General features: G+C 38.1%; 3 protein-coding genes and 3 pseudogenes across 4 annotated transcripts; 1 reads left to right on the top strand and 5 right to left on the bottom strand.

Annotated features, from left to right (window-relative positions):
* Window positions 1-12600: 12600 nt before the first annotated feature.
* LOC143589273 (ferrochelatase-1, chloroplastic/mitochondrial-like) lies at window positions 12601-16823 on the top strand (the record flags this gene model as incomplete). Its single annotated transcript, XM_077070090.1, has 8 exons — window positions 12601-12882; window positions 12971-13114; window positions 13199-13300; window positions 14092-14195; window positions 14286-14412; window positions 14490-14642; window positions 15467-15567; window positions 16307-16823. Coding segments are annotated over 8 exons (1326 nt in total), but the record flags the coding sequence as incomplete, so codon positions are not given.
* Window positions 16824-20956: 4133 nt separating this feature from the next.
* On the bottom strand, window positions 20957-24216 carry LOC143589272 (uncharacterized). The gene is made up of 6 exons (XM_077070089.1): window positions 23885-24216; window positions 22669-22937; window positions 22483-22575; window positions 22315-22386; window positions 22103-22219; window positions 20957-22003 (listed from the first exon to the last, which is right to left on the bottom strand). The coding sequence occupies exons 1-6, from the start codon at window positions 24171-24173 to the stop codon at window positions 21125-21127; spliced, it is 1719 nt and encodes a 572-aa protein (XP_076926204.1). The 5' UTR covers window positions 24174-24216; the 3' UTR covers window positions 20957-21124.
* Window positions 24217-25293: 1077 nt separating this feature from the next.
* Window positions 25294-28063, bottom strand: LOC143589274 (NADH dehydrogenase [ubiquinone] iron-sulfur protein 7, mitochondrial-like; annotated as a pseudogene). Its single transcript, XR_013145241.1, has 2 exons — window positions 27754-28063; window positions 25294-25740 (listed from the first exon to the last, which is right to left on the bottom strand). The product of XR_013145241.1 is annotated as an NADH dehydrogenase [ubiquinone] iron-sulfur protein 7, mitochondrial-like (transcript).
* A 2007-nt stretch (window positions 28064-30070) lies between these two features.
* On the bottom strand, window positions 30071-30907 carry LOC143589276 (abscisic acid receptor PYL2 pseudogene; annotated as a pseudogene).
* Window positions 30908-32095: 1188 nt separating this feature from the next.
* LOC143589275 (calcineurin B-like protein 10) lies at window positions 32096-37470 on the bottom strand. Its single transcript, XM_077070092.1, has 8 exons — window positions 37292-37470; window positions 34587-34669; window positions 34393-34452; window positions 34202-34310; window positions 33254-33306; window positions 33010-33090; window positions 32802-32914; window positions 32096-32167 (listed from the first exon to the last, which is right to left on the bottom strand). The coding sequence occupies exons 1-8, from the start codon at window positions 37419-37421 to the stop codon at window positions 32107-32109; spliced, it is 690 nt and encodes a 229-aa protein (XP_076926207.1). The 5' UTR covers window positions 37422-37470; the 3' UTR covers window positions 32096-32106.
* Window positions 37471-63785: 26315 nt separating this feature from the next.
* LOC143589277 (UPF0481 protein At3g47200-like) lies at window positions 63786-65295 on the bottom strand (annotated as a pseudogene).
* Window positions 65296-65826: the final 531 nt, after the last annotated feature.

Here is a 65826-nt window from a genome sequence, read left to right as displayed (position 1 = left end):
AGTTCGCCTAGGCGAACTTGTCGACAACTTCGCTTGTTCAACAAGTTCGCCTAAGCGAACTTGTTGACAACTTCGCTTACATACATAAACATAAACTTAAACATAATTACATTACAGACTCGATTACAAACGCTAGACTATGAACTACTGACATTTATGTACCAACATCAGCCAACAACGAAAGTATACCGAGGAGCAATGGACAATCCTCAAATGTATTCGAGAGGAAGATGAATCTTTGCTAGACTTCATCACTCGCTTCAACTCAAAGAAGCTAAGTCTGGGTAATATCAGCGAAGATCTTGTTCGCGCTGCTTTCATCCAGGGCACGAACGACCCAGAGCCCATCCGCACCTTAACGGGTAAAGATGGCATGCCATCCACATGGGATGCCATCATGACAGCAGCAAAACGCTTTGCGGAAACGGAGAAGCAACTGGGTAGAGATCTCCCACAGAGCACAAACCTCTACACCCAGAAAACAAGAGAAGACAACGTCCTTACCGCCCGATTAAACAAAAAGCGGAAGCTAGGCATTTGGCAGTCAAGGGTAAACTTTGACACCTCATCCGGCTTGCAGCATCGGTTAGGCGGAAGGGATAACGTACAGTCAAACAAGAACTCCAGATGGACGCCGCTCACCAAAAGCGTCACCGAGATATTCGCCACTGAGGAGCTCCCATGGCCAAAGCCTCAAATAATCCGACATCGTCACAATGCTGATCGGAGCAAATACTGTGACTTTCACAGGACAAAAGGCCACAACACCGAAGAATGCATAGACGTAAAGGACATGGTCGAAGCATTTTTCAGAGATGGGACGCTCGCGCACCTCGTGGCGCAATGAACGCTGAGCAGGCTGATGCGTGTAGAACCCCAGCTGGGGAAAACACGAATAAAATTCCAGCTTCAATGTGGAGACTACATGCTGCGTAAAGAACGAGATCCCGAACCAGGTGCGTATCGGCTCGATGGCACTCCCATCCCAACAACATGGAAGGGAGCTCAATTACACAGTTTGCATGTAGATCAATTCCAAATTTGTAAAGAAAAGGCCAAGAGCCACTTCTAATGGAAATGATTCTCCTTAGAACATCGACGCTGATGATTTTACATTTATACTTTATGAACTATCAACACTGATGACGGTCTTCACCGCATACATAAGTGTGAAAGTCGTTGCATGGGGAAGGCGGCAAAACCCGCATAAACCCAAAAAACGACAAACCTTCACGCAGGTCAGTTAAAGGGTAAAGTTCAGTCATCCCACTAAATGAAAGTGCCGGTCTATCCGCATGAATCATGATAGAGGAAACTGAACACTAACCTATTAACAACCGCGCGTCGAACGGTTAATTTATTCAACACGGATATGCCGGTTTTCACCGCATAATTACGTGAAAAGTCGTTGCATGGGGAAGGCGGCAAAACCCGCATAAACCCAAAAAAAAAAACGGCAAACCTTCACGCAGGTCAGTTGAAGGGGAAAAGTTCAGTCATCCCATTAAATGAAAGTGCCGGTCTATCCGCATGAATCATGATAGAGGAAACTGAACACTAACCTATTGACAACCGCGCGTCGAACGGTTAACTTATTCAAGAAAATTTCTAACAAAAGGATGAGGAAAACCTACACGCAGGTCAGATATAGGTAAAGTTTAGCCATCCTACTAAGTGCAAGTGACGGTCCTACCCGCACAATCACGAAAGAGGAAGCAAAACTTCACACCTATTATTTACCACGTTCAAAGGTTAACTTATCCTAAAGACTTAGAAATTTCAAGAAAGATGAGGAAAACCTCCACGCAGGTCAGATGGTAAAGTTTAGCCATCCTACTAAGTGCAAGTGACGGTCCTACCCGCACAATCACGAAAGAGGAAGCAAAACTTCAACCTATTATCTACCACGTTCAAAGGTTAACTTATTCTAAACACTTGGAAAATTGCTAATTTAAACTAAAGTATGCAAGTCATATAACGTTTATAAAGCAAGGAATCCAGAGAAAATAGCGGTCTTACCCGCACAAAGATTTATATTTCACAATGATTCATTACAAGAATGGCCGGGTAACTACCCGCCTACAAGAAAATAAATCTATACAAGCTAAATCTATCCTAGCAGTGGGAAGGGATCTTCAGGATCAGGCTTCAGGGCCACTTCCACTTGGACCAGCACCATCAGTAGAGCGTGGCAGTTCAAGGAAAGCTTTAAGGATAGCTAGCCCATCATCAGCAGCAGCAACTTCGTTTACCTTCTCCACCGCCGGATGCGGGAAGGCGGCATACTGATTCACTGCTTGGTCGTATACAGCTTCAGTATCTACATCAAATAAAGGGAAGTTGGAAGGCGGGATGCCTTTTTCAACGAACCCTAGACCAAGCAGGAAACCGGCCTTTTCCCCATCCTCATGAGAAGCGTTGAGGGCTGCGCTCATAGCATCGTCATAAGACGTCTCAGTGAAGACTCGATGCACAACCTACAAAAGAAAATATACAAGTATCAGAACCTTTTCTATTTACAAAGAAAAGCGTAAAGACATGAAAAGCTTACCTGAGACAACGCTTCTCGAAGAAGCCATTCCTTGGCAACCAGAGCTTCTTGGAGGGCGGCTTGAGCTTGGGTACAGGCGCGTTCGGCTTCACTTTTATTAAGGTTGGCAAGCAACACTTCCTTTGCAGCAGCCTCTTCGACGCCCTTTAGCTTCCGCTCAGTGTGGTCAAGCACGCCCCTCTGGTCCAGGATTTCTTGGAGCTTCTTCGCGTCCTCCATCGCCAAGGCATCATGAGCCTGCTGGAGAGCCTCTAATTTGGCTTTAAGCTCTTCATTCTCCAGGCGTAGAGGCTAAGCAACAGCTTCAGCCTTGGTGGCCCTTTCAGTTGTATTCCTAGTAGTTTCCTTAGCCAGCCGAAGCTGTTCATTAACAGCTTGGGCAGCCTTGGAGCGAGCCTCGAGACGGGCCTGAACCTCAACTTCAAGGGCCTTGAACGCCTTCTCCTTCTCCGCCGCCGCGGCGGAGAGCCTCCTATTCTCCTCCCGGACAGCCCGCGCCTGAGCTACTTCCTGAAGGCGAGCTGCTTTTAACTTGTCGTTTTCACGACAAAGCAGCTCGACGCGCGGCTGCATTCGGGCCAGGAGAACCCGAAGCTCATTGCTTAGCCTACCCTCCTGGTAGCTAGCCATGGCTTCCCCCAACGCACCACTAGGAGCAGCGTGACGAGCCCACTCCACGCACTCCACAGGGGTGCGAAGGATTGTTCCTCGGCGAATGTTCCATCGTGGAACATACACTTCATTGGAATCCGACACTGCAAAAAACAAAGAGCAGTTAGGAAAAGATGATTGAAAAATATAAAATAGGCCAAAAGAACCCTACACACCTGTAGGGTCAATAACAGGCCGATAGCCGCCGAACCCATCACCTGAACCCAAGGGAAATACATCCAAGAGGTCAGGCAGATGGGAAGGTGGCAGAGGTTGGCGATACGCCCCATGCATACCTGAAGGATCGGCCGTCATTGCCGATGACGGAGGAGGCATGGTAAAGGCCGCCGCGGCCGCCACGGTCGCAGCCGCGGAATCCGCAGCAAAAGTAACCGCCGGCTCGGTGAAAGATGCGGTAAAAATGGCACTCACAGCCGGCGGTGACGTCATCACAGCTGGAACAGTCGGCTCAAAGGAGTGAGCAACTGAACCAGCGGAAGCAGGCGCAGGCGCAGCCGCCTGGGTCGTCGCCTCAGGTAGGCTGACCAAGCCTACCGTCATTGGCGGAGAGGTACTCCTCTGCGCTCCACCCTGGAATGCGTCAACATCCACGCCTGCGTAAAGAAGATAAGTATTAATGATGGAAAACTATGAAGTTAAAAGATAAAGGAAGTTTGTACTTACGGGTTTTCTTGAGCCTAAAGGTACGGAGAGGCGGGGACGAACCCGATGGAGCCGGCCTCTTTGCGCCGCTCACCGTCGTCTTCCTGGGCTCTCCGGAGGTGACAATCGTCACAGCCTCCGGAGCGGTGGTCTTATCACCACCGGGATTCCCCGCCACCTCTTCGCTCTCGGTCTCCGAATCAGACCGAGGCACCGGATCGGCAGTGGAGGCCACCTTCTCCTTCCCCTTCCGGCCGGCAGCCTTCTTCTTCCGCACCAACGGAGGACCATCTGCGGATTCCTCATCAGAACATACGATTAGAGGAATTCCAGCAGAGGTTTCAACATTGAGGGGTCGAGGGTTGAATAGCGCCTTACCTGGCCGCCTGGCGCTAAGGATCTCGTGGCCTAGCGGATAGACCTCCACGAACCGATCCGCCGTTTGTTCTAGGATGGGCAACTCGTTCTCGTCTAGAGCGCGAGTACCCATCCGAGCGGGACCATCAGCCTCCTGCGGGTACATGAGCGACTGCAAGTCGTTCCCCTCTGAAATAAACAGGAAAGAAGTTAGAAGAAATTCTAAATCAACAAAAAGAAACAGAGCATACCGTAAGGAACATAGTTCAAACCGTATTCGAGGACGATCGGGATCTTTCGCGCATCCGCATCCTTCCACACCCGGCTCATCCCGAGCATCACCATCCCGGACTCCGCAAACCGGTAAACCGGAGATTGGACTCGGGATATCTTCCAAAACCATTCCGCCTCCTCGTAGTTGGAGGCGTGAAGGCTGGGAAGTGCTTGCCCATTCTTGAACTTCATGGCAAGAGGGATGGCGCGAGCGGAGATGTAGAAGAACTCCCGCTTCCACGAGCGAAGACTGCGCTCGGTTGCGCAAATCTTCAAACCCTTAATCCGGGTTATCAACGTATACCACCCCTGGATGCACCTCCAAGTGTAAAAGGTCATCAGGCGGTCGACGAAGGGCTCAATGCCCAGAATCCGGCACACCCACTCGAAGTGGCGAATCTTGGCGATCGCCATCGGGTGCACCTCGGTCAAGTGAACACCGTGCCTCTCAAGGACACGGTAAACAAACTTTGTCAACGGGAACCTAAGATTCCCATAAACAAAGAATGCAGCATATACCCCGATCTTGCCTCTGGGGGCATCGTACACCGTCTGATGGGGTTCAGGAAACTCAGGCTCGAGAGACTCGAGCATGAACTTCCTGACGACGTACTGATACAGATCGACAGGCAGAGCACACTGGCACTCGCCAGCAGTACTCTTGTCATCAGCTGTAGATTCGAGATCACGAGACGACATCTTGCAAAAGAAAGAAGAAAACGATTTCAAGAGAATGCTCGACTGAAAGATGAGTATTCGCCGGAAATCGTTCTGAAGATGAAGAGAAGAGTGAAAGTGTGGATTACAAAGAACCCTCTCCCCCTTTATATACTAATCGCAATTAATGCGATGCATTTAATGCGGAAGAGAGAGAAATCGAAGGTGCAATGAAACTATGACACGTGGCAAAAAGCAAGCTGGCAACAGCTGTTGAAAGGACGCGTACTATTAATTTCGCGGCCACGCGCCCGAAAAATCGCGCCCACGCGCCTGAAAAAGCGTCTGGAATGACCATGTACTGTCACGTCACCATAACTTCCTGCACGTCCTGACACAGTCAGAAGAAACCGTCGCACGACGTTTCAGACGTTTGGACTGTTCTTATCCTTTCACCAACTCTTCGAATTTCAAAATTCAAAAAGATTCAAAAGTAAGCGGGAAAATACCCCTTACCTTGGCAACCAAGTAACTGTAAGACGGATGCGGGTACAGTGTTAAGGCAAAACCCTTCACATACCTAGCACCCGCAGGGAATTGAAGCCAAGAGTAACTTGGCAACCAAGTAACCGTAAGACGGATGCGGGTACAGTGTTAAGGCAAAACCCTTCACATACCTAGCACTCGCAGGGAATTGAAGCCAAGAATAACTTGGCAACCAAGTAACCGTAAGACGGATGCAGGTACAGTGTTAAGGCAAAACCCTTCACATACCTAGCACCCGCAGGGAATTGAAGCCAAGAATACCTCGGCAACCAAGTAACTATAAGACGGGTGCGGGTACAGTGTTAAGGCAAAACCCTTCACATACCTAGCACCCGCAGGGAATGGACGCCAGGAATACCTTGGAAGTAAAGTAACCGTAAGACGAGCGCAGGTACAGTGTTAAGGCAAAACCCTTCACATACCTAGCGCCCCGCAGGGAATTGAAACCAAGAAGGATCTTCTGGGCAATGCTTGCGGAAACGGAAATAACATTCCCGCATAGCGGGAACGTCGAGAACTACGTTGTTTGAAGCTCCAGGATGGAATTGGTGGTTTTAACATAATTGATCACTATGTTCAAAACTACCAAAACCTCATGGAGAATCCACACAAGTGGGACTCAACGCCCCTGACTTGCGAGGAGGTTACAGACCTACCCGCATCATACCCAAAGATCAAGCAGGAAAGTCGGGAATTTCTGCAAGTGACAAGGACTTCCGCGGGAAGAATCCCCATGGAAAACCTTAAAAAACCCTTTTCAAAACCCTTTGCTTAAGTCCAAAAGTTCACCTCACTTTATTAAACACTCATGAGAAGAACATTGGACTGGGGGGACTTGAAGAGGTAGGTCCCAGCAGAGCCCAGTTGGACCCGCAAGACTCACCTTGAAAAGGGACGTCTGCGCAGAAACCAACTGGATCCGCAGGACCAACCATGCTCAGAGACGTGACGTCCTTACGCGCAGTACGCAAGCTGTTCCCGCAGGAAATGCCTCCCAATGGTGAAGGACTCTGCCTGTTCCCGCAGCTGCGGATACAATCCATCAGGGAAGGCCACCCGCGCATCAAGGCTACACGCACAAGGCACTTAGCTCTCAATCACTCAGTGTCACCTGAAGGAATGAGCAAAGCCGGGAACAATCCCGCACAATGGCGGGAGGGGGAATACTCCCGCCCAAATAAGCCAGTCCGTACGATACGGGAAGATCTTCTGTACTGTACCTGACGAGGTATGGGCAAAAGATCTGACTAAAGATACGACAGCTTATTGACAACAGTATGGCGAGCAGCATGCTCTTGTACTGTATGTCACTATTAGCCGCTGCCTACTCACCAACTCCTGTCAAACCACGTGCATAGCCGGCAGTTGGTGGAAAAGGAATAGTATACAGCAGGCCTGGTCACTGTCAGCCGCTGCCTACCCACCAACTACCAGCAGGGCACGTGCGTAGGCCATAGTTGGTGGAACAGGAATACTATTCAGCAGGCCACACCTCCTTGGAAACCTACCTTCGGCTATAAATACCACAAATGGTATGATCATCTCATCTTATCATATCTTATCACATTATCATCATATTATACCTGATATCTGCTCTAGCAATCTCTTAATATACATTTATATAAAAAGAGCAATCTAGTCTAATTCTCACGCCGGAGGGTGGTCACAAGGAGGAACCCCCCCCCCTTCTCAGTGACAAGCTCACGGTGTCTGTTTTGCAGGTTATTAGAAGAACCATCTTTGCCGGGTCTAACCCCTCGTGGGAAACATCTATCTAACCCCCAGGTTACCCGTAATCTGCCCGGGGTCCGGTTAGTGTTTCTTCAATAACCTACGGTCATACATACAAAACACTGACATATTATTCACACATCACGAGTCATAAAATATTTTCGTCATATAATATATGCCAAATAATCAGATTTTTTTACCAAAATGGGGGAGTGGAGAAAAGTTTTACCAATATGGGTGATTTGAAAGCTATTTAACAAAATAGGTTTTCCTTTATAAATTTATCTTTTTTCACTTCCATTCTTATTGAATAATTAATTTCTATTAAAAATTTCTATATAAAAAACCATATATAAATGAGTTTGGAAAGTGTTATAAAACATGGGTTAAAATAAAATTAAACGTTTATTTTTTTGTTTTTCATTTCGATTAAGAAATATTCTTGTAAAATGTTTCATATATTCATATTTTATTTATTTATTTCTTATCAAATGAGTTTTTTTTTCATATTGTTGAAAAAATGTTCTTGTAAACTGTTTCTTATATTCATATATATATATATATATTTATTTATTATCAAATGAGTCTTAAAAAAATAAGTTTGGAGTTGTTTAATGGTCTAGACAGATGTTTCAATTTTTTATGTTTTACTTTTTGCTTTTGAAATTTCATTTTCATCTTTTTCTATAAATAACATACGTGAAAAATAACTTACATCTCCATTTAAATTTTGTTGAATGAAAAAATGTATTCAAACTAGAACATTTTTTGTATCATAAGCTACACGAGTGTCAGTAATCTATCTGTACGATGACAAATCGAACCAAACCGATTCCGAGTAAACATCATTACCAATATCGATATTATGTTCAAATTAGTTATTAAAGACTCCTATATAAAATAACTTAAAGAAAACCATAAAAATAACAATAATAAAGAAATTAAAAGCAAACAGAATAAAAAAATAGTTTTTCTTTTAAATCGATTAAATACAACAAAACGTAAATGTTGGAAAATTCCAGAAATATTTTTTTAATAGTTTAGTTTTAAACGAAATAGAAAAAAGATGTATTTTATTTAAATCATTTTTTTATCTATGATTTTTATATATAAGTTTTTAATAGAAATTAATTTATTTAATAAGAATGAGTGGAAGAAAAGATAAATTTATTAAGGAAAAACTTATTCAATCGGCCAGGTCGTTATTTGATTGGCCTATTGAAATTAGGGCTATTAAAGAGTGAATGACGACGAACACAAAGGCATAATTAGTTACCTATAAAGATGATTGGAAGAGGGTTAATTTGATCCCAGCAGTGGCAGCGGAAGGGGCTCAAGAACACGCATCAAAACATCAATGGTAATATAATTCATTATAGGGTAACTGTAGGCGATGTATGTGAGGTTCTTTCTGAAAGTTTAATTGAATTATTATGAACAATATAAAGTATATTGATTAACAGGTTACGTCGGTTCGTTCAAACGAGTAATACGAATCAATAATTGATCTCATTCCATGTTTATGGTGTCGGTGGGCTTGTTATGTATGCATAAGGATATACAAGATTCAATTTCTAAGTTTAGGACGAGAATTATAGTTCAAGCTAGTGATTTGGGTATCCGGGTTCGCTAATCGGGTCGCAGGTTTGGGTCAGATCCAAGTTAATAAATCTGGATAATAGGATTTAATATAATAAAATATAGTAATTGCATTTTAATCGAAAGGGAAAAGCTATGTAGGATTATGACACTGCCAACTCACCAGCCATATCAGCAAAAAAATTTAACCCCGTTAAGTTTTTTTAACGATGGTTTATAAAACAAAAAACATTGAAAATGTGAGACTGCCAGCGGGAAATACCAGAGATGGGATTATTATTGGCCAATCTATTAAAAATGAGATTATTTAAATCCAATTTTCCTTAAATAAATGCATTCACAATGTGAGTTTTACATGTCCATGATAGACACAAATCTAATATACAAAAGTCTGCTTTGAATTTATTTAGTGTAATGTAATGCATAATTTTATTTTATCAATTTTTATTTATACATGTAAGATTTATAAATTTTTATATTGTTTAACTTGTATGATAGACAGGTACCTAATCTAGTAATTTAATAAAACAAATGATAATAAGGCTTTTAGGCTGAGTTATTAAAAAACCTAGAATCATACGTATAACCCTAAATACTATTCACACATTACTGATAATTTATACGAGTTACATAATATTTTTGTCATATGAGATGATAAAGTTGGCGGTGTCAGCACTTAAATATCACAGGAGAAACGTCTCTAATTCCTTTAAGTGGAGTCGGTTGCATTTGGTTAAAAAAATTAACAAATTATTTATAAAAAAAAAAAAAAAAATGAAGCAACGAACATGGGTTGGACGCGTCTACCTGCCAACTTTGACATTGTAAAGTCAAATTGAAAACAAACCGATTAATCGAGCGATTAACTTTGAGCCACAAATCACCATTGATTTGATTCATTCTCTTTCTATTTAACAAACAACTACAACTACTACTATAATACTTTTCATTTCATGACTCTTTCTTCTTCTTCTTCTTCTTCTTCTTTCTATATTTAACCAACCACCCTCGCAAAAACCCTAATTGAAGGCTATTATTAACACGTTTAAAAATCCAATCTCAACGTTATGGAGGCGGCAATGAGCTCTCATGCTCTCACCGGTATCTCAAAACCCAAACACGATCTTTCTCTGTAAGCTTTCTCATTGATCGCAAATTTGTGTTTTGTTGAATAATATAATATAATCGTGTGAATTTATTGATGTTCCATGATCAATTCGATATGTGATGTGCTGTTACAGTTAAACGAATTGGTTGACTCTTGGATTTGGTTAGGGTTTCTTTTTTAACATTTTAGGGCACCTATGTATAAATTTAAACTGTAGGTGAGAATCGTTAAAAATTGCGAAAAGAATTTAAAAGACTTCTTTCTTTCTTTATTTATTTATTTTTATTATCTGCCTCATGATGGATCGCAAGCAAATTAATGCATCAGTGAACAAATTTTGCGCATTTTGTTTATGATCTCATTTGTTAGTGTTTTGAAGAGGTAGGTCCCAGCATGGCCCGGTTGGACCCGCAAGACTCATCTTGAAAAGGGACGTCTGCGCAAAGACCAACTGGTTCCGCAGGACCCACCATGCTCAGAGAGATGAAGACCTTACGCGCAGTACGCCAGCTGTTCCCGCAGGAAAAGCCTCCCAATGGTGAAGTACCCCGCCTGTTCCCGCAGCTGCGGATACAAGCCATCAGGGAAGGCTACCCGCACTAATAGCAAGGCTACACGCACAAGGCACTAACTCTCAATAATTCAGTAATGTCACCTGAAGAAGGAATGAGCAAGGCGGGAATACTCCCGCCCAAATGAGCCAGTCCGTACGCTTCTGGAGGATCTTTTGTACTATACCTGCCAAGGTATGGACAAAATAGACAAGATCTGACCAAAGCAGCCCATGAACCAATCACAGGGTGACAGCTCACTGACAACAGTACGACGAGGAGCACGCTCTAGTACAAAATGTCACTATCAGCCGTTGCCTACTCACCAACCCTTGTCGTGGCACGTACATAGCCTGCAGTTGGTGGAAAAGGAATAGTACCCAGCCGGCCATGTCACTATCAGCCGCTGCCTACCCACCAACCACCAGCATGGCACGTGCGTAGCCCACAGTTGGTAGAAAAGGAATATTATACAGCTGGCTGTACCTGCTTGGAAACCTACCTTCGGCTATAAATACTCCAACACCTTGGAACGGTATCATATACTATCTTATACCATCATATATCATCTGATATTATATAGCTATTTCTCTTAATATACACTTATATTCAGAGCAATCTAGTCTGATTCTCACGCCGGAGGGTGGTCACAAGGAGGTACCCCCCCTTCTCAGTGACGAGCTCACGGTGTCTGTTTTGCAGGTCATCAGAAGAATAACCATCTTTGCCGGACCTAACCCTCGTGGGAAACATCTACTTAACCCTAAGATTATCCGTAATCTGCCGGGGTCACTTAGTGTTTCTTCATGTTTGATGCTACAACACAAAACCGTTTAGTAATCTGACTAGCTTAGTTTCATACCTGTTCTATATGACTGACTGACTATATGCAGCTAGTTAGTTTGCTCAAAAACTCCATCTAAGAGAGGTTTTTATTTAATATTATTTGTTTTTGATGATTTTAAACCACTAGTTGTAATTCTATAGATATCTAAGTGTTTCCTTTCTTGTACCTGCTTCATATACTAAATAGTTCTTGCAAGTTGGGCTGAACAGCTGATGAAATATAGGTTCATACAGTTATGTGGATTCAAACCTGTATTACGTGTCAGCAGTTTTGATAACTTGTATGAGCCTTTTAGCATATGGAGCTGCATGAAGAAAGGAAACACATTGCTATATATACAGTTACAACTAATAGGTTCTACTCTTAAAACACAAATATTGCTAAAAAAAGCATCTCTTAGAGTGCGGAAACCGAAGAAACTATCTGGATATAGTTTGACTTGTTAGTTTGTAAACACTAAAGTATAATATATTCTCATCATCTCTGTTTCTGGACGGATTTGTTCAATCGATACTTGGTTTTAAAATGTGCGCATCACAATATCACATGATGCGGTGATGTATCGCATCGCTTCAGTGATGCACAGTTGATGTGTGCATCACGTTATGAGGTAGATGCGTGATGTCGTTTGATGCAGTGCCTAACGCAGTTAACTGGTAATCGAACAAGCTAGATCGCCGATTGCAATGTGTTTTGAGTTTTTCAAATCTGATTGAAACAAATTTGACTATCAATTGAGCAATGGGTTTTGAGCATTCGAACAAATTACACCATCAATTGAAAAAATCTGACCACAGATGATGAGAATATCTTACATTCTAGTGTTTACAGATTAAAAGTTAACAAGTTAAAGTATCATCTATAAATAACTTTTAGATATTTCAAACAACAAACCTTGCATACGCGATGTATACTTGACTTATTTGTGTTATGCTATTATTCCTATAGTTTTTCCAAATAAGCATCTTTAAGAAACCATAAAGCCTCTAGGGTTGCATTGTTGATAGGTTAAAAGTTCATACTTGAAATTTTTTATCATGGTTATTTTCTTACAATTAATCTTTAAGTTCCAACTTGCAGCCATACTGGTCAACTACCACATCAATCGTCTTTGACCTCTGGTACAACTGGAAGAACCTTCCAGAACTTGCAATTGGATACTGTTCAAAACAGAAGTCAAGCTGGAAAAACCTTATGCTCTGCAGAAGCGTGTATTCATCCTTTAACTGCTATTGAATCTCATTCACATGTTGATGAAGATAAAGTTGGAGTACTTCTTTTGAATCTTGGAGGCCCAGATACACTTAATGATGTTCAACCCTTTCTGTATAATTTATTTGCAGACCCTGTATGTTACTCAATCCCATTTCAATATCAGTTTTTATGCCAACTTAATTTCAATACTTCTGTTTCATTATTAATGTTTATTGATACAGGACATCATTCGTCTCCCAAGGTTGTTTAGGTTTCTACAACGACCCTTGGCGCGACTCATTTCTACACTTAGGGCACCCAAAAGTAAAGAAGGGTATGCTTCAATTGGAGGTGGTTCACCTCTGAGAAAGATAACAGATGAACAGGTAATACATGTTATAAATTTATCAGAAAATTTGTAATATGTTAATATTAATATTGATTACTTTTAACATTGTTGTTTGTTGCAGGCTGATGCTCTTAAATTGGCACTTGAAGCAAAGAAAGTGGCTGCTAATGTCTATGTGGCCATGCGTTACTGGCACCCGTTTACTGAGGAAGCTGTTCAGCAGGCAAGTATTAACTATTAAGTGTTAAACAAAGTAACAAACAACTTAATTCTCCCAAAATTTATAAGGCAGGCCCAATGGGGAGACTAAAGTCGTTCCTGCTTGAGTTTACATGATTAAAACTAGGTGTGTAAACGAACCGAATGAACACAAATGGGGGATGTCAGTGTCCATCCGACTCCGTTCATCTTCAACTGAGCAACGATTGAACATGAAAAATTCAACGAACATGGTTTTCTTGTTCATCTTTGTTCCTTAAGATAATGAGCATGTTCGTGTTCGTTTATGTCCGTCCGTTATTGGTATAGACGAACGGTTCATGAACGTAAATGGACATAAATGATCATAAACAAACGAACATAACGGTACATGGATGAACGGACATAAACTAACATACAAAATTTAGCGAATCCCAATTAAAAGTGCACGTGAACGTCTATCTGTTGGGCTTACAAGTTAATAAATTAAACCAAATTGTATTGAGTGATATATTATAATTGTTAAAGACTAGACTAAATTATAATGGTCTAAAAAATTTAAATGAATATAAACAAACCTACATGAACAAATCTTGAACAAACTTAAATGAACAAACATAAACGAACATCAATCAAAGTTCTTAAACATAAATGAAAGAACATGACATCTTTACGTTGTTCGTCTAACTAAATAAACAGCAAGTTCTGTTCATGCTCGTTGGTTTATTAAACAACCAAACTTCATGCCGAAGATATGATTTGTTTGCTGGCTTATTTAAAATACTAATAGTGATGCTTATTTCTTAATCATGACAGATTAAGCGGGACAATATCAAGAAGCTCGTTGTGCTTCCTCTTTATCCTCAGTATTCAATTTCTACAACTGGTTCAAGTGTCCGTGTTCTTCAAAACCTATTTAGGTAAAACAAAATCAGAATTTCATAATTTGGTGTTATTTAATTGTTTTATTCTTTCATTTAGCAAAAAGTAATCTGAGTTAACATCTTCAGAGATGATAATACTTTGTCAAAACTTCCTGTTGCTATTATTCAATCATGGTATCAACGTGGCGGTTATGTGAAATCAATGGCTAATTTAATTCAGAAAGAATTGCAAACTTTTGGTTCGCCTGAAGAGGTTAGTTCATTTTCTGTTTATTTGGAATTTGAAATCTGAATGTAGTTTTAAAATTGTTTTTTGGATTAAATTTGTAGGTGATGATATTCTTTAGCGCACATGGGGTTCCGGTTAGTTATGTTAGAGACGCTGGTGATCCATATAAGGATCAAATGGAAGACTGCATTTACTTAATCATGCAAGAACTTAAAGCTAGAGGAATTAACAATGACCACAAACTCGCTTATCAGGTTATCTATTTAACTTCTTATTTTTCTGTTAGTCGTTTATCTGTTTCTATGTTTATATCTTGCTCCGTAGTCAATAATTTACTAAACGGGAAGTGTAAAGATTTATATCAATGCGACACGTATATGATGGTTTGTTTATTATTATGGGGCAATTGCATGCATTCCCCTTTTAAACTTCATTAATTTACATATTTACCCAACCCAAAACCAAAATTGCATATATCCACTCCCTTAATGAAAAAAGTATCAAATTTACTCACTTTGAATTATTTTGTAGACAATACATTATAGGTTTATATCTTCAAAACCTATTAGTATAAAATTTCTTAAATCATATTTACTCATTTTAACTAATATTTTTTATACGGAATTTCTCAAATTTTTATATTTACCCCATTTTAACTATTGTTCTTTTTTTTTGGTTCCTTCTGAAATTTTCATATTTACCCACTTTTGTCTTTCTTTTGTCTATGTATATACTCTACTCTTCTTTATTACGAGAATTTGGAGTAACAGACTAACAGTCATAAAAAATACGTGTGACAATCATAAAAATGGAATCAGTTGGTTATTTTTTATAGGGGGTTTTAAGTGTTGAAAGGGTATTTTTCTCATTATGCGATATTTCAATATGGGATGGGATATATGCAATTTAGGTTTGGGTTGGGTAATTATGCGATTAGTGAAGTTTACAAGGGGGTGTACGCAATTGTAGTTCTGTGTTGAATAAATATGTAGTTAGTGAAGTTTACAATGGGATGTATGCAATGCTCTCATTATTTATGATGTCTCATTTTCGTCTTCTTTATTTCTTTTTATATCAGAGTCGAGTGGGGCCTGTTCAGTGGTTAAAACCTTACACAGATGAAGTACTTGTTGAGCTTGGCAAAAGTGGTGTTAAGAGTCTCCTTGCGGTTCCTGTTAGGTTATGTTTTAAACTTAAGCCTTTAATTTTTTATCATTTTATTTAAAGATATGTTGTTAGTGTTATTGTTGAAGTGACCAAAAATTTTGCTAGAAGTTAAAATTTTGGAATAAAAAGTGACTCGCCCAACCTGACCCAACCCTTACCGTAAATTTATCTAGGCCTGTAAACGAACCGAATGTTTAGTGAACCGTTCAGTGGGAGGTTTGTTTATGTTCGTTTCTTCAATAAACGAACACAAACAAAAATGTTTGTTCATTTAGTTAAACGAACCAACATGAAAACTTGTCTCGTTCGTTCATTTATGTTCATGAATGTTTGTTTACGTTTGTTCGTTTAAATGTGTTCATATTCGTTCGATTATGCTCGTTCGTTTACATTTGGTTAAGTTCGTTCGTTTACATTTGTTAATATATATTTTAGGCCCATTACAATTTAGTCTAAAAGTTTCAATAGCTATTCAGGCCCAACACATTGTTGTTCACATTTACTTTTAATCGGTTTTAGCTTAGTGATGTTTGTTCGTTTACGTTTCTGAACTCTTTGTTTATATTATTAACGAACAAACGTTTGTACGATTAACAAGAAAACTCTGTTCGATTAAGTGTTCATAGTAGATCCTTTGTACGATTAAAGTTACGAACGAACACAGAGCATGTTTACTGGTTAATTACCTTTTTGGCCCGTTGCATGTTACCAAACCCGCTCATTTTTGGTGTTTGGTTTTGTGAATGTGCAGTTTTGTGAGTGAGCATATAGAGACACTTGAAGAAATAGATATGGAATACAAAGAGCTGGCTCTTGAATCCGGGGTTGAAAATTGGGGGCGGGTCCCAGCTCTTGGTTGCACCTCTACGTTTATAACTGATTTAGCTGATGCGGTTATTGAAGCCTTGCCTTCTGCTGAAGCAATGACAACTTGTACAACCGTAAGTGGGTCCACTAGCGTCAACCAAAATACAGTTGGGTATGCTATCAAGATGATCTTAGGTTCTTTCTTAGCGTTTATAGTATTGCTAGTGTTCCCCGCGTTTAAGAGTCAAAACGTCTAAGAGAGTTCCACCGGGTAAAAAACTGACGTTGCTTTTGAAGATAAAGGGTCAAATAAAGAGATGGTTAGAATATACGATAACGGAAATTTTGTTACTTTTACAGATTGAATATGATCGTTTTGTTTTTCTTGTGAAAACTGAGACCCGGGATGGAGTTGTTTTATCACTTTGGATCGCTTGATACTAATGTGAAAAGTATAATCACAGATGATTTCTAAATTGTTATAGAAGTTTAATACTGGTTTTACCAATAACATGCTTGTTTACTACGAGTTATATCTTAGCCTTGGCTCGTTTAAACTCGGCTTCATTCGAGTTGATAAACGTTGATAATTTATATAAACACTTTGAGCTATGCTATATAGTAACATTATATTATATAAATTACTTTAACAATAAAAAATAAAAATAATAATCTAGATTCAATAACAAATATTCAGCTAGAATGATTGAATCCATGCAAACCTGGTGTTGATGGATTCTGTTCTGTCATAAAAGTCCGTTCGGTTTGGTTTTTCGAGTTTGAGTACATGCAAAACTGGTACATTATCGAGAAATCGGTTTTAATAAAACAACACAGAAGTACAGAACCAAATAGTCGTTACAAGAACTGTATTATGTATACATAACGTACACTAAGTACAGAATATCAGCGTGCATGATCCTTGGGTGATGATTTGTATGATTTACTCAAGTCTTCATACACTAATCTTTAATGTGGTCGGTGAACCAACATTTAAAAGATGCGATCAATGTGTATAAACAGTCTATACTAAGACAATGTGGTTTAACTAAAATTTAAAAAATACTTTTCAAATAATACTTTCTTTTTGGGTTTTTTAATTAATTTTTATATATAATACAAACCGAGCTACATCTGGATAATGAGTAAACGAGCAACAAGCTGTGCCACTATCCCCTTTTGAATCGCAAAACTCATTCTACTAAATATAAATCTTTGGTTCCTCGGGCTCTGTGAGTCACTGTGGACCACCTTCTGCACCCGCTTCAAGAAGCAAACCGCCTTGGGAGCTAGGGATCCAAAAGTGTCGAAGGCAAATGGAATGCACACGTGCTGATTCTCCAAACACGCTGTCTCATGCTTAGCAACCTTCCTAGATTCCGCTCTTAAAACCGTCTGTCCCGGTACGAAGCCACTGTCTCTCAACCCCACCAACAGGTACACCCCAGTGAGGTCAACACACGCATGCTTACCCCCTGCCCAGCCAAACACAAGAACATCGGCATGACGCAGGGTAGATCTTCCCTCTCGCGGATCAGTCAAAAAGTTAACAGGTGCCTTATTCTTGGCTGAGATCCCGGCACGTCTAAGCACATCCCATAAGACATCTCTAATCCAGTCATGACGATACTTGAATCCCGGCAATTCCTTACAGTGGAGGGCATGCTCACCAAATCTATCCAAACAAGCTTTTTTACAAATGGGACATGATTCATCTGAAGGGAAAAGAGGAATCATAAGCCGGTATTTAAGGATGGCTTTGTATTCAACTGCCGACATCCGTTGCCCAAGTCCTTCAATGGGCACAACAGTCAAAAAATCCTGGGCATGAGCTCCCTTGAGACGAGCTAAAACTGTATTTTGTCTCGGGGTCATATCGAATCGCTCCTCCAAATCATGTACGTGTTTACCATAAAGAGCACTCGCCAAGGTTTGCTGAGGTTTCTTGGGGGCGTCTCCTTATCAGTAAAACCACCTATATCAAGGTCCGGGAGAGTTGTTCCAATATTACCAAGTGCAAAAAAGTAGTCGGGATCTACCCCATAACACCAGCGTTTCGCAGGATGTGGTCCTACAATTTCCACGACTGAGACCTGGAAGCCACAAAGGCATATGCGGAGACATCCTCAGCCGAGAAAATTCCTAAGCCTCTGCAAATCATAGGGAAGGAAGCCAACCTCCACTGGAGGTCCCCAAAATGCGGTCCTCCACACACAACAATATCTTCAATTTCCCCCTGTAGGCCCGCATCAAAGATGGACACAGCCTCTTTGTCATGTTCAGGTTGATAGGTCCGGAGCCCAAGCACTAACTTAGCAACCCCCATGCACGAGCGCAACAAAAGGAGCTCACTTTGGGGGTCCCTCAGGTCCAGCAGACGTTTCATAAGTTCAACCGCCCTCAAAGCTATTTTAGTTGCCAAATACCGAATAAACCCTGCATCCTGACTAACCGCTCCCCCCAGGAGTTTAACTCCCGTCACAGGCCTGCTAATCTCTCCAGGGAATAAACCCGACACTTTCTTCGAATCATCACTTGACAGCCAAAAAATCTCCGTTTTTCGAATATTAAGCCTAAGCCCTAGAGACGCCCCCTCTAAGCGAATAATGCCCAACGCTCTAGCGACCTCCTCAGCCTTACCAATGATAGTATCATCCTCTAAATACCAAGCATGGAAGGGCAAGGAACAGGTCCCCTGCACCCTAGGGATGAGATGAGCGGATGAAGGACTAGCGCAAAAAGAAGAGGGCCAAGGGGGTCCCCTTGCTGCACCCCAGTAAAAGCCCCAATATAAGTATCCCCACATATAAACGGGTGGGGCGGGCATATAAAAACTAGACCTATGGGAAGATGGATGGACATATGCAGCTAACTTCCCTGAGAAGGGTCGTCCGATCCACCTCGTTGAAGACGTTAGAAAAATCAACAGTGAGCATAGCCAGGGACCCGTCAGAATGAAACGCACTCAAAAATCTGTTAGCACTATGCAATACCGCTTCTGCCCCATTAGGGATCCCAACCCCGAATTGGAAATCCCCTAGATAAGCGGCCACCTTTTTCCCTATTTTACGCATAGCGACTTTCGACACCAATCTTCTCCAAATGGCCCCAACTGTGATGGGTCTAATTCCATTGTCAGGCTTCAACAGGGGGTCAACGGTGCCTAAGCAATAAACTCCGCTAGAACTTTTGGACAAAGCCCCCCAAGCCACAAGTTGACAACATCAGTAATGGCCTTTAAGAGCCCGGAGGCGGTCGGGGACCCCTGGCCACAGAAAGCGTCTAAAATATGTTAGGCCCGCAAACCATCCCTCCCACAAGATGTACCTTTTGGGAAGGTTTTAATACATTCCAGCACACAATCACCGTCCACCTGCAAGGCTGGTTCCGATGGCACGACAGAGGGCATGGTCGGGGGGGTCCACCACAGGATGTTTATCTATAAATGCTCTCAATGTATCCCCCTAACAGGCGCGACCCCATATGAATACAGGACTTTGATCGCCGCATACTAAATGAACAAAGGACTTTGATCGTCACATAATACTTCACATATGCTAAATGGGAAAGTTGTAACCACATAAGCATAATAAAATGCGTACACAATTAAATTTTATCTATTCTTTTTAATAAAATTGTGAGTTGGTGAATTTGGTTGGTTGGAAAAAAAATTCCGGTAGGTGGAGGAAAAAGGCGGAGAACATTCTTTAATCAAAGGCGCCAATACCCATATCAGGATTAGACAGAAAGGGGGGGAGATTCCTGCTTGCCTACTTCGCGGATCGAAGGGAGAAGACCTATTTAATAAAAAAGTGCAAGCAAAAAGCATTCTATGAACGAATTCCTTCATAGCCTTCATAGATAGAGTAGAGAGAAAAGGGAGTAAGCCTTTGGTATTCTGTTCTTATTGCTTAGTTCCTGTCTATCTCTATCTATTAAAATAGACCCGGAAAAAGATCAGTCCATATAACTAGATTCGGAAAATTCACATACATGGAGGGGTGAGGCTTGAGTCTACTTTCTATTACAAAAGTAGAGAGTAGAAAGAAGACTCACTACTCAATTCGAAGGCGACACGCCTTGCTGCCTTTACGAGGATATTCGGTGTCAGTTGCCTCTTAGCTTTGTGGGTGATCGCTGGCCACAAACTTGCAAGAGTCAGCTATTTGTTCACATTCAAGCCTTCGTTCCCCACGTTCGAGCTAGTCGAATCAGTACTTATTGTTATACCGTTCGTGCTCCGTCCTCAATCTCCCGCACCCGTTTAGCAAATAACAAGGTAGCGCCTAACGAGCAACACGTAATGGTTTGACGGATGGTTTGACTGCCACCCACAACACCTAACCGTAAATGGTCAGCAAGCTGTGAACTGACACTTGAGCAAGTTGTGTTTAAAGTGCAAAACACTCGGACAAATGGTCTGCGTTGACTCGCTCTTCAGAAAGAAATTCATTTGCCTCGACATCATGACACTTAAGTGTCATTTTTCATACGCTGAATACCAAATAACCATGTAAAGAATCAAAGATGCATGCTACACTAACAAACATGTGACAATGATACCTTTTATAAAAAAAACTACAAGAATAATTAATAACAGAAAAATAGCAATTATAAAATTGTATGATTTGCATGTTCATAAGACTGTCTGAAACTGCGATCCATAAAATAACTAATCCACCAATTAACAAAATCATTAAGCAATCCAAAACATCCTCGGTATCAACTCCACTACAACCTACATTAAACCCATCACTTACTCTTAACTCTGCTGCGGTGAGCCTTTAGAACCAGGTGGAGCCGCCTGAGACGCTGCTGCATCAGAACCATAACCAGCAGTAGATTGATATCCACTGCCATATGCTGGCGGTTGCTGCGCCCCGTAGCTCGCCTGACCAGCAGGCGGTCCACCATATGGTGGTTGACCATACCCCGCACCAGCATAAGCAGGCGGTCCACCATATGATGGTTGACCATAGCCAGTTGCACTGGGCGACTGCCCGTTAGTAGGTTGACTTACAGGCGGCTTTTGTGTCGGAGGTGGTCCATAACTGCCATATCCAGGTTGACTTCCATACCCTTGTTGAGCAGAACCCTGAGACGGATAGCTCGGGTTTTGAACAGACTGTTGACCATAACCAGATTGAGCTGCGGAAGTTGGAGGAGCTTGACTAGAACCATCACCCTGCACACCATACCCTCCAGTTTGACCATCAGAAGCTTGACTTTGACCCGCAACATTATATCCAGCTGCAGGATTACCATAACCTTGTTGATAATATCCATCCTGACCATAACCTTGACCTTGTTGCCCATACCCATAACCTGATGCATCTGTAGATCCCGGTGCACCAGCACCAGGCGGTTGAGTCTGTTGATTTTGCTGCTGACTGTAATAATCATAACCACCACCCTGACCGGTCTGTTGACCTGTTGACTGGTCCCACCCAGTGGCATACCCACTGCCATATGGCATCTGGGGGTAACCACCTTGACCAGGGTACACACCAGGTTGACCATAGTAGCCATATCCACCCTGTTGCTGCATTTGTTGACCTGGTGGGGCCCAGCTTGTGGGGGGCTGGGCTTGATAACCACCTTGCTGAGAATATCCACCGCCCATTGAATTTCTTGGACGGTTCTACATAATAATTATAATTAATCAATTATCAACTTTAATAAACCAGATATATGTATATATGCATACATATACTGATATACAGACAGGCATAAAGCATACCTCGCTAATTACTTCATTAACCATTTGTTTCGCAGCCTCTATCTGCTCACTCGTTCCATCTATCTGCACTGTCCTCTCGGTTGATGTATCACCAGGTGGCAGGTGTAACGGTATCACCTGAGTTATAAATTAATAAACATCTTAATTACAAATAGTTCAAATTAAAAGTTGATTTTACACCATGTTAACAATAATAATGAATCTATATAAACCTGAATACGTGCTCCTGTAGTGGCTTGCATGCTTTTTATTGTCTCGCCACCTTTACCAATAACAAGACCAACCTGAAAGCATAGTGAAATCATGTCATGTAAAGAACTAAAAGACACTTGCAAAGAATATTTTCAAACAAACTGTTATTACTTTTGAACATATAATACCTTCTTGTTTGGAACTTTCATCACAAACTGTTCGCCTCCACCCGACTGACCACTCACCCTTCTAGAAACTGTGCCAGACCCCCCTGACTCAGCCTGGTTTACAGAACACATACGATTGATCATCAAAATGTTTGTATATTAGAAACAGGAGATACTGATATATATTGAAGTTGATTGAATAAATACCTCAGCAAGAACATCTTTGATCAACTGCTCAGCTTTTGCAATAGCGTCTGCAGAACCTGAAATGTCTACATCTCTAGTAAGTGAATGTGGGTCAGCATCCGTATCCCTGGTGATCTGAATCTTTGCTCCAGATTGCAGTTGAAGATACTTTATAGTTTCCCCAGCTTTGCCAATAATGACACCAACTTTGCCATTTGGAATTTCAATTTTCTTGCTAGAGTTTGTATAACTATAACTTGATGGTATTGAAGGTGCAGCATGTCCATAATCTGTAATGATTAAAAATTAGAAACATGAATTCATAAAACATAAACAATCAACACATTCAAACTGAAGAAAACACACACAAAACCGGTTAATTATATCAAAACTTCAAATGAACAGTTGCAATCAACATGATTGCTGTGTTACACTAATTTTCATTATAAATTAACCTAGAGAGATAATCTAATCAAAACAGTCTTTGAAGAACCGATGTAGCAGTTCTATAACTTATACTAAAAGACACATCAATGAAATGTTCTTATTTAGAGAACATACAAAAAGATTACTAAGCTCCCAAAATTGTAACTAAAATTGTAAAATCCTCAAAACTAAGCAACCAAAATTGTCTAAACAGGAAACCGATTGTAAACGAACACAAACAAGGGCATGTTCGTTTTCATTCATTTAACTTTAACCGAACACAAACACTTAAACAAACTAACTTTCTTCATGTTCGTTAGTTAAGAGCATGAACATGTTCATGACCGTTTATGTGTGTTCATTAACATTCAAAACGAAGTAAAGAACAGTTCAGAAACATAAAAAAAAGTCATAAAAGAGCACCTATTAAAGTCTTATACATGTTTAATTATTAATAAAAACTATAAAGTTTAATAGTCAAATGAACACAAATGTAAATGAATGAAGTAAACATGTGTTTATGTTCATCACTTATAAAATAAACCAACATAAAGACGGTTCACAAACAGTCGGTTCGTTCACAGCCCTATCCTATCCGTCACCTTAAATCCAAGCAAAAAAACTGTAGTAACGTTCACAAAGCCTAATTAACAAATAGCAAATTAAATGGAACAACAAACAAGTCGGCATCCTAAACTAAAAATCATAAAAAATAAAAAATATGACAGATTAGCAGCTACTGAACCGACGTGTCCGTAATCCGTACAAACACACTCACACTCATAAACCCTAACTTAATAAAAATCCGTACCAGTATAATCTCTGCTGCTGCTGCTGTCATTATTATTACTATCCCATCCGCTTCCTCCGTCATTATCGAACTTGGAGCGCTTGGATTCGGCGTTATAAAACAGCCGCGCAGCGATCTCCTGCGCCTTCTGTTTGACCAGCTGGATCCCGTCCATCGGCGGAGGCACGTTGTTGTACGCCGGAGCGGCGGAGTCGGAGAATCCGCTGACACGGCGGCCGGAGGCAGAAGAGTCTTCGTACTTGCGTTTGACGGAGTCGCCGGATTGGTGGTAGTGTGCGTCGTCAGCCATTTAATTGGGAGTAGAGTAAAGTAAAACCCTAGGCTAGGTCAGACTCAGATTAGACATATGTTTGTTTGTTTTGTTATACTGGATGGATATTTTGTTACCGGTTCATATATTTGGACCCCCGGAAGATAATATAATAATATCTGTTATATAATCCTACAGAAACAAAATAAAAAATGTATATATAAAGGTGATATAGATAAATATAAAGTTTTTAAATTATTATTGTGTAAATGTACAACAGATATATGTTGATTCTAAATGGTAAAAAAAAAAAAAAAAAAGTAAAAAACAAAAGAAAACAAATGTGTAGTATGCTTATAGGTAGCCCCGAGGCTAATTGTGTTGTTTGTTTTGGAAATCTTGAGTGTGGCTAGTAATCATTAGTTATTGGAGTGGTTTCACCTTGTGGAAATGAGGAAATCCTTATCTAAACCCTGGTTTAGATTGTGTTACTTTAAACGGATACAACGATTCGTTAGAATTTGTTATTCTTAGGTGGTGTTTGGGTGCGCTTCTAAAACTTGCTTATTTGCTATTTGTTTGTTGAAAAGCACAACGTGTTTGGTAAAGCAACTCCAAAAGCTTCAAAATGGAGCTTTTCAAAAAGCAAATAAGCAAAAAAACAAAATTATAAGCTCACCCAAACACCCCCTTAATACATATTATTCTTTCATTATATCATGTTAAATTAGATGTTACTCATTTTATACGTAAGGTATTCTCATTTGGTGAGCATTATTATGTGTGTTTGATTTAGATGTTTAACAATGAAAAATAAGTATCTTGTTTACCTTATTTGGAGGTTTAAGCCTAGTTAATGTGCATCATATGTGGGAGACAATGAATATATCCCATCTCAAAGGAATACGTTATAGGGTAGAGTTTAATAGGTATTTTAAAAGCGTTTAGTATAAAACTTGCATCTTCCAAAAGTTAGGTTTTCCAACAAGTATGTAACTTTAGCATATAATGATCTTTCAGGATAATTCTGACCGAATGACAAAATCATGAGAATTATATCTTAGAAACTTTTAAAATAATATACTTATCAAAACCTGATTCTAGATATCATATACTTCCCTAAAAACTTTCAAAAATATCATTCGTATCCAAACCAAAGTTACAATAATAATTCGTGCAAATTAAGCACCGGATAAACAAAGAATTTGTAAACATAACAAGCCATTTTACGTGTCTTATTTAATCTCCATCTTAACAAAAACAACAATCAGCCATAGAAAACAAACCACTTCGGGTGTCTAATAGTTGCATGATACATAGCAAACACACAACTTATTTGGTAAAAACAGAAAACACAGCGCAGCGAAAGCCTCACTTAGTCCACCAGTGAAGAAAGTCCTTGCGTCGGTTGATCTTTTTCTGCAACTGCAGAAGCCCGTATAAGAGAGCCTCGGCTGTGGGTGGGCACCCAGGGACATAAATGTCAACCGGGACGATCCTGTCACAACCCCTTACAACAGAGTATGAGTAGTGGTAGTATCCACCACCATTTGCACAGCTTCCCATGGAAATCACCCATCTTGGTTCGGGCATCTGGTCATACACCCTGCAAGTGACATGAGTTTACCATTTCAATCCAACATGTAATAATTTTAAACATATCACGAGAATTTGGTAGAATGAAATGTCATGAAAGGTTGGTCAAAGCAGAATCAACATAGGCAACTGAAATTCTTGTGAGATGTTGATCAATTTTTTGTTAATGATAGAAAGATGGCACTTTTAACGTGCTCACATACATGCATGTATACAAATGTTACGTACACAATATGTTGATCCTAACATCATTGACTTGACCATCAAAAGGGGTTCACCAAGGCTTCAACCTGAGGCCACCTTTTAACATGTTCACTTATAAGTTGTGTTAGTATTGTATATTCCACAAATAGAAAGTACTGATGAAGCAATCTAATCGGGACACAGTTAAGCAATCAATCTTTGTAAAAGCAAGTAACACATGACAAATTAGTCACAAAATTGCCCACCCCTATTTTGTTCAAGCTGGAAAGATAACTTTGAAGCCTTTTCAAGTTTCAAGCATATACAGCAAAATATAATGAGCCCAGACAAAAACCTTACAATTGATGTTCCACAGTGCACTTTTGTTTCAAGCATATGTAGCACTTCTGTTAAAAGGAAAGTAGCAAACTATAATCATGGCCACTAAATTCTTAAATCCACTGTTAATTATAGTAAAAAAAAACCCTAAAAAATTCTAATATAAAGGACTCAAGCAACACAAACAAAAATAAAATTCACTCAAACTAGCTAATAGTAGCCAGAAAACAACTTTCTTTATGTGAGTGCTTGTTTACTTGTAAGTGCCATCTTTCAAAACTACACAAGCATAAACAGTGCAGCAGTCCACACTCAACACTCAGGAAACACTAAAAATTCTAAACAAAAATAGAAATAATACAGAAGCTCAAACTTTTAGAACCTACTCATACATGTAATTACCAAACTACTGCATACAGTCCGTGTGGATTTGTTCATAGTTCAAAATATAAATATGTAAGAGGAAGGTTAAGACATTGTGAATGAATTTGAAGGCACCAGAAATTTACCTTTTCTCAATCATAAATTACTCATTAGTAAACGTTTAAAATTATATAAAAATTTCAATAATCACGCCAATAATCTTGTTTAAAAAGGTGTGCCTGATACAATCTGAAAAACGCCTCAAGGCCTTTTAGGCGACTCTTAATGCACATGTGAGTCAAAACTGCTCAAAATTAGGGTAAGAAGAAGACTGATATGTAAAAATAAGCCAAACTTATGCAAAAGAGAAGATGCGGCTTTTGGTTGTGCATAAAGCTTATTAAGTTGTACATAGGGCAACGCCTTGAGAACCCAAAGCCCTAGCCTCAAGCCTTTTAAACAAAAGCTAACTACATGAAATTGCACATCCCTTATTTAAGTTTTCTAAAAGTGAAACAATGCAGCATGCCTAATGCTCTGACTTCTATTTGAAAATAAAAATAACATAAATAAAATTACACACCCATATTTGACATTTTAACTAGTAAATCAAGAATTTCAATTGATCCTAAAAATAATAATTGAAGCAGCACAAACAAAACAACCCTAAAATTTATTCAAATTAGCTACCAGTGACCAAAAAACAAACTTTCTTTCAAACATACGCAAGCATAAACAGTAATTTAGGGGTGAACAATAACCGAACCGTTAACCAAACCAAACTGTAAATCGATGAAACCGAACCGAAATTAAGTGAAAAGCAGTTATCGTTTATTTATTGCAACCTTGGTTAACCAAACCAAACCATTCATATTTTCATATATTTCTAGCTTTTATACCTCTAACTTACGTATTTAATCTCCACTTCATGTGTTTATGCACTCATTTCACGTATTTATGCATCCATTTCATGTATTTGTAAATAAAAGTTTCAGCCCAAATTCAACTTTGGTTATTGATGGAACCAAACCAACAATCGAACCGAACTGAACTGAACGGTGCACACCCCTAAACAGTATAACAGTCAATACTCATGAAACCCTAACAAAAGCCAAAAGGTTAAACACAACTAACTTACTTTCTGAGAGCAGGAGCCATCTTATTGGTAAGAGTACCCGCAACAATCATACAATCGGACTGCCTAGGGCTGGGTCTGAATATGATCCCAAAGCGATCCAAGTCATACCTAGCAGCTCCGGTATGCATCATCTCCACCGCACAGCAGGCCAGCCCGAACGTCATGGGCCAGATGGATCCACGCCGGGCCCAGTTCATCAGATCGTCCACCTTCGATATCACGAACTCTGCCGTCTTTGACAGCCATTGGATGGAGTCAGGGTTTGTGTTGAGGTTGAAGGAGGAGAAATGGAGTTAAGTTGAGTCGGGTGGGTTGGAGTTAGGAATTTTATTTAATGTTAGGCCGGTACTATTAAGATGATTGATAATGGTGGTGTTTTCATGGATATCAACTTATGGTTAATGTTGTTGTTACAGGGTAAATAGACTATGATGGTTATCTACTCGGATCATGGGCGGATCCAGCATACAAATGGGTGGTTCCGCGGAACCACCCGAGTTTCGAAATTATAGTGTATTTATATATAGAAAATAATAAAGGAACCACCTTATAAATTATACAGGAACCATCTTAAAAACATATAAAGTGCATGCCCGGCTGGTAGTTTGTGGGTTTTGTAACCCGGAGGTCGCAAGTTCAATTCCCGTTTTTAACAGTTTTTTTTTTTTTTACCCTAAGTCCGATGTTAGCCTGTTAGGGTTTTTTATAAGTTATAACATAAGCAAAGCAGGCAAGCAGCTCACTCAGCAGCTGCAGCGCCTCTGTCCTCTGTCCACCACTCCACAGTCCACCCTCAGCTCAGCCACTCCAGTCTCCGGCACCGGCACACCGCCGTCCGCCTCCGCCTCTGATTGAATCAGTCACACGTAAACGGTAAACCGAACTGGTTTCAAACCCCTGAACCAATCCTTGCCCCCATAAAAATCAATTCCAACAAAAACCGATATTGACCAAACTAAACCCGGTTGTCCACACCGTCGTCCGTCGCTGCAGACTGGTGTCCTTTGCCTGCTCACTAGTCACTGCTCCTTGTAGGTATTTTTTTGCTTCTTGTATGATTCATTTTATTTAATTGATCCAACCCAGTCGGCCAGTCCTTCTTAATTCTTATGACGATTCCCGAATCCAGGGATGCCCTCCACCTGTTCGACGATTTGTCTGAGTGAAAATTTGTTTTGATATTTGTAATTGTAACTTTATTTTTTATTTATTTCACTAAATAAACTTATGTGAATACCTTTATTTTTTTTATTTATTTCAAATAAAGCCTTAATGATTATTGGTTTTAATTTGTTAGTTTGTTAGTTTTTGTTAGTTTCTTAGTTTTAAATTTGTTAGTTTGAAATTGTTGATTTGTAGGTATTTTGAATATGAAGAGGTATTTTCCCGAACCATCGAACCGACCCGAACCTCAAACCGACCCGAAATTTTATATACCCGACTCGGTGAAATTGAAACATATAAAAGTAGTGAACCACCCAAAAAAAATTCCTGGATCCGCCACTGACTCGGATGTTGCCCATGCTGCACGGCTTCCAGTAGGATGATTCGATAAAGGGTATCCTAACAATATCAAACTAATGGGAATTCTACTAAGTTTAATATGTTTATATTCTTTATCTAGTATACGCCTCTTTTTAATTTAAAACAATACGCGAATGTTGTCAAGGCATTTTTTATTATGTTACTTTATATTTCGCAAAACACGCTATACCTAATTTGGTCTGTAGAGCCCAAGAAAAACAGAACAATCACCACATAAACAGAATTATGTATTAAAAATGTCTAAATAATGAATTGTATCGTCTTCTTATCTTTTGCCTCATCTTGATTAGCCCCAAATTAAGCATTTGTCTCACCAAAGCCACATCTAAAGGTATATGGATATTTAGCCATAAACAAACTTGTCACTAAAATGACCTAAGTAGCCATACAAGAGATGAGCAAGTGGTCAATTGATTTCTGCGTATACCACAATTTATACATAAAGTATCTCCCAATAGTGTCAAATTTCTCCAATCTCAACTATTATGTGTTTATCCTGATTCTAAAGTAGACATTGTTACTCGATAGAAGAATCTTCAAACATCTGAAAATAAAAAAATTGTCACACTATTTGACTATTATTTTTCAACAAACTTAATCCACATTACATAGGCCACTCACCACACACTTAACATTGAATGCCCAAAACAAGAATATACAATTGTTTACCGTTACCACATTCATGACATTCACCCCATACAATGACTTATTAAAATTTACACTTGTTCAACAATGAAACAAAAAACCCTACCACTCAAAGATTCACCCATCAAAATCTTGATTTATTATAGTTGTATGCTTAATACTAATGTCACCACCGCCACCATAATCATTCATTTTCATGCATACAAGACAATGCAACAAGACTCAACTTTTGTAGATTCAACTTAACAACCGTATCCGTAAACATCTTCGTATCCTCCACCGTGTTCCCCGGAGGCACATCAACAACATACGACTCCAAAACAACCGTGTAAACCTTCCCATCCTTCTTAATCAACTCGTTAACCGAAGTAACAGACAGATAGTTACTCAACCTGTGTTCACCACCCACAACTCTAAAGCTCAATATATGCTTCTCATCATCGAGCATTTCAAGGCGCTCGGTGCTCGTGGAAGCTGGTAGACCCGACATGACAGTCACTTCACGTATGCTGCCAACACCACCATCACCCGACATGTTGCAACTCTTGACAAAATGCTTGTACCTTTGTGGGTTGTCGAACTGGCGAACCAACGGCCAGACTACGTGTGCTGGTGCGTCGATGTGTTGGGTATGATGGACGTGCATGTGTTGGGCGTTTGGTCGAAAATGTGGTGTTCGTTGATTATTAGTTGGAGCTCGGAGTATTCGTCTTCGGTGAGGCCTTCTGGGATTGGGTTTTGGTTCATTTTGAGACGGGTAATGAGGGATCAAAGGTTGGTTTGATGGTTGATATAAAGAGATGAAGAATCGAAGTTGGAAGAAGATCACGTGTGGGTGGGAAAACAAAAGTTAAGGTTGAAATGAAGTTCCTGTGACTAATGAAAATGATGTTTATTTCATGACACTAATATTACTAGTTAAGAGTTGATGAAATTGGTTCAAGTGTTCAACCATTAATATTATAACACGTCGGTTCTGGTTGGATTAGCTTGTTAAAATAACAGGTTAAATAGGTTCGTATGAAACCACATCCTGTCACCAGCTAGCTATATTTGTATTTTATGACGTCTAGTGGCGACAAACATGATAGGTGATGGTAAAACAAGTGTACATATTCGTTTGTATTTTAAATGCACTTTGTTTGATGTAATCAACTAGTGATACAAATGCATACAATCTAATCATCTAAAAGGTATATATTGGAAATGAAAACAAAGTGTACTTACAATGGGTTTAAAAACGTGACCGTGTAAAACCCAGTCCACCTTATTTAGACTTTGTCATTTTTAGAGCCCAAACTAGCTCTAAAAACATGCCATCTCTCTTTTGCTCCTTTCCTTTCCTCTCACATAACCCAGTTTTAGGCTTTTTTCCCCTTCATATTGCGCGGCATAGGCGATTAGGCGGCTCAATATATTAACTTTGTAGCATATTGCGAGGCATAAGCGACTAGGCGGTTCCATATATTAAATTTGTAGAAATAAAGTGAATTTGAAAGTTATGCTTGGGAGATATAATATTAGGAACAATAATGACTTTTTTGCTTTCTTTGATACAAAATTTTTATTCTTCATAAATAATTTTTCTTTTTATTCAGACATTAAATTTATAATTAGCTGTTAATAATTTATGTTTATAAACTTGTTTTTCTTGTTAACAACGTACAATAACGAGACTAGTACAAAAACATTATCATCAACCAGGTTCAACTTTGCCACCTCTTATGCAAAGATAATCATCAAAAACAGTTTGTAGCAACCACAATTACCTGGTAAAAAAGTAATCTGCCAAACTACTGAAGCTCAAACATGTACATAAAAATAATCTGCTATGCTATTCAAATTAGTTGTGTTATATACAACATCAGGCTACATTTGAAATAACGTCTTTATATGTACAACTTTTACATGTTAAAACTGAGAACAATACCTGTTAGTTTCTCAAGTTCTTCGGGTCTACGACTACTTGAACAAATCGCTCTTGAAATATACATCTGTCTTCCGCCCGTTAAATTTCCCATAATTACTAGTAGTAATTTGAAGCCATTTTGGGTATTCATATATACAATTTTTTTTTCAAAAGGTTTCAACTTGCCAGCTGAGTTTTTCATGGGGCAAAGGGCGCATCGGGTTATAGATTTCCATTATAATGAAAAAATAAATTTAATTTGCATCCTCGACCGATGTGTGGAAAACAAAACTTGGAAATGCTGTGGTGATGTCCCTGAATTATCATTGAAATTACACCGTATAAATCAGATGATGGTGAAACGCTTTCTGTGCATGCTTTGAATATTTATAAATAATTAAAATCTCAATCATGATTTCAAAAACAATGTTATTGCGATCTAAATCTCTGAAAGAAAAATAAAAAATAAGTTGTATGCATTAACAATAATAATTTGAAACCTCCTCCACCCATTTACCCGCCAGTCTCATTCGTATCTTAGCAAAACTTTCATGTTTTGCTTAAAAACGAGGTAATTTCGTATATACCCTTGAAAACTTGCATAATATCATATTTACTAGACTAAAAAAGTTAATATCAAATATAACCATTTAAAATATTTCAAATTTCATGCCTACCAATTTCGTTAAATATAATTTATAATATGACCATTATACCCTTTTCTTTCTCCTTGTACTCCAAACTGTCATATTCTAACACATGTTTTTAGAAAGGGCATACATGTCATGCATTTGAAAATTGGTATATATTATATTATGACTTTTTGTGCAGTAAATATGATACTATACTTTCCTTGATAGACATAAGAAAAATCGACTCATTCATAAGTAAATGAGTATTAACATTGGAAATTTTTTTTATTACTTTTGGAACAAGAATAGTGACATACACAAGGTAAGGAAGAGTCATGTTCTTCAAAAGCCCGGGGTACCGAAGCACAAACTCTTTCCATTCCTCTTTGCATATTTTACCATCTCCATCTGCATCCGCATCAGCAAATGTCTGCAACAACAATCATAATAATAATAATAATAATTATACATCTTTTATTGGTTAGTAAAATAAAATATAAAGAATTATAACAAATTTGATCTTACTTTGTCAATAATAGCCTCAAGAAGATCATCTGATAAATTCATCTCAGATTCTATTAATATAGCTATCAGCATTTGCTTCACCTATTCACATTAATATGCAAACTTTTATGCCCATTTTACATAATAATAAGAATTATATTATTGCAATAATCATATAAAACTTTTGTGCCCATTGGTAATTTCTTTATCAATTTCATTTATTACTAACATTACATTTACAACATACTTAGTACAGAGTACTTACTTCCTCTCTCTCAATATACCCCGTCTGTCTCAGATCATAGAGCCTAAAAGCAACTGCAGAAATAAAATCAAACTTTAAATATATAATTTATGATAGATACAATTTAGTAGAAAATCACAAACGTAGCCATTTTTCTGTGTATGTCATACTTCCATGACCATTTGAGAATAGTTTCATGCATACAGTAAGGAGATGCGTGAATCTTTGGTCATGTATCTGCTTTTACTTGCCTAAAGCCTAAATATATCATTCTCTTCTTAGATAATAATGCACACGCGAATAACAATACATGCACAAATTTGTAAATGATACGGTTTCATGTAGTGGTGGTGTGCATGGATTTGGGCTCAAATTGTACCAAAAATCGATTTTTGAGTTTTTGAAAACCGTTATGGTTTTTTTTTCAGTCTTATCATTTGGGCTTGCAATTTTCAAAGAAAAGTGATGAATAACTAAAATGGTCAAAAGTAATGAACTTGCACCAAAATCTTTTTGTTGATTCGTGATTTTTTGATTATTATACATATGGGACTAAAATGGTTAGGCAACTAGGTTACACTATTTATTTAAATCTTATAAATTACTTAACATTCAATTTAAATATATGAAAATCCATAAAAAAGTCTTTCGGTTTGGTCTTATCAGTTATATTACATGCAAAACTGAAACCAAACCAAAGATTCAGTTTCTGTGAAAACATAAAACCAAACTGTCGGGTTTGTTTGGGTTCAGTTATTTCGCTTCTTTCATGTAGCACATTATTCAAGTCATTATTGACAGGAAAAAAGTCTAAGTCTGATAAACGAGTAAAAGTAGACATTGCCAAATGACTGATTTGTTTCGGCCATAGCTGTATAGGTGCAATAGACTCACAAAAACAACTACTTTGTGATATTGTCTATAATTTAGTGTTTGTGAAAGATTGAAAGTATAGCTTTAACATCTTACAATTTATTTTATCTTCTATAGGTGCATAGGGATGGAAGATACTAAGAGTATGAACAAATTCCTCAAACTCAATTACACCATTCTTCTTTTCATCAAAAAGATCAAAAACCTATAAACAATATAGCATTTTTGTATTTGTAGATTAACCAAAACAAGGCAAGTTAAAATTCAAGTTTTAATAGCGCATGTACCCGATCCAAAAATAGGTTCTCACCTTGAGGGGTATTGAATAGTGCTAACCGGAGCTCTTCCTACACAAAAGTGAACATTAAGTTATTAGCATTGCCTTCTATAATATGATGCAATAAGCTTTTAAAATATAAAAAAAAATCACTAGATTACCCTTTTCTAATCAAAAGAAACTTAACAAATATACCATGCTAACCTTGTGTATCAATCCATCATCAATAATGGAGGAACTCAAGCTTTTAAACAGTTCAAAAAGCGCCTCGACTTCATTGACGCTAACTGCAAAAGAACATGGAGAAGGTGTAAAAGGTAGTTCTTGAAACATTCTTAACTCATGCTAGACATTGCCACATGATTGTTATAAGCCAATAACAGAAGGTGTGCTGCATTAGAACATATGGTATCATACTATCATCCTAATCACAAAACAAGTGTTATAGATAAATTTGTGCAGCTTAAAGACACTCTATCGATGCTGTAATAGCCTAAACAACTAATACTGTTATACCGGTTAAGTTGCATAAAAGCCATTCACCTCAATTACAGTATTTCTCTGTATAACATAAATAAGGTTGTAATGAGCCGAGCTTCGGCTTGTTTCGGTATAGCTCACTAGCTCAGCTCATTTTGGTCTCTATTTCCAAACCTCGAGCCATGATCGTGGGTAGATTTCCAAACTCTGGCTCGGCTTACTTATTACTCATGAATTATCATACTAATTAATTATATACATTAAACGTTATTTTTATATAAATATTTATAATTATGATATTTATGTATAACATAATATATATATATATATATGTATATATAGGGGATGATTCAAGAGAGAAATGATATTATTGCAAGAAATGCAAGAAATGAATATGAACCACTAGTTTTGTTTTAAGTTTTAAATGCTTAAAGCTAAATAAAGAATGTATTAATTTATCTTTTTCTTCAATTAATATAACTAATAAACCATAATACTTATTTACTTAATTAATATAACTAATTAAATTATTATAATTTGAAAATATTAAAAACTCATTTATTTTATAACTTATTTTTTGTGTCTTGAATTTTTATCCTACACAAGTATAATTTATTCATCATTAAAATTTCTTTCTATCCAAAACTAATTTCTTCCAACTCAATATATTAATATCCATCAAAACATACTTAGATTATAACGAATAATACAAAAAAACTATTGTACATGTGTTTGCATTAAAAATCAACAAAAATCATACAACCTACACAAAAATGTATAATCTACACCTGTTCTAAGAATAAAACAACATATAACCTACACATAAATTTATCATCAATGAAATATACACGCACACGAAAACATATAACCTACACACGAAAATTTTATCTTACACAAATACAATTTATTCATACATTAATTTCTTTTTATTCAAAACCAATTTTTTCAAACTCAACATATCAATATCCATCAACACGTAATTACATTGTGATGAATAATACAAAAAACTATCTTACACATGTTTGCATTAAATGTCAATAAAAATATACAACCTACACAAAAACATATAACTTACACTTGTTCTAAGAATAAAAAAACATATAACATACATATGAAAAACATATAACCTACGCATGTGTAGGATATGTGTATCTTTGTGTAGTTTATATAATTGTCGATGTCGAATTACATATGTAAGGTGTATGCTTTTTGTATGCTGTACGTTTTTATCGCTCAAAACAAGTGTAGGTTATATAACTTTGTATAGGTTGTATATTTATTGTTTACATTTAATGGACACATTTGTATGATATTTTTTTATTATTATTTATGAATAATTTTTATAGGCATACCAATTGAAAATATATATGTATATATATATATTATGTTTTGATATTTAGTGTTAAAAAACATGCTAATAAATTGAGTGGAAATTATTTTTTTTAATATAAAGAATAGTGTTATATGAATAAATTGTATTCATGTTGAATAAAATGAAGAATATGTAAATAAAAAATAAAACTAAAGTAATGTTTTTATCTTTTTAATTATTATAGTTAAATTAGTTAGATATATATTAATTAGAGAGAGATTTATTATGGTTATATTAGTTGTATTAATTGGAGAGAGAGTGTGCATTTATTGTTGCATTTACATCTTTTTTATATATTTTTAAATATTTAAAACCTAAAAATAAAACTAGTGGCTCATATTCATTTCTCTCATTTCTTACAATAATTTGATTTCTTTCTTGAACTTAAACCTATATATATATATATATATATATATATATATATATATATATATATATATATATATATATATATATTATTTACTCACATTTATCACAATTTTAGACATGATAATGATAAATATATGATTAATTTACTTTATACACCATATAAAAACTGTATAAATCACCGGCTCATTAATGCTCACGAGCCTACTCGAGCTTGATAACTGAACCTCAGGCTTGAGCACATTTATTACACATGTTTGTTTTTGGGCTCGGGCTTGTTTAAACTTGGCCCAAGAGCTCAATTCTAGCTTTCATAGCCGCTGTCGAGTAGCTCATGAGCTCGTTTATACCACTAATTACATAAACAGACATTTGGGAAGCAGTCTGTTTGACCTTCATTGTTCCTAAATTTCAATAAAGTATTGACAACCACTTTTAATCCATATTTAATATTTGATCTTCACTCATATTTTCCAAAATTTTAAGTGTCTGGTTCAATTTTGAATCTAGTTTTACTTCAGTTGACCTTAAAAGTCAAACAAACCAAACATCAAATTTTCCTATAATTTCTAGCATCTGCTTTTAAAAAAACTCCAAATTCGACTTCAAATCCATATGCACCTCTTCGTTGTTGCATCAGATTCATAAAAGTGATTACTAGCTATTTGGAGTTTTTATTTACCAAACTTACAATTAGATCCGGACGCAAGGCGAGAAAGCTGCTGATGATCAAACCGAAGTTTCTTAGAAGTCGAAGAATTCCACGATTGGAAATCGAAGCAGCCGGAGACCGCGAATAATATAACTTCAGCTATGGCCATCAATGGCGTTAATGCGGCACATATCTTGTCTCCAATGGTTAATGAACTCCATCTCCGCTCAAACACAAACAAATAAATATTCATTCAAAAATAATAAAATCAAACGAATATAATTAGAGATAACATCAGGATTTGTAATCGTACCGATGAATCATTGGATGAGTTCATTGATGCAACAATCGGAAATATATGAGAGAGAAGAAATGGTGAGACGATGGAGGTGGCTTTTTTTACATGAACGTGTTTATTATTATAAAAAAGAACATGAAAGTAGTCGTTTTCAGCCATGATGAAAAACACACATGAATAGTCAACTCCAATATTATAAGTTGGTAGTTTGGTACCATGTTTGTTTATCCTAGATTGTTAGATCTGATTTTCATTCTACATACTTGATGTAGATCTATGCTTTTTATTTTTAACTTTATTGATTTATTTCTTTTCTAATTTTTTCATTTTTTTCTCAAATTTTCACAACTTATTGATTTTTCAGTTTTATTTTTATTGGATTTTTTTTTACTTTATAAAACTTTTCATAATTTATTTATTTTGTTTATTTTTTAACAATGATGATCAAAAAATGCTTATTAATGAAAGAATTGAATTTGCGTCTCTTTAACAACTTTTTTAGGTGTATATCATCTGATGATTTAATTTTAAACATTCAAAAACCTGACCATTTAAAATACACCAATGAAAATTAATGAAGTTTTAGGAAAGGTAAGTATGCAGAGTCAATTTTTTTTCTTTTCTTAGCTTATGATAAATATATTTATAAATTCTTTTAAAAAAGGGTAGAGTTTAACGAGGAAGTAACAAGTGACACAATTTGTAACTTTTATTAAAGAGTATATAGATTTGACATTCAGAAAAATATTTATAATTTTAAAAATAACATAATTTGCAGGATTCTGATTTGTAAGACTTTTAGTATATGTGGAATCATGTCATAAGAATTTTGGTGACAAAATCCGGCTTGTATTAATTTCTTGAATATTCGAAGACTGAAACGTAGTGATACCGATTAATAAAAGTCGGTGTGACTGCGTACTTTCTCATAATTACTTCCATTAAATACCCTTAACCATTCTCATAAAATTTTCAACCAAATAAGATTATAATGATAATTTTTTTAAATAACATTTTAGATATAAAGAAGAAAATATATAAACTAAGATATGTGTATATAACTATTAAGTTGGCAATTACTTGATATACACACAATTTGCTTTGACCAAGTTATCGTTGTAGACAATGGTGGATCCAGAATTTTTTTTCAGTGAGGGTAAAAATATCGGTAAAAGAAATTAACTTGTATACGGAAAATTTGTTTATTTGTTCAATGCAAACTTAAGTATTTATAAAAAAATTATATTCATATATCAATTACCATCCGTAAGTACAATTTAAATATAACAATAGAAAAACAAGGTTAATAAAGGAGTTGAAATATTGACTTTTACTCATCATGTTGACCCAAAATAGCTATAAAGATGTTAAAGTATAAGGAGAATGACTTATTGTTGTTGGGCTTGAATTTGGCCGTAAGGAAAGATCAGGAATTTTGGGGAATGGGAAAAAATTAATGGGGGCATATTAAATTTAAATGTTATTATTCTAACAAAATACACTAAATCTAGAAGATTGAGTGGGGGTCGACACCCCCCTGCCCATCAAGTCCATCCGCCATTGGTTGTAGAGGACGTTTCCATGTTATGACGTTAGTCGCACACATACAAGCATTTAAATAAGTTATGTATATTTTGATCAATTCTTGATGTTTCGATGCGTGGAACCGGTGACTCAAACTCTAGCTAATTGAAATCGGTCCTTTCTAGGGAGACCAGAGGCCCATAACTTTTTAAAGAAAATTATATATATAAAATCTTTGTATTTAAAAAGAAGCAATCATCATAGCTCAATTTTATGCTTATTCTGAAAAAAAGAGAAAAATTGTATACATTTAAGCCATTATTAAAACCCATTTATCCAATTTAAGCTCATTTATAAGTTTAAAGGCAAATAGAAAAGGCTTAAATTTAGGAGCTTATATTTTAACTTGTCCTTGTCCTAAGAAGTCTTAAGAATTTTTAAGGATGGCCCTACTTCTTTCAATACATGTTACAATTTGTCCGATCTAATATCCCTAGCTACTATCCAAAAAAAACCCATTAGGTTTTTATTTTGATCAATGCAATTGTCCATGGTATAGTTGGATATCTTCTTTTCACCATATATTCGCATTGTTAAAATGACAAGTATGAAGGTCCTAGTACCTAGTTGATTTGAAATAATGAATATGCAAAATGAAAAACAAGATCAAGATTATTGAATACTAACTGAAATTGAATTTTGATTGAATAATTGATACTTGTTTGATTGATGATCGATTCTATTTATAAATTCTAAAGTAACGTTCGAGAGAACCATCACGACTTCATCCTAATCAACACTACGGTTTCACATATTCATTATTAACCCACTCACCTAATTTTACTAACCGGATATTAATTACTGATAGGAATTAACCTTAAAAATCATCCCTTCAATCTCGATAATCATGCAACCTCATACACATGGTTCTTTTCTTGATCAATCACAGGTCATTTTTACTTGATCGTTATTGGAACCTTGTGGTTACCATACTTCTACCGTAATTGATCGTTGTCTGCGATTTGCTTTTGGTTTATGATCCTTAAGAATTTCATTCTTCCTTGAATTAATTTCCTAAATTATATATTAACCTACTAAAAGTAATTATTACAAATATAACCCTAACTTTACTAACTGGCCAGTAACTAATAGGGATTAACGCTAACAAACTATGACCAAGGCTAGTGCATGCTTTCGGATCAAACGCTAATAGAGAACAATTATGTGTTATGTAATATCTAATCCTCTCTTTTATGTGTTATGTATGCATATGGCATTTGTGTGATACCAGTAAAAACATATGTTACTGAAAACGCAAGAAGAATATGTTAACTCTTCGCATGTAGATCAATCTTTAAATTATAAAAGTCATATTTTAGTCGGGTCACATACATACTCCCGACCGACATGTTCACTTTCGGTCAAATCCCCCTCCCGGTCTACCGAATCCTTCAATCTTGTGCTTCGGTTCTATTTGAATTTAGCCCGGTCCGGTCTTATCATCAATCCACGCATAGCCCGAATGAGATCTAACACTTTACAGAATGTGCATGAACAAGACCAATCTTTATCAAATATTGTAACTATAAGTCTATTTTCTTATATTTTAATTGTAATATTTATTTAGTAAACTTCACGATATATTTTTTTGTTATCCATTAATTATGCGAGGTATCTAAAGCACTTATTTATACCCATAGTATTCTCTTAACTATTATAATACTATATTACCATATATACATGCTGAAATTGATTAGTAAAGTTATACCTAATTGGATAATATAATTTTAATTTCTTAAAGGAAACTAATATTAAGAAAAGGTTTAATCCATATTTTAATTACAATTATTAAAGTGGACAAGCATATAATTACAAGCTATCATTGTCACCTTTTAATCATATTTTGGGTAATATATAATAAAAATATATTTAATACAAAATACTAGAATACTTCTTGCATGCAAAGGATGTTAATAAAACCAAATTCTAAATAAAAAACAGTGAGACTTTTATGTATAAAAAATTTCAGACGAAAACGGATAAATTCACATTACTGGATAAAACCGGGTGAAGATGGGACCCATGCCACCATAAAGCTTCACCGATGTTTGTATACTATGTAAAAATATGATTTACAAAATTCTACTTAAAATTGATCTTATATTAAACATAGCCAAAGTGCATTTAACTAGAAGTTAGCTCAATAATACTTATATATGTAAAAACACAAATCAAATAAAATATTGTACATATTATCAAAGTTGTATAGAATCCCGTCGGTAATTGTTTCGTTGGTGATACTCATTCTTCTAATACGTAATTTATCATTAACCTTCTACAACTACATTTGTGTAGGGTGTCAATATTTGTAAATTTGTTGTATGCTTATTAAATTATTTTTTTGGTTTTGTAAAGAAAACCCCGACATATATCAAATATGAAGAAATAGATCATCCATTTTTCATTGGCCAAGAATGGTGATTAGTATCTAACATAAATATAAAATTGGATATATACCTCTACTTTTAAAACAAGTCTCATTTCTTCCAAAAATGCCTATAAATCCCCAAATTAAAAAGTGTTTTGATGACCAAAATAAGAGTTAAAACAAATTTTAACCGGTTAAATCATATAGAAAATCTACAAATTAAGAAACAATTTGAATAGGGCTTTGTTGATAGCGAAATAAAAAAAGAGATGATGTTCTGGTTTTAACCTCGATCATGTAATACAATACTCGTATTTACATGCATCTGTGAAATACTTTTTTACTGATCCGATATTAATATTTGTCTCGAACACTTAAATCAAACGTTAAATTTCAGTTTTCGACTTAAGTTCAAGTTTTTTCATAATCTAATTTTTGTATATAGATGGATATGGAGAGGTCATCTACTCGCGTAATATATATGGTGGATATGCAATTGTTATTCACTAAAGTAGCTTAATATTTATTTAAAGTTAAATGATGATAGATAATACATATTCTATTCTTAGGTGGTCAAATTAGTTAAATGACAATAGGATAACATAAACAAATACAATCACCATGATGATCCACTCCACGACCTTTTTGCGTAGTTTAGACTTGAGGCGGAAAAATGACAATAGGATAACATAAACAAATACAATCACTTAAATCAAACGTTAAATACAATCGAGCCGGGGGTCTCACCGGAAGCAGCCTCTCTATCCCTATGGGATAGAGGTAAGGCTGTCTACATCTTACCCTCCTCAGACCCTACCATAGCATTGCTATTGGTGGGATATACTGAGTACGATGATGATGATGATGAGACTTGAGGCGGAAAAAAAAAAACCAGGCATAGAAACCGTTCTTTAACTCGTACCAAAACTGATTTGGATTTGTCCCAAACCGTAGGGTTATAACCGGTTTGATTATCCCTCTATTAAAACCGGTTTTACCAGAACCGACTCAGTTATAACCTATTTTTAAACATACCATTTTCTCCTTATAAACACGTTTCAACCAAAACCGGTTTGAACCCAAAATCCGATTTGGGCAACTGTAGGGGTCTACACTTTTGATACCGTTACATCACCACGAAGAGAACAATACAAATTTATAAAATCTTAACATGATAGCAAAATATTCACGTTTGTATTTTTCACACTTAAAAATCCCCTTCATCAAATTATCAATTATCATTTTTGCTAATTTCGAGAGATAAAAAAAAGTTACGGCTTTAAACTTTTTTTTCACAAATACATGTACTTTATATAAGATTAAAGACTTTAAGACCAAGCGTAGTGGGCGAATTTCACAAGGCGACAGGGGCGATTTTGAGGGGGAACACCGCCCCCCGGGCGATTTTGGGGCGAAATGGGGCGGGGGCGGGAGGGTTTTGTCGCCGGAGGAGTTTTGGCTTTATTATTATTATTATACACACACACACATATATATATATTATTTGTAGCCGTCACGTGTCGCAATTTGCCCCAATTTATAGCCTCTTCACTACGCATAACCTTATATACCGAAGTTGAATTAAATGAATTTTTGAATTTATGTTAATTTGTGTGTGTGTGTTTTTTAATTAATATTTTTCTGATGTTTGTCTATGGGTGTTTTTTTTTCAATTTTAAATAACCCTTTACTTATATTGTGAAGGTTATAAACAATTATGGTGTGGCTTAGTGGCTTGATCTTATGCTTCCCTCGTACTTCTTCTCCGTCGGTGAAGAAACACTAACCGGACCCCGGGCAGATTACGGGTAACCTGGGGGTTAGATAGCTGTTTCCCACGAGGGGTTAGACCCAAAAAAGATGGTTCTTCTGATAACCTGCAAAACAGACACCGTGAGCTTGTCACTGAGAAGGGGGGGGGGGGGTTCCTCCTTGTGACCACCCTCCGGCGTGAGAATCAGACTAGATTGCTCTTTAAATATAAAAGTATATTAAGAGATTGCTGGAGCAGATATCAGGTATAATATGATGATAATGTGTTAAGATATGATAAGATGAGATGGTCATACCATTTGTGGTATTTATAGCCGAAGGTAGGTTTCCAAGGAGGTGTGGCCGGCTGCAACAGTATTCCTGTTCCACCAACAGTGGCCTACGCACGTGCCCTGCTGGTAGTTGGTGGGTAGGCAGCGGCTGATAGTGACCAGGCCTGCTGTGTACTATTCCTTTTCCACCAACTGCCGGCTATGCACGTGGTATGGCAGTAGTTGGTGAGTAGGCAGCGGCTAATAGTGACATACAGTACAGGAGCATGCTGCTCGCCATACTGTTGTCAATAAGCTGTCGTATCTTTAGTCAGATCTTTTGCCCATACCTCGTCAGGTACAGTACAGAAGATCTTCCCGTATCGTACGGACTGGCTTATTTGGGCGGGAGTATTCCCCCTCCCGCCCTTGTGCGGGATTGTTCCCGGCTTTGCTCATTCCTTCAGGTGACACTGAGTGATTGAGAGCTAAGTGCCTTGTGCGTGTAGCCTTGCTGCGCGGGTGGCCTTCCCTGATGGCTTGTATCCGAAGCTGCGGGAACAGGCGGAGTTCTTCACCATTGGGAGGCATTTCCTGCGGGAACAGCTTGGGTACTGCGCGTAAGGACGTCACGTCTCTGAGCATGGTTGGTCCTGCGGGTCCAGTTGGTTTCTGCGCAGACGTCCCTCTTTTAGGTGAGTCTTGCGGGTCCAACTGGGCTCTGCTGGGACCTACCTCTTCAAGTCCCCCCAGTCCAATGTTCTTCTCATGAGTGTTTAATAAAGTGAGGTGAACTTTTGGACTTAAGCAAAGGGTTTTTGAAAAGGGTTTAGTTTTAAGGTTTTCCATGGGGATTCCTCCCACGGAAGTCCTAATGTCACGCATAATTTCCCACGGTTCTGCTTGATCTTTGGGTATGATGCGGGTAGGTCTGTAACCTCCTCGCAAGTCAGGAGCGTTGAGTACCTCTTGTGTAGATTCTCCATGAGGTTTTGGTAGTTTTGAACATAGTGATCAATTATGTTAAAACCACCAATTCCATCTTGAAGTTTCAAACAATCTAGTTCTCGACGTTCCCGCTATGCGGGGATGTTATTCCCGTGTGCGCAAGCATGGCCCAGAAGATCCTTCTTGGTTTCATTTCCCTGCGGAGTGCTAGGTATGTGAAGGGTTTCGCCTTGACACTGTACCCGCAACCGTCTTATAGTTACTTTACTCCCAAGGTATTCCTGGCGTCAATTCCCTGCGGGTGCTAGGTATGTGAAGGGTTTTGCCTTAACACTGTACCCGCACCCGTCTTATAGTTACTTGGTTGCCGAGGTATTCCTGGCGTCAATTCCCTGCAGGTGCTAGGTATGTGAAGGGTTTTGCCTTAACACTGTACCCGCACCCGTCTTATAGTTACTTGGTTGCCGAGGTATTTTTGGCTTCAATTCCCTGCGGGTGCTAAGTATGTGAAGGGTTTTGCCTTGACACTGTACCCGCACCCGTCTTATAGTTACTTGGTTGCCAAGGTAAGGGGTATATTCCCGCTTACTTTTGAATCTTTGAGACTTGCGTTATAAACGTTATATGAATTGCGCATGCATATTTTAGTTTATTTTAGCAATTTTCCCAGTGTTTTGGATAAGTTAACCTTTGAACGTGACAGAATAGGTGTAAAGTTTTGCTTCCTTTCGTGATTGTGCGGGTAGGACCGTCACTTGCACTTAGTAGGATGGCTAAACTTTACCTATATCTGACCTGCGTGTAGGTTTTCCTCATCCTTTTTTTGAAATTTCTAAGTGTTTAGGATAAGTTAACCTTTGAACGTGGTAGATAATAGGTGTGAAGTTTTGCTTCCTCTTTCGTGATTGTGCGGGTAGGACCGTCACTTGCACTTAGTTGGATGGCTAAACTTTACCTATATCTGACCTGCGTGTAGGTTTTCCTCATCCTTTTGTTAGAAATTCTGTTCTGAACCGTTCGACGCGCGGTTGTCAATAGGTTAGTGTTCAGTTTCTTTTATCATGATTCATGCGGATAGACCGGCACTTTCATTTAGTGGGATGACTGAACTTTTCCCCTTCAACTGACCTGCGTGAAGGTTTGCCGTTTTTTGGGTTTATGCGGGTTTTGCCGCCTTCCCCACGCAACGACTTTCCTCGTAATTATGCGGTGAAGACCGGCATATCCGTGTGGAAAGTTTACAAGTATAAAATCATCAGCGTCAATGTTCTAAAGATAATCATTTCCATTAAAAGTGGCTCTGGGCCTTTTACAAATTTGAAATTGATCTACATGTAACACTTGCGTAATTGAGCTCCGTTCCATGTTCTTGGGACGGGAGTGCCATCGAGCCTTTCGAGCCGGTATGCGCCCTTTCCCAGCACTTGTTTGATAACGTACGGACCTTCCCAGACAGGAGTCAGCTTTCCTGGGCGATCTTGGTTCGAAGCCTCGTTGTTACGCAATATGTAGTCTCCTTCATTGAAGTTGCAGAGTTTTACCCGCGTGTTGTAATACTTTTGCATTTGTCGTTTGTAGTTCTCTTCACGCATTGCGGCTAAGTCTCTGCGTTCCTCGGTTAGCATAAGGTCTAACCGTCTTTCCGCATTATTGTCCTCTGGTTGAATCATGACCCTTGGTGAGGGTAAACCAATTTCGACCGGGACCATGGCTTCAGTGCCATAAGTGAGGCTGAACGGGGTTTCTCCCGTACTTGCCTTTTTCATCGTTCTGTGTGCCCAAAGTACGTGTGGAACTTCGTCCACCCAGCCGGATCTGTGTTTCAATAGTCCCACGGATGGCGCCAATGAAGAAACACTAACCGGACCCCGGGCAGATTACGGGTAACCTGGGGGTTAGATAGCTGTTTCCCACGAGGGGTTAGACCCAGAAAAGATGGTTCTTCTGATAACCTGCAAAACAGACACCGTGAGCTTGTCACTGAGAAGGGGGGGGGGTTCCTCCTTGTGACCACCCTCCGGCGTGAGAATCAGACTAGATTGCTCTTTAAATATAAAAGTATATTAAGAGATTGCTAGAGCAGATATCAGGTATAATATGATGATAATGTGTTAAGATATGATAAGATGAGATGGTCATACCATTTGTGGTATTTATAGCCGAAGGTAGGTTTCCAAGGAGGTGTGGCCGGCTGCAACAGTATTCCTGTTCCACCAACAGTGGCCTACGCACGTGCCCTGCTGGTAGTTGGTGGGTAGGCAGCGGCTGATAGTGACCAGGCCTGCTGTGTACTATTCCTTTTCCACCAACTGCCGGCTATGCACGTGGTTTGGCAGTAGTTGGTGAGTAGGCAGCGGCTAATAGTGACATACAGTACAGGAGCATGCTGCTCGCCATACTGTTGTCAATAAGCTGTCGTATCTTTAGTCAGATCTTTTGCCCATACCTCGTCAGGTACAGTACAGAAGATCTTCCCGTATCGTACGGACTGGCTTATTTGGGCGGGAGTATTCCCCCTCCCGCCCTTGTGCGGGATTGTTCCCGGCTTTGCTCATTCCTTCAGGTGACACTGAGTGATTGAGAGCTAAGTGCCTTGTGCGTGTAGCCTTGCTGCGCGGGTGGCCTTCCCTGATGGCTTGTATCCGAAGCTGCGGGAACAGGCGGAGTTCTTCACCATTGGGAGGCATTTCCTGCGGGAACAGCTTGCGTACTGCGCGTAAGGACGTCACGTCTCTGAGCATGGTTGGTCCTGCGGGTCCAGTTGGTTTCTGCGCAGACGTCCCTCTTTTAGGTGAGTCTTGCGGGTCCAACTGGGCTCTGCTGGGACCTACCTCTTCAGTCGGATTTAGTTGGTTGGATTGACGACTCGAGATTTGGTAAAGAAAAAAAAATCGTCGAAGCAGTTATCTTGACTTCGTTGATGGTGCTTCAGTGGAATAGAACAAAAAGGTATTCTCTTCGGGATTAAAAAAGCGTGATTTTATTATGGATGAAATTGTCAATTGTTTTTTAATTGTAGTAAATATTCAAAAGTTAGAATATGTTTTGTAGATTGGCTAAAAGATCTGTTATTATTGATGTAGAGTATGCTTGGCAAAATTAGCTACTAGATGTAGCTTTTTAAATATATTTAAATGTTTGACATAATAACTGGAACTTTTAATAAAATGTATAAAATTAATAAAATGTGCATAACTAAAAACAATAATAGTAAATGTATTTATTTTGAAAGGTTATTTAAGTAAATTAAAATACTAAAAGCTTGTATCTCTTTTTAAACGCTACTAGTAGAAGCTTTAAGTTTTTTCTTATGACCAAAAAGCTTCAAGCTCCTTGAACCAAACAAGACTTTTAATTGAGTATGAGCTTGTCACACCCCAAACCACGGCCTAGGCGTATGACACATATGTTGGTACCATAATTGTAATTAAATCAGAGTTACGGTTTAATAGCGGAAGTCTTAAAAACATGTGGATTTAAATATAAATATTTACATACAAAAGACGGGATTTAAAAGTTTCCCGTTTAGCGTTTGAAATATTACTTGTTTAAGTTTTACAAAACCACCATTTACAATAAATTAAGTTTATCAAAAAGATCCGAGCCATCGGATATCTTGAGCACTTCGTTACTCGAAACCCTAACCTTGATCACCTGCAAAATGTTAAGAAAATACGTCAGCAACGAATGCTGGTGAATATGCTGACGCTAAAAATATTTTCTTCACTTGATCACCCCTCAAGACTACATAGGTCTCGGCCCATCGCGGCTTAGGAATAATCAAGTTAAAACAATACAATTCATAAACTTAAGTCACTACACTCGGTTCCCCCAGCAAACACCGCAACGTTCGATTAGTTGAGTGCCTATACGTACACACAAGGTCATACTCCCCGCAGGCGAGCGTAATTGTGACCAGGTGTGATGTGCCCATCACATATTTAAGGATCCAAACAAACATACACGATAGCCTGAGGCCAGTGTTTTATACCCTTGTTTATAAATGTTTTAGAGACACTTAGTCTCATGTAAACCTTTTCATTTAACATGTTAGACTCGTTTGAAAACAAGTTTGAAAAAGTTGGGGCGTATTCACCTTTTTGATTTGGATCGGCTTCAAACACTGTCCGAGGGTCTTTCCCGTTGCTATCTCGCACCTATAGTACGAGCATAACCATTTGTTAGTCGGATATACAATCCGGCTTAAGACCTTTAGTCTTATTTACCTCGATGAACCTTTAGTTCAAAATCTCTTTTACTTTAAAACCTTTAGTTAAAAAGTAATATTATAAACCTTTAGTTTATTTTACATAAAACCCTACGTTCATTCTTTTCTAAGAAACATATTCTTTTCTTTTCTTTATTATTTAATAATAGTTATTATTATTTAAATAATATTTTCATAACAAAGAATCACATATAATATAATCACATTGATATATATATATATATATATTCATAATTCTAACATTTCTTTTCTTTGTTATATTTTCTTTTATTTTATCGAGGTATCGAGTATAACCTCGACTTAGGGTTTTAAGTCTTTATAATATTTTATTATTATTTTATTCAGACATTATGCCTACCTTTGCTTGGCTTAAAAACCCTACACTCGAGCAGCACCGCAACGCCGCTTCGTTTCCCAAGAGTCGTTGATCCCTACTTTCCTTGGTACGCTTAACGAGACACCAACACTTCATGGCACGTACTTTGAGATGATCGTCGGGATGTCACACTAATGAACCGTCTTGCCTTAAATGTCGTCAGGAGGTGGCACGATTAACAAAGTAATGGGCACGGAAATCGAGGAATCGAGGCACGCTTAACGAGGTAATGATTGAGAGTTGGCACGAACTTCAAGGTATGATTTAATAGGCTAGAGAGATGTTTTAGTGAGAGAGAGGAGAGCTGATTTGGTGTGCAAGAGTGAAATCCCGACTTTGCTATTTATAGACAAAGTCAAGGGGCCCATCGAGATACGCGATGGCCCTTTGGCTGAGCCCGTCGCGTATCGCGACTTAGGCTCCCCGAGTCACCACATAGACCTGCCACGTGGCGACACGTGGCGACCGTTGTGCCACATGTTGACATGTGGCACGACACGTGCCTCTGTGTCAGACAACCCATCGCGATGCGCGATGGGTTTTCCTTCTACGCGATGGGTCAGGAAAACAAGAATTTTCAATTTAGTCCCTAAGGTTTGGATTTTGACATTTTTGGTCCCTTAACTCTGGAAACTTGATAAATTTAACTCGATATTTTCATTATGTTACATCCTCCCCACGTTGAAATAAATCTCGTCCTCGAGATTTCTTCTTTAGAATAGATGGGGGTATTTCTTCTTCATTTCGGATTCGAGTTCCCATGTATACTCGGGCCCTCTTCGTGAGTCCCATTTTACCTTTACGATTTTCAATGGTCGTCTTTTTAATTTCTTTGTTTTCGAATCTTCTATTTGAATTGGCCTTTCAACAAATTTTAAATTTTCATTAATTTCAACACATTTTAGTGGCATGGATAGAGATTCATCGGCTAAACACTTTCGCATGTTCGAGATATGGAAAACGTCGTGTATCCCTTGAATTTCCTCGGGCAGTCGCAAACGGTATGCAACAGTTCCAATTCGTTCAAGTACCTCGAAGGGTCCAACAAATCGAGGACTAAGCTTTCCTTTCTTTCCGAAGCGAACGACGCCTCTCCATGGCTAGACTTTCAATAGAACTTTGTCACCAACATTAAATTCCAACGGCTTACGACGGACGTCGGCGTAACTCTGTTGGCGGTCACGTGCTGTCTTAAGTCGTTCACGGATTTGAAGAACTTTGTCGGTGGTTTCTTGGACTATCTCGGGTCCAGACAATTGATTGTCTCCAGTTTCAGACCAGCACACAGGCATTCTACATTTTCGACCATATAACGTCTCGAATGGTGCGGCTTGAATACTCGTGTGAAAACTATTGTTATATGAAAATTCCATTAGGGGCAAGTGGTCATCCCAACTTCCACCTAAGTCTATCACACAAGCGCGGAACATATCTTCCACGTTTGAACTGTCCTTTCTCTTTGCCCATCGGTTTGTGGATGATAGGCGGTGCTAAGGTTTAGCTTGGTGCCTAACGCTTGTTGGAAGCTTTTCCAAAAGTGAGACGTAAAATGGCTGTCTTGATAAGAGATTGTAGATAGCGGTACTCCATGCAAAACAACGATGTTGTTCACATAGATACGCGCTAATCTATCCATTGAATGTGATTCATTGATGGGTATAAAGTGTGCGGATTTTGTTAATCGATCCGCAATAACCCAAATTGCATTGTGTTGTTGAGTCGTTTTCAGGAGTTTGGTGATGAAATCCATGGTTATTAACTCCCACTTCCAAACGGGAAGTTTGGGTTGCTGAAGCAATCCCGAAAGCCTTGACTTTCAAACAAGTTAAACATTTCGCCACATGCGAAGCGATGTCATTTTTCATCCCATTCCACCAATAGTTAGGTTTGAGGTTCTGGTACATTTTGTCACTACCGGGGTGCATCATGTACTTGGACTTATGAGCTTCATTCATTATCTTTTCACGCAAATCCCCAACGATTGGTACCCAAATCCGGTTTCCCATTCTAAGGATACCATCGTCACCTTTGACCAGCGAGTCAATGGTGTCGTTGCGTGTTTCGTCGGAAATCTTGTTTTCATTGATCGCTTGAGTTTGGGCGGATTTGATTTCTTCTATGAGATCGATTTGAAGTTCTAACCTCAATGCTCAGACTCTTTTTGGCTTTTCATGCTCCTTACGACTTAAGGCATCGGCCACAACGTTGGCTTTGCCTTCATGATAAACGATTTCGCAGTCATAGTCATTGAGAGTTTCCATCCATCGTCGTTGGCGCATGTTAAGCTCTTTTTGATCGAAGATGTGCTTTAAACTTTTATGATCAGTATACACGATAAATCTTACTCCATAGAGATAGTGCCTCCATATCTTTAATGCAAAGATTATGGCGCCTAACTCTAGATCGTGAGTTGTGTAGTTCTTTTCGTGCACCTTGAGCTGACGAGAGGCATAAGCGATTACTTTCTTTCGTTGCATTAGTACGCATCCCAAACCAGAATGAGATGCGTCGCTAAAGACTACAAAATCCTCAGTACCTTCAGGCAAGGCCAGTATAGGTGCTTGGGTTTGTTTAAGTATATCGAATGCCTCTTGTTGTTTTGCTCCCCATTCTTACTTGATATTTTTACGAGTCAAAGAAGTTAGGGGAACGACTATAAGAGAGAAATTTTCAATGAACCTACGGTAATAGCCGGCCAATCTTAAGAAACTTCGGATCTCGGTTGGCAATTTTGGGATCTCCAACTTAGAGATATCTTCAATCTTAGCGGGATCGACTTGAATACCGTTGACGTTGACGATGTGACCAAGAAATTGCACCTCGTGCAACCACAACTCACATTTTGAGAAATTGGCGTACAACTTCTCAGTTCTAAGAATTTCAAGTAGGGTTCGAAGGTGAATTTCATGATCAACCTTAGACTTAGAGTAAATAAGTATGTCGTCGATGAATACGATAACAAATTTATCTAAGTAAGGTTTGCAGATTCGATTCATCATATCCATGAACGCAACTGGAGCATTAGTAAGTCCAAACGGCATAACTGTGAACTCATAATGTCCATACCTTGTTCGGAACGCTGTTATCGGGATGCCCTCGGATTGGACTTTGAGTTGATGGTAACCAGAACGAAGGTCAATTTTTGAAAAGAAACTTGCACCATGGAGTTGGTCAAAAAGATCATCGATTCGAGGGAGTGGATAACGGTTCTTGATTGTGACTTTGTTCAATTCTCGATAGTCGATAAACATCCTCATGGATCCATCCTTCTTCTTGACGAAAAGTATCGGCGCTCCCCATGGTGATGAACTCAGTCGAATGAATCCTTTTTCAAGTAGTTCGTCAAGTTGTTTCTTTAGTTCCTTCATTTCAGTCGGCGCTAAACGATACGGAGCTTTGGCGATCGGAGCAGTACCGGGGATAAGATCAATCCTAAATTCTACTTCACGACCGGGAGGAATTCCAGGAAGTTCATCAGGAAAGACATTAGAAAAGTCGGAGACTATAGGTACGTCCTTTATCTCCTTCGATTTGGATTCTTCAGTGATGTAGGCCATGAATGCTAAGCATCCTTGATTCAAACATTTGTTAGCCATAATCATGGAAATTATGCTAACTTGGCCAGCGTCTTTGTCCCCTTCGATTCGAATGGTTCGTTTATCAGGGGCTTGAAGTTCGATAGTTTTGCTATTGAAAATGATACGTGCATGGTTGTTGGATAACCAATCCTTACCAAGTACAATGTCAAAACCAGCAAGGGTCATTGGTAGAAGTTGAATAGGCAGAATATAACCAGCTAACAGAATTTTTCTGTTTTCAAGGGCTTCGATGATTTTGACTATTTCGCCGCTAGCAGTCTCGACGCTTAGAGTTTTATTTAACTTTGTTAAAGGTTCGTTTAATAGACTACAAAAGCTATAATCTATAAAACTTAAATTCGCACCCGAATCAAACAAAACTCTAGCATAGGTGTCGTTGAGTAGAAACGTACCGGTGATGGTTTCCGGCATGTCAGCGGCCTTTTTCGTGTCAAGGACGAAGACTCTTGCATTTCCCTTTTTGTTTTGGCCACTTCCACCCACACCACCAGTCACGGGTTTGTTCTTCGGGAATTCAAAGCTTAGATGCCCCATATTTTTGCAGTTATAACACGTCATTTCTTCTTCCAGCAATCAACAGTTGCATGGCCAGGTCTTTGACAAGATTCACAGACGGTTGATGAAATGTGTCGGCATTGCCCTCGGTGGCGCTTTCTGCAAATCTTACAAAATGGTGCGTTTGAATTAAATCCGGTCCGGCTGTGATTTGCACCCTTGCCTTTAAAATGGGTGCTTCCACTAGTTCTTCCTTGGTTGTTGGTTGTTGCCACTTTCTTGTCTTCCTCTTTGTTGCGGACAAGGCCGCCCATCAGATATCCAGCTAACTCCATTGCGGATTCGGCCGTTTGAGGAAGATGAGACCTCACCATATCGCGGATTTCCCGCGGTAATCCCCATATATATCGTGTGACTTTGCTGGACTCAGGGTTAACCAGCTGGAGAACCAGGCGACAGTACTCATGGAACTTTGTGTTGTACTCTCGAAGATTTGTCCCTACGACCTTATGATTAAGAAACTTAGTTTGGATTTGGTCGGTTTCGTGCATTGGACAAAATTTCGCCATCAACATTGCTTTGAATTCTTCCCATTTAAGGTCATACAGTACTTGACGTCCTTTTCTTAATATTAGCGTGTTCCACCATTCCAATGCTTCACCTCTGAACATCTGAGCGGAGTATTGTATCATCTCTTGATTCGAACACTTACTTATGATGACCATCGATTCCATCTCCTCGAGCCATCTAACAGTCGTGATAGCTCCCTTATCTCCATGAAATTCCTTCGGCCCAAAATACTTAAAATCTTTAAACGAACTGCCTCCAATATTCAACTTCTTAAACTCATGACGGATTCCACCATCGGCATTTGATTCGTGAACACTCTCCTCAACACGAGATGGTTTAGGACGAGACTTAACGGATTTTTGAGAAAGGTTAACGGATTGTGAACGTTTAGTTTGCCTAGATTGAGATCTAGCCTCGGATTCATTCCTAGCCGCTTCTTTGATCATTCGTTGAATTTGATTCATGTATTTTTCGGGAATATTTTCTTCTTGTTCTTTCTCGGGATTTCCCCCTTTTTCTTTTCTTATCTCTTCTTCTTTTCGAAAATTTTCATAATTATTACTTGATTGAGACATTATCTTTTCTTTTCAATATTTTTCTTTATATCTAAAATTTAACAAATTCTTCTCTTAAACACACATTTTATTTATTCTATATATATATATATTATATATCATAACATGATACATATATATTCATTATTACAACATTCATATATATATATATATATATATATATATATATGTACCTATCCTTATTTAAACATATTTTACATAACCTATAGATTACATTAACACATACACTTTACAACCAAACTACATTCCATTCTCGTCTTCATTTCTTCAATCTTTCATGAACTTCTTAACCACCTTGGTCAACTTGTTACATTTCCGAAGAAGCGTCTCTCCTATCTTCTTCTTTTTCTTCCCATCCACAGCTATCTTCTTTCTAAGGTCATCCGTCTCATGCAAGGCTCGATCTAGATGCTCCTCGTGACCGAGGTATTTCATTGGGATATCCGTAACGGGGTGGCGGATCACAGTACCCCATCATGACTACATCGAAATGGTTCTTCGGGTCCGGATATGGAGATGCGGTCACATCGGACTGATAATTGAAGAAAGCTTCGGCAGCCTTGTTCTGCTCCCGGATTTCATTCGCTTGGTCTTCAATTGATGGGATCTTGCCTTGATACAGTGGGAAGCTTGATGACGCTTTGCCTATGAGTCCTTGGAGAAATTTCATGTAGGGATCAACAGAACCATAACTTAGATTTTGGTGAGAGAATGGTTCTTCCATCGGTGTTGTCACTTCATTAGGATTGTCGGGGTATTCCTCCTCCGAATCTTCTTCCGTTTCTTCTTCTTCCGGGTCCTTTTCCTCCAGCTCCACTTCATCCATTAAATGGGCAGTTTCTTTTGATATCGCGGGCATGCGAAAGTTCTCGTATGACATCATCACCCTCATTTTAGGTTTGCAGATGGTCCTTGTTTGTTGGGACGGGAGTTAACAGAATCCATGGTAGAGGTTCCGGTATGCCATCTTCGTTGATCTGAGTGGCATCGCATCCAATCCGATGAGGGAGATCTTGGTTCTTCCTTGATTGGTCGATTGGAAAGAAAGGTGTATGAAGGGTGAGGATTTGGTGGTAGGTATGTCGGAACACCAGATGGATAGTACGGCGGGACATTAGATGGTTGATATGTGGGAACCTCGGAAGGGTGATACGTCGGAACTTCTGATGGTTGGTACATGGGTAAGCTTGATGGGTGGTAGCTTGAGTGTCTTGGTGCTTGATACGCTTGATTTGGAGTGTCATCGGGAAGGCTAATTGGACTTTGTTCTGTACCTGGATATTGAAATGGTTTGGTTAAATCATGTTCTACGTCTGGATTGAAGAATGCCTCACAGTAGTCCTCACTCATGTTGTCTTTTGGAAATGAGTAGTAGACTCCAACTCTCCTTACTTCACGATCATAACTCTCCATTAATTTTTTGAAAGACATCTAAGTTGGGTGGTTTAGAATGAGGAGGGAAAGAAAATGTTACCAACCTATCTTATCCCTATTCAAATAAACAAATAATAGAAAATATTTTTCCTATGCTTGGATCGAAGCTTATGTATTATCTTGTAATACCTAATTCGCTAAGATCGATGGCTCTGATACCAACACTTGCCACACCCCAAACCACGGCCCAGGCGTATGACACATATGTTGGTATCATAATTGTAATTAAATCAGAGTTACGGTTTAATAGCGGAAGTCTTAAAAACACGTGGATTTAAATATAAATATTTACATACAAAAGACGGGATTTAAAAGTTTCCCGTTTAGCGTTTGAAAGATTACTTGTTTAAGTTTTACAAAACCACCATTTACAATATATTAAGTTTATCAAAAAGATCCAAGCCATCGGATATCTTGAGCACTTCGTTATTCGAAACCCTAACCTTGATCACCTGCAAAATGTTAAGAAAATACGTCAACAACGAATGCTGGTGAATATGCTGACGCTAAAAATATTTTCTTTACTTGATCACCCCTCGAGACTACGTAGGTCTCGGTCCATCGTGGCTTAGGAATAATCTAGTTAAAACAACACAATTCATTAACTCAAGTCTGTACACTCGGTTCCCCCAGCAAACGCCGCATCGTTCGACTAGTTGAGTGCCTATACGTATACACAAGGTCATACTCCCCGCAGGCGAGCGTAATTGTGACCAGGTGTGATGTGCCCATCACATATGTAAGGATCCAAACAAACATACACGATAGCCTGAGGCTAGTGTTTATACCCTTGTTTTTAAATGTTTTAGAAACACTTAGTCTCATTTAAACTTTTTCATTTAACATGTTAGACTCGTTTGAAACATGTTTGTAAAAGTTGGAGCGTATTCACCTTTTTGATTTGGATCAGCTTCAAACACCGTCCAAGGGTCTTTCCCGTTGCTATCTTGCACCTATAGTAAGAGTATAACTATTTGGTAGTAGGATATACAATCCGGCTTAAGACCTTTAGTCTTATTTACCTCGATGAACCTTTAGTTCAAAATCTCTTTTACTTTAAAACCTTTAGTTAAAAAGTAATATTATAAACCTTTAGTTTATTTTACATAAAACCCCACGTTCCTTCTTTTCTAAGAAACGTATTCTTTTCTTTTCTTTATTATTTAATAATAGTTATTATTATTTAAATAATATTTTCATAACAAAGAATCACATATAATATAATCACATTGATATATATATATATATTCATAATTCTAACATTTCTTTTCTTTGTTATATTTTCTTTTATTTTATTGAGGTATCGAGTATAACCTCGACTTAGGGTTTTAAGTATTTATAATATTTTATTATTATTTTATTCAAACATTATGCCTACCTTTGCTTGGCTTAAAAACCCTACACTCGAGCAGCACCGCAATGCCGCTTCGTTTCCCAAGAGTCGTTGATCCCTACTTTCCTTGGTACGCTTATCGAGACACCAAAATTTCGCGGCACGTACTTTTAGATGATCGTCGGGACGTCACACTAATGACACCTTCTTGCCTTAAACGTCGTCGGGAGGTGGCACGAATATCAAAGTAATGGGCACGGAAATCGAGGAATCGTGGCACGCTTAACGAGGTAATGATTGAGAGTTGGCACGAACTTCGAGGTATAATGTAATAGGCTAGAGAGATGTTTTAGTGAGAGAGAGGAGAGCTGATTTAGTGTGCAAGAGTGAAATCCCAACCTTGCTATTTATAGACAAAGTCAAGGGGCCCATCGCGATACGCGATGGCCCTTTGGCTGAGCCCGTCGCGTATCGCGACGTAGGCTCCACAAGTCACCACGTATACACACGTGGCAGACGTTGCGCCACGTGGCGAGACATGGCGGACGTGCTGCCACGTGGTGACACGTGGCGACCGTTGTGCCACATGTTGACACGTGGCACGACACGTGCCTCTGTGTCAGACAACCCATCACGATACGCGATGGGTTTTCCTTCTGATCCATCGCGTATCGCGATGGGTCAGGAAAACCAGAATTTTCAATTTAGTCCCTAAGGTTTGGAATTTGACATTTTTGGTCCCTTAACTTTGGAAACTTGATAAATTTAACCCGATATTTTCACTTTGTTATAGAGTTTTTCCTTAAAAGCTTGAAGCTTAAAGATCCTAAAAGCATCCTGTCAGTTTGGCAAAACTAGCTGGTAGCTGTAGCTAGAAGCTGATGGCTGGTAGTTTGAAGCTGGTAGCTGGAAGCTGGTGGCTGGTGGCTTGAAGCTGTAGCTTTTTAGATATATTTATATGTTTGGCAGAGTAGCTGGAAATTTTAATAAATGTATAAAATTACTAAAATGAGCATAGCTAAAAACAATACTAGTAAATGTATTTATTTTAGAAGGTTATTTAAGTAAATTAAAATGCTAAAAGCTTGTAGCTCTTTCTAAACACTACTAGTAAAAGTTTTAAGCTTTAGGGTATGTTTGGAAAAACTAGCTGGTAGCTGAAAGCTGGTGGCTAGAAGCTGTAGCTGGTAGCTGTTAGTTGTAGTTTTTTAGAAATATTTAGGTGTTTGGTAGTGTAGCTGAAGCTTTTAATAAAACTAGTTGGGTGCCCGCGCGGTGCACCATTTTAATCCGAAATCTATTTTGACTTGACCCTTTCGACTCAAAACCGTACCAACATGAAACGGACTAAATTAGCCCTTTTTTGCATCGAATCGTTTCGACCCTAATTTGGTTTTACACATGACCTGGGCTTGCCTGACTCGACTTGTTATCGATCCTAACCAATATTCACAAAATATGTAAATTTTTTAAAGTTAAAGAAGTATAACAATATGATACTCATATTAAAGAGAATAAAATGATCGCTTTTATGATGCAATTTTTTTAAAAAAAATATTAACGTGCGAAAAAGTTATGGTGTTTTAAAAAGTCATGGGGGTTAGTTTATTTTGAATTATCACCACCACCTGCCACCACCACCATTACTGTTCGCCGCCCACTACCACCATCCTACCGCCACTTACTACTATTTTTATTTTATTACGACTTTTCTAGCTTACCAAAAAATAAAAAGTTAATAATTCATGTCATTCCCACATGGTAACCAAACATGTCAATGAAATGGTAATGATCAATTCCATTAGCTCGTCCATTCCATTCCCTCGCTCATTCTATTCTATCGCCTATTCCATTACCCCATACCAAACAAACCCTTATTATTTTCTAGGACAAAATAAAAGCCGCTAAAAATCAACAATGTGTTTTAAAAATAAAAAATACATTAATTTGTAGCAACCCTTCTAACCGCGACAAAACTAGAAAAGACGACTCATAAGATGCTCACAACTATATGAGTAAAGTGCACTCATCCTCCATTCACACATGCTCTTCACCATTTAGAGTGATCACCACTTCCATGTATTATGGAAGCAATAAACAAGGTGATTAGTTTGTCATTTATAAACTTGAAATTTTACCATGTCCTTATATGAGAAAAGACAATGCAAAGTAGAGGACCTTAAGCGACGTAATCTATCACTAGTTTTGGATTAAAAAAGCGCGAGGTGAAGAAATTGACAGGGACCTAAGCCTAGGCGAAACGCGCAAAAGCGAATGCGAGGCAAAATGTGTTAATTAATATACAAAAACATATATTTCTATTTTTCTATCATCATGTACCTAAAATTTAGATAAATATAAAATTTATATATGCTTTAAAATAAAAATAACCTATTTATGTAACCTAAAAAAACAAAAAAAAAATCTCTTATGATATGTGTAGAAGTATTTAGTCGTCAGTGGTTGCTCAGTTAAGTAGTTGCCGTCGATAAAGGTCCATGTGAAAATTGACGTGCTTTGTGCCATCACAATTGTTTTTAGTTTACAATGACTAAAAATTTTGACAAATATCTCATCTGGAATCTTACCTTCACAATCACCAATAGTCTGCAGACATATATGATGTGGTCGTTAATCCGCTCGTTTGCTCGTTATCAAGTGATTATGCCATCTTTTAAAAATACGTATATATGGATTTGATCCAATCATTGTGTGGCTAATGACTAAAAAGTTACAATACCAGACAGTATATATTTATGTGTGTGGGATTTGAACCCAAACATGCAGGAGGTTGTCAGGAAGGAGGTTATTAAGTTACTCAATCCTGGTTTGTTTTTTCTGATCTCCGACCAGGCATAGGTTATTCCGGTCTAGGTGGTCCCTAAAAAGGGTGGTATGACAGTTATAATGAACTAAAAGAATGAGCTCATAACAAAACAGACTGTAACAGGGTGGCGAGTATGCATAGACTACCACAGACTTAACGAGGCCACACAGAAGGACCATTTACCACTTCCGTTCATCGACCAGATGCTTGAGCTTTTGTCAGGACAATAGTTCTATTATTTTCTTGACGGATTTTTCTGTTATTTCCATATCCCCGTTGCCCCGGGTTATCAAGATAACACCACTTTACATGTCCCTTTGGCACATTCGGGTATCAACGCATGCCATTCAGATTATGTAACGCACCACCCATATTTCAGCGGTGCATGGGGCCATATTCCACGAGTTAATTGAGGATTTCATGGAAGTCTTTATGGATGATTTTTCCGTATTTGGGAATTCCATCGATGACTGTCTGCGTAACTTAGATTAAGGGCTCGCTAGATGTGAAGAGACGAACCTTTTGCTTAATTGGGAAAATGTCATTTTATGGTTCGAGATAGTATTGTTTTAGGTCATAAAATTTCTAGTGCGGGGATTGAGGTCGATCGAGCCAAGGTAGACACCATTTCTAAACTTCCACCTCCCACTTGTGAAGTCTATTCGTAGTTTCTTAGGTCACGCGGGGTTCTTCAGCCGATCCATTAAACATTTCTCGAAAATCTCCCGTCTGATGACTCAACTTCTAGGGAAAGATATGTCGTTCGATTTTAGTGAGGAGTGTTTGAGGGCCTTTGATTTGATTAAGGAGAGGTTAGTGAGTGCTCATATTCTTGTTTCTCTTGATTTGGCTCTTCCGTTTGAGATCATGTACGATGCGAGTGATTTTGCTGTTTGAGCCGTGTTAGGGCAGCTTCGAGAGAAACTGTTTTATTGAAACAATAACTATATTCTCAAAACAACTGTTGATGTAATGAAACAAATGTTATTTGTATTTGATCAGTACATTAAAAAAACTGATAAGTCTTTTTGAAAATACTGATTTTTATTAGTAGTTTGGATATAATTTTGTATTGAAACAATTCTTTTCATTATTTTTCCCAACAACTGTTTATAAAAACAATACTTTTGAAATCATTGATCAATTGTTGATCAGTATTTTTAAAAACAATAGTTTTCCATTGTTTAGAAATCAAAGGATATACAAACAGTTGTCTGAAAACATTTTTATTGTCAAAAATCGGTTGTAAAACAACTGTTTTGACTTTGTAAAAATGATTATACAAAATATAACATTCCCAACCTGGGAATCAGTTTTCAAAAATATGTTGAATCAAGTGCTTTTGTAAACACATCAGCCAACTGATTTTCAGATGATACATGTTCAATTGAAATCAAACCTTTTTCATAACAATTCCTTATGAAGTGTTTTCTGATTTCAATGTGTTTTGTCTTTGAATGCTGAACTGGATTTTTTATGATGTTCAAAGCAGCTTCACAATCCAATTTTAATGGAGTTTTTAAAGATGTGATTCCATGATCCAGTAATTGGTTTTGTAGCCAGAGGATTTGTGCAGTACAACTTGCAGCTGCAATATACTCTGCTTAAGCAGTTGAATTAGAAACAATATTTTGCTTCTTGCTCTGCCAAGATACGAATTCATCAAAAGAACCAACATCCTCCAATTATTGATTTTCTTTTCATTTGATAACCTGCATAATCACTATCCACAAAACCAAAAATATGGGTCTTTGTGCTGGATGGATACCAGATTCCTAAGGTGGATGCACCTTTGAGGTATCTAAATATCTTTTTAATGGAACTTAAGTGAGATTCCCTTGGTGATGCTTGATATATTGCACACACACATGTGGCATACATGATATCAGGCCTGGATGCAGTTAGATACATCAGTGATCCAATCATGCATGTATACAAGGTCTGATCAACATATTCCACTTGTTTCATTAGGTGTTAATGGATCCATTTTCTCAAGGGTGTGGAACTTGCTTTGTAGTCAGTCATTTTAAGCTTTTCTAGAAGATTTTTAACATACTTTGACTAGTGTAGAAAACTTTATGTTTTAGTTTGTTTGACTTGCAATCCCAAAAAGTATTGTAACTCACCCATGTAACCTAAAATAAAATCTCTTATGATATGTATACAAAAATTCAGTCGCCAGTGGTTGCTCAGCGAAGTAGTAACCGTCGGTAAAGGTCCATGCGAATATGAACGGGTTGTGTGCCGTCACAACTGTTTTTAGTCTACCACGACTAAAATTGTTGAGAAATATCTCATTTGGAATCTTATCCTCACAATCACCAACAGTCTACAGACATATAACAGGTGGTCGTTAGTCCCTCTTTTGCTCGTTATCGAGTGATTATGCAAATCTTTTAAAAATATGTATATACCAGGGATTTGATCCAACCATTGTGTGGCTAATCACCAAAAAGTTACAATATCAGACATAGTATGTATTTATGTGTGTGTGGGATTTGTTTTGAACTATCCGTCAGTGATTGTCTACATAGTATATATTAGTGTTTTTCTTTTCATCTATTTTTCTAGTTGATAAAGCCCATCAAAACCTCATTTCTCAAAGACTTTTCCCTAATAACCGACTTTTCTTACCTTAGTGTGAGAATTTTCCTAAAGTGTCCATCATTGATGACACTTAAAACTCTAGCTACTCTAATTAAGGAGGCGTGGTAGTGAAAAGTTTATGAATTAACATTATGTGTTTTACCACAAGTAAATAATCATGTTGTTTTCAACACGAGTGGTGGAATCGAACACTTCAACGGGAAATTAGAACAAGACAGACAATGTTATCATTAATGAAACCAGAAAACAAATGGCCCAACATCAACCTCTTGATTATTGTTTATCGTGTCTCTCTTTGGTGATGTACGTTTGATTTATTCTACATTCTAGCTTCTTGCTAGTTTTAATATTTTTAACTAAAAAAAATACATTGTTGTCTAAGAATGGTTCAAACATATAAACTGGCCGGGTAGAACATGCAAGAAAATGGTGTTGATTATTTAAACGATTAAAAGGTCCGTGAAATATGCACCACCACAAAAGTTTTATAATGTATAGAATGTGTCAAACGTGTAACCATTTAAAAGCGTTAAAAACTAGTCAGTTGCTCTAAAAATGCAGATGCATTCCATCACAACACATTTCTCATCATGATGTTCATCACAATTGATTAACTATACATATTTTAAGGGTGAAAATATTCCATACAAATTGTGTTGAATTCAACTAAGCGTAATTAAGATTGAAACATACAAAACGTAGAACATGATGACTGGCTAGCTCCAGGATAGAATATGTTTATTGGGTTAAATGAAATGAATATAGCTTGTCAAAAGAGAAAAAGAAACATAAAGTGAAAGAGAAAAATGTAACAACAGAATGAGGCCCGGCTCCGAGAAAGCAAAAAAAATTTTGGACCGAAAGCGAAATTTTTTTTGGGCCTTAAGTCAAAATGAGTATTTTGTTGGTTTAAATAATTAAATTTATATATAGGTTTACTTTATTATAATTTGGGTTGTGTAAAATTTTTTTGTATAAAAGTAGGATTAATTATGTCTAAAATGAGACTTGAAACCAATAACATTTTGGTTGAGAGTAATACCCCTTTGCCACTAGACCAAACTAGTGATAATGTAATTAGGTTTAAACACTAAATATACATATTGTTTTTAATTAAAATAAACATATTTAAAACAAAATAAAGAAATTCGGGCCTAACGGGGTGTCGGGCCTGTGGCCGTCGACCACCCCACCACCCCTATGGGCCGGCCCTGAACAGAATAAACTAAAGATCAAATGGTAGAAATATCAGTCTGTCGTTTCCGGATCAAACAAATGGTGTGATTAGTTGACGAAAGAACTGATACACGGTAATAAGAAACACTATGACTGCAGCAAGTAGAGCAATCGCCTTCCATGGAGTATTGATGTATGTTCCCTTAAACACCGCAACATTTCTAAACCAGTAACTGTCACAATACTTAACCATATTCTCCCATGGTTCCATGTAGTAGAAATCTTGCAAGTTGACATTTTTGCATATGCTGCTTATCATAATCGAGGCCGCTTCGTTTGAGCCCAAGTGGCTGACAAAAACACCTAATTTTCCCAACTTGGCAATGTCCGCTGGAGTAGCAACTAGCATATGCATGGCCATTGCATAGGATGTAACATAATTATCAACCGGAGAGTACTGTTCGTATGCAATCAGATTCCTTAAGACCACTTCAAAGAAGTTGTCAACACGCACAACAGGCATTTTGAGAGTAGGCTTATGCCAGGATGAATAGTGTTTGAACTCCATTTCCATTGGCCAGTTCAAGCTTTTATTCGGTCAAATCTTCACTCCAACGTCGTCCAGTTCTACAGCTGAGCGGGCTGTTGGAATTGCTGATACTTTTAGCTCAAAATTTACTTAAGGTTTGTAAAATTTGTGTAGAAGGCCAAGTATGTGATAATGCTCAGTTGTGTTTGTGCCAAAATTTCCATCTTGTAAAGGCTGTTCAAAAGGGTTAATGTAATTTAGTAAAACCTTAATCATGGTAGTAAGATTGGATCCTGGTTGAAACCTTTGGACAGTGAGGTTATAAAGGTCTTCTAGAACAAAATATGGGATTTGGTTTTCGAGTAACACAAGGTCTAGTGCAATATTCCTGCGACGCAACGGGTTGTCTGATGACGAAATGCCTTTTACAGAAAGTTTATCAATGAACCGAAGAATGTAACAAGCATCCAAAACCATCATTTGAACAAGTTTATCGTCGGTATGTTTCTTCATTCCAAAATAATAATCTCGGATATCTTGTATTTTAGCGCGCACCCTTTTCACGCAGTTCTCCAATGTTTCCTGTGCGGAACCTTCAACTACCTTATGCAATAGCTCATTCAGATATTCAGGTTTCTTGCTTTCCACGGATTTTAAATTTGTACGCCCTTTGTGGAGAGGTCCAACAGAGACCACCCGAGGGATGAATGAACTAGGGTTGACTTTTCGGAGGCTGACAGGAACCATGTAGATTGGCGAAAATTTAACTTTACCATTTTTGTTTTGGACACGATTAAGAAGATAGTTGGTGGCTGAATCCAAGTTTGTATCTGAAAAAGATACAAATCGATCGATCTGAAGGACATATACGAGAATATATGTTAGTAAAGCGTATTAAGAGACTTTAAACATATACCTGGGTTGTAAACTGCATGACTTGAACTTCCTTCTTCGTAAGTCATTTTTCTTCATGTGTATGCAAATATGCAGTTCATGTAGTCATTGGGTCGCTTTAAATATATGGCATATTGACAATGAGCACTAACGTGGAAGGCTAGACTTGTTAATTGTTATATTGCTGGCTGAACTTTCAAACCCCAGCTAAAACCTTATTTTAATTTTGGCAAAATAACCATAATAATAACTATATATGTGCTGTGTCATATGGTGCAGAAGAAGGAACAGGAACTTATTATTCTTTTTTTTTTCTCTCAAAATGGCACGGGAGGTGAAGGGCTAGCACATGAGCAAAACGTACAAAGACATTTTGACAATTCACAAAAGTCCATGGCGCGCTATTTATAATTTCTTTGGTCAGTGAGGCTATTTTGGTGAAGGGTTGGGTCATTTAGGTGATGAAGGCGCTGAACGAGTTGGGTCATCTAGGTGATGAGTCATTGCAGGGGACCCCATATTGGGGCTGGTTCCTGTATGGGTCTGTGCGTGGCCAAGGGTCACAAGGAGGGCTCTATGTCTCGAGATGGGTTATGGATTGTTGGAATGACTACGAACATGAAAAGTGGGAAAGGAGCGACGATTGTTGGTCATTGAGCAAGGCCCGACGGCAAATGAGAGTAAAGAGATCGTAAGATGGAGCCAAAGG

Source organism: Bidens hawaiensis, unplaced genomic scaffold (assembly GCF_021521415.1).
Source record: "Bidens hawaiensis isolate Kalapana, Puna unplaced genomic scaffold, B.hawaiensis_p1.1 tig00037305_1, whole genome shotgun sequence".
Classification (NCBI taxonomy): domain Eukaryota; kingdom Viridiplantae; phylum Streptophyta; class Magnoliopsida; order Asterales; family Asteraceae; genus Bidens; species Bidens hawaiensis.
This window is presented reverse-complemented; position numbering and strand designations above follow the sequence as displayed.

What these genes read in the sequence shown, in the direction of transcription:
- LOC143589272 (XM_077070089.1), bottom strand. Translation starts at nt 24,173, where the DNA reads ATGGCTGACGACGCACACTACCACCAATCCGGCGACTCCGTCAAACGC. An exon ending in TCAAAGATGTTCTTGCTGAG is followed by an intron (nt 22,576 to 22,668) that starts GTATTTATTCAA and finishes TCTGTAAACCAG; the next exon opens with GCTGAGTCAGGGGGGTCTGG. An exon ending in TGAAAGTTCCAAACAAGAAG is followed by an intron (nt 22,387 to 22,482) that starts GTATTATATGTT and finishes CTATGCTTTCAG; the next exon opens with GTTGGTCTTGTTATTGGTAA.
- LOC143589275 (XM_077070092.1), bottom strand. Translation starts at nt 37,421, where the DNA reads ATGGCCATAGCTGAAGTTATATTATTCGCGGTCTCCGGCTGCTTCGAT. An exon ending in GGTATATTGAGAGAGAGGAA is followed by an intron (nt 33,091 to 33,253) that starts GTAAGTACTCTG and finishes TAATGTGAATAG; the next exon opens with GTGAAGCAAATGCTGATAGC. An exon ending in ATGACTCTTCCTTACCTTGT is followed by an intron (nt 32,168 to 32,801) that starts GTATGTCACTAT and finishes ATGATAATTCAG; the next exon opens with GGACATCACCACAGCATTTC.